This window comes from Saimiri boliviensis, chromosome 15, assembly GCF_048565385.1.
Source record: "Saimiri boliviensis isolate mSaiBol1 chromosome 15, mSaiBol1.pri, whole genome shotgun sequence".
Classification (NCBI taxonomy): Eukaryota; Metazoa; Chordata; class Mammalia; order Primates; family Cebidae; genus Saimiri; species Saimiri boliviensis.
In genome coordinates, this window is record NC_133463.1 from 3,270,384 (window position 1) to 3,342,472 (window position 72,089).

Here is a 72,089-nt window from a genome sequence, read left to right on the forward strand (position 1 = left end):
AAACAATACGTATTGACAGAACCACCGCCTAAGGCAGGGGGACTGGCTTCTTTGAGCTGGTCTTTACGCTTTCCCTGAGGGGTTTCTTCCTCCATGGCTGTGTGGCCCTGCGCTGTGAGGCCCAGAGACTGAGTAAGAGGCCAGAGAGGCTGTGGGGCAGCAGCTCTCCCCTCGGAAAAGGGCTCATGAGGAATGCACCTAAGCTGGGTTGTGGGGTGTACCTGGAGCCTAAGCCAGGTTGTAGGCTGTGCCTGGTGTCTAAGCTGGGTTGTGGGGTGTGCTTGGTGCCTAAGCCGGGTTGTGGGGTGTACCTGGAGCCTAAGCCGGGTTGTGGGCTGTGCCTGGTGTCTAAGCTGGGTTGTGGGGTGTGCCTGGTGCCTAAGCCGGGTTGTGGGGTGTACCTGGTGTCTAAGCTGGGTTGTGGGGTGTGCCTGGAGTCTAAGCTGGGTTGTGGGGTGTGCCTGGAGCCTAAGCTGGGTTGTGGGGTGTACCTGGTGTCTAAGCATGGCTGTGGGGTGTACCTAGAGCCTAAGCTGGGTTGTGGGGTGTACCTAGAGCCTAAGCTGGGTTGTGGGGTGTACCTGGCACCTAAGCTGGGTTGTGGGGTATCTGTGGTGCCTAATCTGGGTTGTGGGTGTGCCTGGTGTCTAAGCTGGGTTGTGGGGTGTACCTGGAGTCTAAGCTGGGTTGTGGGGTGTACCTGGAGTCTAAGCTGGGTTGTGGGGTATACCTGGAGCCTAAGCCGGGTTGTGGGGTATACCTGGTATCCAAGCTGGGTTGTGGGGTGTGCCTGGTGTCTAAGCTATGTTGTGGTATGTACCCGGTCCCTAGGGTGTGGGTGTGGGTATTCTTGGCTGGTTTTGAACAGCGATGTGACAATGCAGTACTTGTTTTTTAGAAAGCATGCCAGCTTGGCCAGGCGTGGTGGCTCATGCCTGTAATCCCAGCACTTTGGGAGGCTGAGGCGGGTGGATCACTTGAGGCTAGGAGTTTGATACCAGTCTGACCAGCATGGTGAAACCCTGTCTGTACTAACAAAAAATAAAAACGTTAGCTGGGTGTGGTGGTGCAGGCTACTGTAACAGTTAAATAGTTTTAGCTATTCCAGAGGCTGAGCAGGAGAATCTCTTGAATCCAGAAGGTGGAGGTTGCAGCAAAAAAATGGAACCCGGAACCAGAAAGGCAGAAGGCCTGGATGCAGAGAGAAGCCATACACAAACAAGGTGAGGCTGGGCATATTTGACTTGATTTGCAAATTGCCTTTTGCACACTGAAGAAGGTTATGCACGAACCTAAGATGGAAGAGACAGAAGGAGATAAAATGATACAGAGTTTTGCCCCTTGGCCCTTGCTGTCCTGTGTGCGTTCTGGGGTCAGGAACAAGTATCTTGCTCCTCCCTTCCTGACTTGAAAAGCAATTTGTGCTGAGCACCATTTTTAGCTGTCTGACTTTCTCCGGCTTCTGAAGCCAGTGGACGGGTTCTGTTCAATAAGTCTGGGAGGGTTCTGTTGGGCCAGGGTGAAAAAGGAAGGGGGTGCCCTTTGGCCACAGTGTGTGTCCTGGACCAGAGGGCTGGTGCCTTCTTGGAATCAAGTGAACATGCTGAGGTCAAGCTGGAGAAACGTGTGTGTGGTGCATGGTCAGAGCACGGGCCAGCAGTGGAGGTGCAGGGCCCAGGAGGACATGCCCAGGAGAAGCTGGCCAGGCATGGCGAGGGACTGGATCAGGCCCGGAAATGTCCCTGAGGCCTGGTTCTCTCTGTGTGGGGCTGGGCCCCTCCTGAGTGGACGCCTCTGCCCCTCCCCAGGTGGGCTCCCAGTGCCTCAGGCCTTGGTTCCACCATCCAGTTCTTGATTTATTTTCATTCTACCATTCTATTCTTCCTTTTAATTACACTGGTGAGATAAATAGATATATATATATCTCACTGGTGATGCATACATCTGTAGTCTAGATATACAAATAAAGCAAAAGATCCCTATCAACCCCTTTTATAATCCTGTCCTCATGCCAGAAATACACTGTTTTATCAGTTTGGTGTGACACGCACTATCTTTTTTTTTTTTTGTATTGTCTGCATACACTTATGTGTCCATATAAAATGTATAGATATAAAAACATGCATGGTATGGTATACTATACATGTGTTGCAAACTGGCTTTTATCCTTGCCATATTTTGTCTGAAAGACCTTTCTGTGTGTGTCTGTTTAGCAGCTGCATTGCACCACAGTGAATCTGGCCCTTTTCTCTAATGACAAATATTTGGGATTTTCTGATGGGTCACAACACAAATATTGCTGCTATGAACATCCTAACCTGTGTCCCTTTGTGCCCATATTGGAGTGCTTTTCTAGCAAAGATATCTAGAAGTGAAATTCTGGCCCTCACTGTTTCGTCTTTTCTTGTGAAGTAGATGCGTTCAGGGTGTTAGCTGTTGGGTTTGATTGGTGACCAGTTGCTTTGCATTAGATGACATGTCACTTGCTAGAGATGCTGACTCCTTGTGCACAGTGCAGTCCTTGGCTTAAACAGCCGGTGACCTCTCTCAGGGCACAGCCATGACCTAGAGTTGGGGGATGCCACGGCCCCACAGCCTGAACTCATGTGGTCTGGAATCCTCCAGAGTGTGCCGTGTTCTCTTAGAACTCCAGCCTGGTGTTTTGGGTGGATAATCCAGACGGAGGATAATTGAAACCTTTCTGGGAGCATTTCTTCACGACGGGTCAACCATCATGTGGTGTAATAGATCTCGGTGCCCTATGGGAAGATGGGAGCTCTCCTCGGTGGTTAGGTGAGGCATTGCGCCTCGCGCTGCTTGTCACAGAACTCAGTCCCAGGGTGGCCTTTTCAGATTGGTGTCATCCTCACGGTCACTGGCCGGCCCCAATCTCCTGCATCCCTGGCATGGCCCTGGGACAGCTGGAACTTCTCCCAGAAGAAAATATAGATAGTTGTTAGAAATTTCCAAAGTTTTCATCTGCTGAGTCATTCATCGTCTGGAAACTGTGGCTAGTGTTGATTGAGAAGCCATCAAGTTTGATCTTCTTGATCGAGACCTGAGTTTCCAGCCTCTGGATGGGAGAAAGTCTTATGCAAAGCAGTGATGTTGGGCTTGTCTTCTGTGGTTCGATAGCACAAGGTGTTAAGTATCTATCATTTTAAAAAGCTGCTATTTCGGGGTCACGGAGAAGGAGGCATGGCGTGGAAGGGCCTGGGGGACTTATTCTGCCATTCAGTGACTGTGACGGGGTGTTGCGATGTTCCTCCTTTTGTAAATGAGAGGCCTGAAGCAGATCTTCCGAGTTCACCTCCAGCTCCAAGTCTCTGAGTTTGATTAAGTGCCCTCTCTTTTCTGGGAACTTTTTGCAAAGTCACAGTTTGCTTCTCTAATCTGCAGAAAAGGGGTACATGTTCTTTCGATGCTGCCATCAGGCCGGGGGATTTTTCTGTCATTAAGGGGATCTCATAAGCAGAGACTCGAGAGGTCGGAATCAGTGTCTCAGCATTGCCTGGACCGGGCTGAGGACTCTGGTCCTCATTACCAACCCGAGTGCCCATTTCCTCACCCCGAAAGCACAGAGGCGGCAGGCCGCTGCAGTCGACAGTGAGTCCCTCGTGGTTCCCAATCGTTCGCCTTTGTGAAAAGCAGTCTCGCTGATTCTCTTTCTCTGCCTGTTGTTATCTTGCCCCATTGCATCTTTTCTCAAAGATGGGGATTCATCCTGCAAATCCAGCCCCAGGAGTTTAAAGCTCGCTCCTCTGCTTGATGTCCCAATGGGTTAGAGTGGCCGCAGTGAGGGGGAGCTCAGAGCCTGGGTGCAGGTGGCCAGACAAAACCAGGCTAGGTCTGTAGTCTTGTTGACAGAGAAAATAACAGCGCGTTTGCTCGTGGTCAGGACTGGTCCCGTGCGAACCTCAAAAGTGTGACGGTATCTTTGGGCTTCTTTGTTCCTTTTTCTTTCCCTGCCCCTCTCTAGACATTCTCTTTTCTCTCCATCAATCAACATCTACCTGTTCACACACTTCCTATGCCAAGTATGCTTTTCTAGGAAGCGATCTGATAAATCCATTTACACTGTTGTAAGTGAATTTTATCCTTGTGACCCTAAGAAGGTAAGGGCACAAAAACCCTTGAACTCCGTTTCCAGGTTAATGACATCACCGTGTTTTGAGCACTGTCTCCCCTTCAGGGCTGGGCCGACAGGCGAGGAAGACTCCTGTTGTGTGTCATTTTGCTTTGGTCTATTGCTGTAACCCTGTAAGATGCTGTCACTGACATGTATTCATAGCGCCACCGTGACATATAAGGGGCATGCCCTCCGATTTTTAACACTAGAACATTCAGATGCGTCATATTTCCTGTGACAATATGCTCAATAGATTTGATTTTCAAAGACCTTATCAACTTGAGTGCTAAGCTGTGGCTCCTACCTTCTTTTGGAGTGGCTTAAAAATCAGGATGCATCAGTGAGGAAGGAGATGTATATCCTCCTAGCTTCACAAACACTCGAAGCTCTGAGAGACACTTGCTGACACGTCCACCCTTTCCTCTGGTTGGAGGAGCCAAGACTGAAGGTGAAATGGTGAAGTCAGCGTTCTTTTTAGCGAGGTGTCATTGAACATGGGAACTGTTAGCACGTCTTTTTTATTATACTAACACCAGCCTGCGTGTCCTTTAGCTACCACAGTTTAGAATTTGTTTGCCTAAGAAAGTAGGGAGCTTATTTTCTCTCTTTCCTGGCCAGCTTCAGGGTTCTAAGCTGTCACTGTTTTTCTCATTAACAGTCACCCCCTCCCTTACCTTTCTCTTTTCTTTTTAAATTACAGATATAAAGGCCCCATGTACCCATTCACTCACCCATCCATTTGCCTATCCATCTACCCACCCATTCCGCACAGAAAGTGCTGAATCTTCTGTAGGTACAAAAAGTCCTGATATAGATAAGATAGTCTAATAATACTCTTCTGTACTGCCTGGTCGTCAAGGTTCTAGATAAGGAGGGTTTTATGGTATAGTTTATTTTAAAAGACACGCCTGGCCGAGAAACATTGTGAGCATTAAAAACAGACTTGGTTGGTATTTTTAAGGAGGTTCGGTGATGATCTCTTTGTTGAGGTCTCATCGTGTTGACAATGATCAAGTGTCCATAATAACTTATTGTCAGTGACCAATGCTTAGCCCTACAGCTTGAATACTGGATTCTCCATAAATATTTGGTCAGTCGGTTGAGGGGTAAAGCTGATTGGTGGGGGAGTCTGCACAGGAGATGATCAATGTGAACAGAGTTTTGTGTTCAGGGGATACCACTGCACCATCGTAACATTATAACTTTAATAGCATGATACTATTTTGTTATTTTTTTAGGGCTTGGTACAGAAAAGGTCATGTCTTATAAATGCCAGAATACTGTTACCTCAAATGGGTTTTGGGAGCAGTGGGACCTGTTTATTCCCTTAGCACCCCCTTGGTCCCAATAGGCAGTGTTTTCTGGGAAGAAAGATGCTGTGTCCCAGAAATGTGATAACATCACAGTCTTTCTCCACAGTTTGCTGAGAACAATTCTACACTCTAGGAGGGTGTTATTTCTCTTACAAATCAGAGTTCGTTCTGCAGCTAATTATTTCCTCCTGTCAAACAGGGCAGTAGCAAATGGCCATCTCTGTCATCACGACACACTCTGAGGAGCTCGGCCACTTCCTTGCTCTAATTTCCTGCATTGCTGCACAGAAGGTCTCTGGAGTGCAGCACAGTATCCTTTGAGAATCACAGTAGAAAATTCTCTCTCTCCCCAGGAGGAAGAGAATGGAGCTGACATAATAGCTTTGTGTGTAAACAGGGATCTTGTTTATGAAAGTGGAACTACTTTTCTCTGCAGGATCTCTACAGGAACATCAAGGAGTGGATGCGACATGTTATTGACCTTGACAGATATTTTACAATCCGACATCATTTTCCCCTGTATCATTTTCCCCCTTGCCATCCCCAGCGGCACTCGAGTCCATAGGGCATGGTCCTTCCCCGCAAGGACTGGTCCTGGGCGGCCTTGCCTTCTAGCAAAGCACCCGCTCTGCACCGTTCTCACCTGCGAGCACCCTGAGGAAGGTCCCTGCTGCCTTCTCCTTCTCTCTTCTGCCGTCTGTGAGGAAAGGCCACCCTCTCTTGGTTTTGATCGCAGAACTCTGGGTCAAAGGCAGCGACTTCCTACATAAGTAGAGTAAGTGTGCAGCCTGGGAAGGCGGGTGAGGAGGGTGAGGGGTGTGCTCTCTCCTCACTCTAAATGCCGCGAGGGCTGTGTCTTTTGATGGCATGCAGAACATCCGGCCGGGAGCTGTGGTTGTGACTGTGACTCGCGCTCTGGGTCTCCTGCCTTTGTGCTTTGGGTGCCTCGACCTTAGTTGCCTCCCAGCCTGAGCAGCTGAGAACCAGCACGTGACTCGTGCCCACCTTTGCTTGGCTACCATGCCTGCTTCCCATTCTGGGACTTCTCTTCCACATCCACCCATCCCTCCAGTCCTCTGTGGACCAGATGCTCATGGGGTGTCTGCTCTGAGCCCCACCCTGCACTGGGCTCCCCAGGAGCAAAGGTGGAGGGACAGAGACAGTGAGGAGGGTAAACACTGGTTAAGGAGCGATGTGATGCAGCCCTGCAGGAATCTGTCAGGAGGTGTTGGTGCTCACAGCCTCCTGGACCACAGCACTGGAGCCGCGCTCGCTCATGACATTGAGTCAGGATTCCCAGAGGCAGGCTGTGGTTCCAGCTCGGTCTCGTAGCGGCTCTGGCTGATGCTTCAGTTCGGCTCACTGCCTACCTGGTGGGATTTCAGGTGTTTCAGAATGATCTTCTGCGTGTCCTCCTCCAGCCAGACAGTAGACACCTGAAAGTTTGCCATTAGACATTCATTTCTTAAACATCTTTCTTTTGGTTCACTCCTTGGTTAAAATAATTTTTTTTTTTTTTGGAGATGGAGTATCACTCTGTTGCCTAGGCTGGAGTGCAGTGGCCTGATCTTGGCCCACCACAACTTCTGCCTTCCAGGTTCAAGCAGTTTTCCTGCCTCAGCCTCCTGAGTATCTGGGATTACAGGCATGTGCCACCATGCCTAGCTAATTTTTGTATTTTTAGTAGAGAGGGGGGTTCCACCATGTTGGTCAGGCTGGTCTCAAACTCCTGACCTCGTGATCTGCTCACCTCGGCCTTATAGGGATTACAGGTGTGAGCCACCGTACCTGGCCTAAACTAAATTTTTCTTTAGTGTGGAGCTACCTTAATCTTACAGCTTGTTAATCCCGGGATATAGGTGTTACATTGCTGTTCAAGACAGAGGTCGGGAGGAGGGGTGGATGGAGAGAGTGGAGGGAGCAGGCCTGTGCTGACTAGAGTGGAGAGCAGGGCCGCTTCTAGCAGAGGCTGACCATCTAGCTGCCTTCACGGGCCTTTGGCAGTGTTGCCTGCTGTGGTGTGGGGATGGGCCTAGGCTCTTCACGCAGACTGTCTGCTCCTACATTGCCTGGAGCCTGTGGAGACGTTCACATGACAAGCTTGCAGGGTGAATCGTTGCCTCTCATTTATTTATTGGTGCAAAGCTAGAGAGGCCCAGTGACTGGGGTGGTATAGGGAAGGACAGCTTTGTCCTCTGTGCAAGGGACTTTGCAAGGAGATCGTCACTCAGGGGCTGCCGCGAGCCTCAGAAATCATAGACTCCATCTCATTTATTGTTTGGATAATACATTGGAGATGCCTTGGGGCGAAAGGGACATTTCCTAAATTCGGGGAGAGATGGTAATGCAAGGTTCCTGACTTCTGCACCAGGGGCCCTCAGTGAGCAGGCAGCACCCTGGATTCCCCGCGTTCCACTCCATGGTGAGCAGGCAGGGTCGCTGCGCTGGGGCTGAAAGCCGCTCTGCACGCCTCTGCGGCACCACAGCCTCTTACGTGCCCCACTTCAGGAAGCAGCAGGAGGGACTGGGTTTGCGGGAGAAGGATGAAATCCTATTGCGGAGGTGCAGAACTTTGCGGCAGTGTAAGTTTAGGTCAAAGACTTGGTTCCACATCGTAGGGTTGGCAGCGTCTGACTCGTGGTTGTGACTCACTTGAGAGGTAGGGGTGGGCCAGTTAGCAGGTGAACCTGCAGGTCATGGGATGAGTGGGCCACATGGACCCTCCTAGACATCCCAGTGCTAGCAGAGCGCGGGGTGTCAGGCCAGCGCCAAGTTCACGGAGTAAACGGTTAATGCAAAGGGCGGCATGTTCCGCTTGCTGTCCACTGTGCTATGGTAAGCTGAGCTGCACATAGCGGAGGATAATACGGTATGGCCGACTGCAGGACAGCACAGGCTAGTGTTGATTAGCACAGTGCTCCATGACACGGTGCTCTATGACACAGTGCTGTATGACACAGTGCTCCACGACACGGTGCTCTATGACACAGTGCTGTATGACACGGTGCTGTATGACATGGTGCAGCATGACATGGTGCTGTATGACAGGGTGCTCTATGAAACGGTGCAGCATGACACGGTGCAGCATGACAGGGTGCTGTATGACACGGTGCAGTATGACACAGTTCTCTATGACACGGTGCTGTATGACACAGTGCAGCATGACATGGTGCTGTGTGACACAGTGCAGTATGACACAGTGCTGTATCACACGGTGCTTTATGATATGGTGCTGTATGCACAGTGCAGCATGACACGGTGCAGTATGACAGGGTGCTGTATGACACGGTGCAGCATGACACGGTGCTGTATGACAGGGTGCTCTATGAAACAGTGCAGCATGACAGGGTGCTGTATGACACGGTGCAGTATGACACAGTGCTCTATGACACGGTGCTCTATGACACGGTGCAGCATGACACGGTGCAGTATGACACGGTGCAGTATGACAGGGTGCTGTATGACACAGTGCAGTATGACAGTGCAGTATGACACAGTGCAGTATGACACGGTGCAGTATGACACAGTGCTCTATGACATGGTGCAGTATGACAGGGTGCTGTATGACACGGTGCTCTATGAAACGGTGCAGCATGACACGGTGCTGTATGACACGGTGCAGTATGACAGTGCAGTATGACACACTGCAGTATGACACGGTGCAGTATGATACGGTGCTGTATGACATGGTGCAGTATGACACAGTGCAGTATGACACAGTGCTCTATGACATGGTGCAGTATGACACAGTGCTGTATGACACAGTGCTCAATGATACACTGCAGTATGACACAGTGCTGTATAACACAGTGTGTCACAGTGCTGTATGCCAGAGTGCTGTATGACACAGTACTGTATGGCACAGTACTGTATGACACAGTGCTGTATGCCAGAGTGCTGTGTGGCACAGTGCTGTATGACAGAGTGCTCTATGGCACAGTGCTGTATGACAGAGTACTGTGTGGCACAGTGCTGTATGCCAGAGTGCTGTATGCCAGAGGGCTGTATGGCACAGTGCTGTATGCCAGAGTGCTGTATGGCACAGTGGTGTATGATAGTGTGCTGTATGACACAGTGTTGTATGACACAGTGGTGTGGCACAGTGCAGGACAGCGCAGTATGCTACAGCATAGAACAGGAATGTATGGCAGCATTTAGCATGGTGCAGTGCAGGTCGGCACAGTACAGCACAGTCTCGCATGGCACAGTATGGTATAGTAAGTATAGTACAGTGTAGTCCAGCATAGTACAGTGTGGTACAGTATAGTATAGTGCAGTATAGTTAGGTACTGGGCGGTTGTGCCTTTGAGTAGAGAGGGAGGAAACACCTGTTTGATTTCTTTCTTTTTTTAAAAAATTTAAGATATTTTTAGCCTTATTTTGGAAGCATTCTCCTTGAAAACCAGCACAAGACAAGGATGCCCTCTCTCACCACTCCTATTCAACACAGCATTGGAAGTCCCGGCCAGAGCAATCAGGCAAGAGAAAGAAATGAATGGTATCCACAGAGGAAAAGAGGAAGTCAAACTATCCCTCCTTGCAGACAACATGATTCTATATCTCGAAAACCCCACAGTCTGCCCAAAAGCTCCTTGAGCTGATAACCAACTTAAGCAAAGTTTCAGAATACAATTAAAAATCACTAGCATTTCTATACACTAACATCAGCCAAGCTAGAGCCAAATCAGGAATGCGATCCCATTCACAATTGTCACAAAAAGAACAATACACAGGTAACCAGGGAGGGGAGAGATCTTTACAATGAGAATTATAAAATACTGCTCAAAGAAATCAGAGATGGCACAAACAAATGGAAAAATATTCCATGCTCATGGACAGGAAGAATCAATATTGTGAAAATGGCCATAATGGCTTTGGACAGCAAAGCAATTTATATTCAAATGGTATTCCTATCAAACTACCAATGACATTCTTCACAAAACAAGAAAAAAACATTTTAAAATTCGTATGGAACCAAAGAAAGAGTGCAAATAGCCAAGGCAATCTTAGGCAAAATGAACAAAGCTGGAGAAGTCATGTTGCCTGACTTCAAAATGTACTACAAGGCTACAGTAACCAAAACAGCATGGTACTCATGCAAAAATAGATGCATAGACCAATGGAACAGCATAGAGAGCCCAGAAATAAGGCTGCACACCTACAACCATCTGATCTTTGACAAAGCTGACAAAAACAAGCAGTGGGGAAAAAGACTCCCTATTCAATAATTGGTGCTGGGATAACTGGCTAGCTACATGCAGAAGGCTGAAATGAGACCCCTTCCTTACACTATATACAAAAATCAACTCAAGATGGATTAAAGACCTAAATACAAAACCTAACATTATAAAAATTCTGAATGATAATTTAGGGAATACCATTTGGACATAGGAACTGCCAAAGATTTCATGGCAGAAATGTTGAAAGTAATTGCAACAAAGGCAAAAATTGACAAATGGGATATAGTTAAACTAAAGAGCTTCTGCACAGCGAAAGAAACCGTCAACAGAGTAAATAGGCAACCTATATAATGGGAGAAAATTTTCATAAACTATCCATCTGATAAAGGTCTAATATCTGGAATCTATAAGGAACTTAAAGGTACAAGCAAAAAGCAATGAACCACATTAAAATGGGCAAAAACCATGAACAGACACTTTTCAAAAGAAGACATACATGAGGTCAACAAGCATATCAAAAAATGCTCAGAATCACTATTCATTAGAGAAATGCAAATCAAAACCACAACGGGGTACCATTGAGCATTAGTCAGAATGGCTGTTGTTAAAAAGCCAAAAAAAAAAAAAAAAAAAAAAAAAAAAAAAATAGCAGATGCTGATGAGGTTGTGGAGAAAAGAAAATGCTGTACATTGCTGGTGGGAATGTAAATTAGTTCAGCCACTGTGGAAAGCAGTGTGGTGATTCCCCAAAGACCTAAAAAGAGAACGACCACTTTACCTAGCAGTCCCATTGCTAGGTATATACCCAAGGGAATATAAATCATTCTACCATAAAGACATAGACATGTGTATGTTCGCTGCAGCAGTATTGACAATAGCAGACATGCAATCAACCTAAATGCCCATCAGTGATAGACTGGATAAAGAAAATGTGGTACCTATACCCCATGGAATACTATGCAGCCACAAAAAAGAATGAGATCATGTCTTTTGCAGGAACACAGATGGAGCTGGAGGCCACTAACCTTAGCAAACTAATGCAGGAACAAAAAACCAAATACCACATGTTCTCACTTACAGGTGGGAGCTAAATAATCAGAACACATGGGCACATGGAGGAGAACAACACACACTGGGGCCTACTTGAGGGATGAGGCTGAGAGGAGGAAACGGTTCAGAAAAAAATTAAAAACGGTCAGGCAGTATGGTTAGTACTCCAGTGACAAAATAACCTGTACAACAACCTTCCATGACACAAATTAACCCACATAACAAACCTGCACATGGACCTCTGAACCTAAAATAAAAGTTAAAATATTAGAAATAAATAGGTGAAAATTTCAAAACAAACAAAAAAACTAAAAACAGCTTTATTGTGATGGGATTAATATACCATGACAGTCACTTACTGAAAGTGTGCAGTTCGTTGGCTTTTGGTGTATTCATGTAACCGCATCACTGTAACCACAGGCAATTTTGGAGCATTTTCATCACCTGGAGGGAAACTCCGTAGCTATTAAGCAATCATTCCCCGTTCCATATTCCTCCCAGTCCCTTGCAAGTACTAATCGTTTCCTGTCTCCGTGGATTTACCTGTCTTGGACATTTCATATACATGGAATCCTGTAGCATGTGGCCTTTTGTGACTGTCACAATGACCTGGCATGATGTTTCCTAGGTTCATCCATGTGTTGAGGTCAGTACTTCCCTCTTTTTAATTAGTGAATATATTGCCTGAATATAACATGTGTTATTTATCCATTTATCAGTCGAGGGGCATTTAGGCTGTTTCAGCTTCTTGGCTGTCATAAGCAGTGCTGCTGTGAACATTCGCACATAAGCATCTCTGTGGACATGTGTTTTTATTTCTGGTGGGTATACACATAGGAGTGGAATTGCTGGGTCAGGTGGTAATTCTGTGTTGAGGCTTTTGAGGAACTGCCAGACTGTTTTCCAAAGCGGCTGCAGCAGCTTCTATTCCTACCAGCAACATATGTGGATTCCAATTTTTCTACAGCCATGGCTTTGTTATTACTCGTTTTTCTGATTATAGGCATTGCAGCAGGTCTTTCCTTTATTTTTATAAGGAATATTTAATGTAATGCATGCACATAATAAAAAGATTTAACAGTATAAAGCAGCAAAAAAAATAACAAGCAAGGCTTCGTTAGATGTTTTAAACTTGTGGTCGTCCAGTACCACTCCCTCCAGGTACCCACTAGTTGCCTGAGATCCTTCTGGAGAGAATATACTACACCTATACAGGCAAATACAAACCCCCTTTTAACAAATATAAATGGGAGCATGTTTTCTGCCATCTTGAATGTTGTTTGTGCATTCATCTATGGCAGCTGGAGACTCTCGGACGTAGCTCATGCCTCACACTCCTTCACAGCTGCGTGGCGTGCTGAGGTTTGGCTGCACCACCGTCTGCTTAGCCAATGCCCTCCTGGTGGATGTGAGGGCTGTTTCTGGCCTTCACACGTGGTTATTTCCCTATCACCTCTTCTTTGTGAATATGAATGAAGACGTAGGGTCTGAGGGGCCCTGTGGACGCCTTTCCCATTCCTAGTGCTGTGTGATGGTATACAGTTGGTGGTGGGGGACTCCCAAGTGTGGCTGCAGTGTGTACGCCAGTTATCTGTGGCATCACACGGCCAAATCCATCAGGCTACTCAAGCTTCAGCTGGAGAACCTCAACAGCTGCCTCGGCGGGTCAAGGGCGAGAACTGGGGCTCTATTCTGCCTCTCCAGGCTCTGGGGCAGGGAAGCCTTGCCTGACCTGCAAGCGGAAGCGTCCTGGTGCACAGCGCAGCACAGATCTGTGGTATCAGTACCTCTTCATCAATCTGGTGAGACCAAAGCCAAGTCTCAAAACAAACATTTCCTGCGAGAACAATGTGTTTGTTATATTTTCCTCATTTGTTGATGATGGCTGTGTCAGCCACACTGATTTACATAAACACTGCCAATCTTGGGATGTTACACTCTCAGCAAAAGTAGCTGAGTACAAACAGCATTCCTCAGTTTTAATTCATATTGTCTAAACATAGCAGATGTTGATAAAACGAGCCAACAAGAAAATACAACAAAGGAGACCATTTTGAAGGGGGCTTTTGATTCAAATGCATTCCAGATTGATACAATGATACAATATTAGTGGAATGGATCATTTAAATATCATATTTGGCTCCTATAGAACCATAAAACCAGCTTGCCTTAAGCTTTTGCAGCTCCCAGACTCTGAATGCACAGGATGGCTGTGTCTGCCTCTGCCGCGCCCGGCTCCTGCGGTCTTGCTCCTCCATCGCTGATTTGGTTGTTTATTTTTGCACGTGTTCTGCTGCTGGTGAGTTGCAGCCTCAGTCCTGGACACACGGAGAGCTGAAACTCTCCCAGAGGATGCCCCTGCTCTTCCACGGACCATGTCAACCCACGGGGTAGTATTTCCAGGGCCCAGCATGGGACATGGTCTTCTTTAATTTAGAACCTCTTCATCTCTCCTTAAATGTCATCCGGGCAATCGGGCGTTCCTAATCCAAGGAGGTGTGACTGCAAATAGGGAGACATCAGCAGATGAGGAGTTGGACGATTCGTCACGCTTTCTATTGGCTACCAGGGAATAACACCCAAAGGGCACTGGCAACCTCCTGGCACAGAGTCGCCGAGCATCACACTAGAGTGAGCAGTAGGGCCAGAATCGTCCACAGTAAGGGGTGACATGCTGACTTTGAATATGGACACTGAGCCTTTGCTTATTATGAGTCAGGGAAAGAGATAAAATGTAATATTGTATCTTAGCCTTTAAATGAGAGCTTGGATTCTAAGAGAGTCTTTGGAATCAGCTGCAGCTGTCGTGGGACCCAGAGTCGCTCTGGCTGGTGACCCTGGTGGTGGGAGAACTTCCGGTGCAGTCTGGATCCTTACTGGGCTGCCTCCTCATCCCTGGGATTCTCTGGCCCAAAGAGCTGACCTTTCTCAGGCTCCATTGGAGCGCAGTCCGCGGCAGGCAGCCTTCAGTGGGCTCGGCCAGGCCTGGAGAGCGCCCTGCTCCCTAATGCTGGGCACGGGCTGCCGCTTTGTATCATACACCTAGAGTAATGCTCCCTGCCTTCAGCTGCTTTACAAAATTAAACTCTGGGCTGGCGCGGGGGCTCACGCCTGTAATCCCAGCACTCTGGGAGGTTGAGGCGGGTGGATCACTTGAGGTCAGGAGTTCGAGACCCGCCTGGCCAACATGGTGACCATCTCTACTAAAAAAAAAACAAAAACAAAAACAATTAGTTGAGTGTGGTGGCTTGTGCTTATAATATCAGCTACTTGGGAGGCCAAGGCAGGAGAATCACTTGAACCCAGGAGATAGAGGCTCCAGTGAACTGGGATGGTGCCACTTTACTCTAGCCTGGGCAACAGAGCAAGACTCTGTCTCAAAACAATAAAATAGAAAATAAAAATAATTAAACCCTATAAAGTTCTTAAAATAGAACTTATGTAATAAATATCCTTCTTATTAAAATGATTGCCACTATTGGTTTTGTTCCCAGATCATGCACGTTCTTGCTCACCGAACTCCATTTACCCCGCCTGTGTCGCATGTGGAGCTGTGTGGAGGATGTGGGGGAGTCCTTCCAGTTGGCAAGGGAGTGGGGCTCAGTGGAGGGACAGAGGTGCTCACCTTCACATGGAGCCTTTGACACAAGGAGAAGGAAAAAAAGCCTAACCAATTGCTTCTTTGACTAAAGGCTCATTGAGGAGGAGACATGAAACAGGATGATATGTCTTCATCATGGCACACTGTTAATTCCATAGAATTTGGTTTATAATCCAATGGTAACATTCAGGTCTGTTTTGTGGGTGGAGAAATTAAGATCAAAGAGGCTGAGTTTTGCAACACAGATTCTGGAGGCATCTCTAAACGTAGGCTAGTGTTTGTTAGGCCCTTGTCTATACTGCCCTTTTTACTCCAACTTTCTATGATCTTTAAACCAAGGAACCCATTATGCTGCTGAGAGGAAAAACTATGGTATTTAATGCCCAGGTAAGTAGTCAGTTGTTCAGCGTCTTTGCAAAATGTTCATGAAAGACGAACACTTTCCAGCTGCAGGAGATTGTAGACAGGAAGCAGTAAAAATGCCATTAAAAAAAAATTCCTATTCGGCTTTGGACACCGAAGAGTTGTTAACTTTTTAAAAAATTGACTTTTAATTTTGAAGTAATGATAAGTTTGTATACAGTTATAAAAACAAATACAGAGTGAGCAATACTGATCAATACGGAGAGACTGCGTGTTCTTTTACGCAGTTCCCCCCCATGATAGCCTCTTGTAAATCTATAGAATGATACCATGCCTAGGGCGTGGAATCCACACAGTCAAGGCACATAACCTTCCCACCCCCTGAGGACACCTCCCCGTGTCCTTTCATAGCCACACCCCCCCTTCCCCTGTGCACCCACCCAAAATGTGGCAACTGTGAATCTGTTCTCCATTTCTATGACTTCGTATTTATTATACAAATTTTTGCTACTTGCCAACATTTCCATGATTTCATCATTTCACAAAAGTTATATAAAAATGAATCCTATGGCATATGACATTTTTTCACTGAGAATAATCTTCTGGTGATCCATATATGTTATGTACGTATATCAATAGTTCATTTCTTTCTATTGTTATGCATGTATCATGCTCATTTAAGCTTCCACTCAGTGAAGGACACCTGGGTTAGTCTCAGGGTTTGGTTATTACAAAATTGAACATTCATGTACAGATTTTTGTGTAAGCATAAATCTTCATTTCTCTAGCATACGTGCTTGAGAGAGCAACTGCTGAGTTATATTGTCATTGCATGTTTAGTTTTTCATTTTCAGACTGTCTTCCAGAGTTCCAGAGTGACTATATCATTTTACATTCTCACCAGAAATGTACGAGCGATTCAATTTCTCAGCATCCTTGTTAGCATTTGGTGTTATCACTATTTTTAAAGTTTAGCTGTTGTGATAGGAATGCAGTGGTATCTCATGCTATGGTTCTTATTTAATTTGCATTTCTATGGCTAACGATGTTGAGTATCTTTTTATGTGCTCATTTACATTTATGTATCTTCTTCAATGAAATGTCTCTTCATCTCTTTTGCCTGTTTTCTAAAGGATTTTTTTTTCTTTTTTACTGTTGAGTTTTGAGAGGTTTTATGTTTGTTTGTTTTTTTTTTTTTTACATATTCTAGGTAGGTTCTTAGTCAGATATGTGTCTTACAAATATTTTCTCCTAATCTGTATCTTGTCTTAATATAGGATCTTTCGCAGAGAAAAAAATTTTGAATTTTGATGCAGTCCAGTGTATCGATTTTTTTGTTATTAATTGTGCTTTTGATATCTATTGAAACACTCCTTGCCAAAAGCGGAATCACATCTATTTTCTTCTACGCATTTCCTAAAAGTTTTATGGTTTTACTTTTCAAGTTTAAGTCCATGACACATTTTGAGTTAATTTTTGTATAACGTTTGAGACTTAGGTCGAGGCTTATTTTATTTTGCCTTTGGATGCCCAGTTGCTCCAGCACCGTTTGCTGATAAGCGATCTTTACACCATTAAATTGCTCTTACAACTTTGTTAAAAATCAGTGGGACATATTTGCATGAGCCGACTTCTGGGCTCGTTACTTGGCCCCATGACATACATGTTCATCCCTCTGCCAGTACTACACAGTCTTGATTAACGTAGTTATATAAGTCTTGAAATTGGGTACTGATTCATCCCACATTATTCTTCTTTCTCAAAATTATAGCTATTTTCATTCCTTTGCCTCTACACATACCTTTTGGAACAGGCTTGTTTATGTCTACAAAAACTCTTGCTGAAATTATGATAGAAATTGTTAAACCTGTTTTTATCAGTTTTGGGGAGAATTGGCATCCTTCCTATTTGAGTATTCCAATCCATCAACACCATATGTTTCTCTGTTTATTTAAATTATCTCTTTTTTCATCAACATTGTATAACTTCTGGCTTGCAAGTCTTGTGTATGCTTTGTTACATTTGCACTGTATCTCGCTCTCTCTTTTTTTTGTGATCAATTTTAATGATATTGCATTTTTACTTTCCATTGAACGGCCACGTGTCCATGTGTTTATTGCTGGTATGTAGAAATACAATCGGTTTCTTTATGTTTATTTTATATCCATGACCTTGCTGAGCTCACTTACTAGTTCTGTGAGTTTTTTCTCTTCAGATTCTTTGTGGTTTTATATGTATGTAGACCACGTGTCCTCTGCAAATGGAGACTGATTCATGAGTTTCTTTTCTGATCTGTGGCCCTTCGTTTCCTCTTCTTGCTTTTTTTGCACTGACTCAACAGAACTTCCAGTACTGTGTTGAACAAGAATGTTAGAGTAGACATCTTTACTTTGTTTTCAGCCTTACGGAGAAAACATTCAGTCATTCACTTATAATATTAAGTATAATGTTAGCCTCAGGATGTTTGTAGACATTCTTTATCAAGTAGAGGATGTTTCTCTCTATTCTTAGTTTTTTGAGAGTTTGTAAAAATCATGCATGAGTATTGAATTTTGTTAACTGCTTTTTCTGCATTGTTTGACACAACTGTGATTTTCTCAGGGGTATAGCTCAGGGGTAGAGCATTTGACTGTACAATCATGTGATTTTTCTTTTTTAGTCTGCATTATAGTGGATTGCAATGTTTCTTTTTCAAATACTGAGCCAGCCTTGCATCTTTTAAATAAAACCCAGTTGGTACTGAGTATCATTCTTTTTACATATTGTAGGATTCTATTTGCTAATATTTGCTAAAGATTTTTATACTATATTCGCGAGGGACACCAAGCTTTATTGCTTTGGTTGGGCTGTGTTTGTCTAGTTCTGAACTGGGACGTGTTCATTCCTCTTCTATTTTCTGAAATGATTCTACAGAGTTGGCCTCAATTCTTCTTTAAATGTTTGGTAGAACGAGTGATACCACCTGGACCTGGAGATTTCCTTTCTGGGTGTTTGTTAATTATGAATTCAATTGTCTTAATAGTTTTAGGGCTAATACAATGATCTTTGAAATAATTAGTATGGTAGTAGTTTGAGTTTTCTAAGGAATTACTTCATATCATCTAATTTGTCAGATTTATGTATGTAGAATTGTTCATTTTATTTCCTTGTTATCCTTTTTTTTTGAATAGGTTAAATTAATTTTTATTTGCTTTCTCTGATTTTACAGTAATCTCCCTCACAAATGTCTTTTACAAACAGAGCATATATCCTGGGTGTGTAATACAATGTTATAAGTTAATGATTTTTTCCACACAAGTTGCAAAGTTATCAATGTATCATATGAGAGTTCCCATTGGGGACCAAATTTAAAACAAAACAATTATTTTAAATTTACCAAGTGGAGATTTTTTTCAGTAATCACTCATCTCTGCATTCACATCTATGTATTTTCTTGTGATAAGCAAACTGACTCAAATGATTTAAGTTATCCCACCATTTAACAAAAAAAGCCTCAACAATAATTTGAAACCATGGTGTTCTCTTAATTTTATAAGTAGCTGCTGTTTTCAGAAGTTCTTCTAGTTCTTCCTTTGAGATATGACAATAGCTTTTAATCTCATTAGGATCTAGACTCAAAGTGACATTCTTCCTCACAAATAAATTGTAATCAATTTCACGTTCACCCCAGATACCATCAAACTGAGCCTCGTAGTGAATTTGTGTTAAATAATTTCTTCTGGAGGAACTGCTTCCATGGGGATTCCTAATCAGCTTTCAGATGCTTCTGTGCTGCTTGCCTTACTTCAAGGGCATCACTTTCCTCAAGCTTGCCTGAATTACCTAATGGATGACTACAACAAGTATTGGTGAAACAACCTGGAAAGGTAATCTTAGCGTCTGAGCTTCCCTCCAGCAGGAGCTTATTTTTGATGTTGAGTAAGAAGACACTAAAAGCCCAATGCAATGATACTTTTTCAGTGTTCTCATTCAGGTGACAGTTCTTCTTGGTCTCAGCACCAATTTTGTTGTAATTTTCATCAATAAGGTTATGCATGTCTGCCAAGAGCTGAACCTGTTGCTCATAGAGATGGCTTATCTTTATTTCAAGCATTGTTACAAAAATGTCAGGTGTGTCCTAGAACACTGAGCATCCTCCAGCTTGTACACCAGCCAGCCAGCCAGGTGTGTGCACTTTTGGGTTCTGTCCTCTGCCTGCACTGACCTCTTATCCTTTTGGTGTCTGCAGGGAAAATGATATCCCCAGTTTCCTTCCTGATATTGAGGTTTTGGGTTTTCTCACTTAATCCTTTGTCAGTTTTGCTAGAGGTCTGCAAAGTTTATTGATCTTTTCAAAGTGCTAACTTTTAAAAAACTGGCACTCTTTCTTAGTTTTCTCTTTTCAGCATCATTTATTTCTGTTCTTGTTATTTTCTTCTTTCTGCTTGCTTTCATTAATTTTGTTCTTCTTTTTCTAGGTTCTTGGGGTGGGAAATTAAATTATCAATTTGAAACTTTCATCTTGTAATGTATACACTTAGTGGTTTACATTTCCCTTCCAACACTACTTTAGCTGTTTCCCACAATTTTAATATGCTGTATTTTCATTTTCATTGACCTCAATGTATTTTTAAAATTTCTCTTGAGATTTCCTCTTTGAGTCACAGATTTTCAGAGGTGTTTCAGAGAGTTTTTAGTTTCCACATGTCTGGGTATTTTCTGATTTTTGATTTCTGGTTTGTTTCTATGTGGTCAGAGAATGACTTCAATTCATTTAAGGTTGTTGAGATTTTTAAAAATGGCACAGAATGTGGTTTATCTTGGTGTATTTTCCTGGACCTCTGAAAAAAAGTGCATTCTGCTTACTAGGGGAAGTATTCCATAAGTGTTGATTAGAACCTGTAGTATTGTTGATTTATTCTGTGTCCTTGCTGATCATCTGCCTACTTATTCTAACAATTGTTGAAGGACAGATGTTGAAGTCTTCAACTATAATTATGAATTAGTCCATTTCTTTTAGTTCTGTTGGTTTTTGCTTCGCATATTTTGTGGCTTTGTTGTTTGGTGCATATACATTTAGGATTACTATGTCGTCTGATGGATTGATTTTTTTATTATCATATAATGTCCCTCTCAGTCTCTGGTATTTTTTTTTAAACTCTTTAGTCTACTTTGTCAGTTATTAATGTAGTCAACTTCTCCATTATTTTGATTAATATTTACATAATATATTTTCTTCCATCCTTTTAACTTCCATCTAGCTATATCATTATGTTTGAAATAAGTTCCTTGTAAACAACATATAGTTATGTTATGTTTAGACTATTTGTGGTTAGTATATGTATTGATATATTAGGAGTTAAGTATGTTTTATTTTTTGGTTTCTGTTTGTTCTCTGTTTTTCCTTCTTAGAAGGAAATTAGAAAGAACATAGAAGACTTAAGAGGGGAAGGAAAGTCTATTGTGTTTAAATTGTGTTTACCCATATTCTCACTTACTGTGTTTTTTCTTCCTCCCTGATCTACCAAGATTTCTTCTTTTATTCTTTCTTTTCCATTTAGAGAACTTGCAGCCATTCTTTTAGGGTAGGTCTGTTGATGACAAATCCTCTTGGTTTTCCTTAATTTGAGGATCTTTTGAATTTTTTTTTTTTATTTCTCAAGAATGTTTTCACTGGATGTGGGTTTTTAGTCTAACAATCATCTTCTTTCAGCACTTGAATCATTGTGCCATTCCTCTGGCCTTCATGGCTACTGATGAGAGATCTGTCACTTGAATTGTTTTCTGCTTATAAATGAGGCATTGTTTTTCTTTGGATTTTTTCAGAAATTTATTTTGCTTTATCTTAGGTTTTGGAAGTTTAATGATGATGTGTTTAATTATGGTTTGATTCCTTTGGGTTTCTCCTATTTGGGGTTCATTTTGCTTCTTTAATCCGAAGGCTTGTCTTTTGTTAAATCTGCAAAGTTTTCAGCCATCATTCCTTGGGCACTTTTCAGGCACGTCCACTTTCTCCTCTCTTTCTGAAACTCTGTTGACACAAATGTTAGACATTTTGTTACAGTCCCACAGGTCTCTGAGAATCTGTTTTCTATTTTTTTTCAGTCTGTTTTCTACGTTATTCAGATTCGGCTGTTCAGATTGGGTACATTCTACTATTTTGACCTCCTCTTCACTGATTCTTTCCTCTGTCCCTTCCATTCTGCTGTTGAGACCATCCATTGAGTTTTTATTTTGGTTTTATTTTTTCAGTTCTAAAATTTTTATTTAGTTTTTTCTTCTATTTTTTATGGGAACTTTCTATTTCTTTGCTAAGACTATGCTGTTCATTGGTTTCAAGCATGTTTGTATCTGCTCATTGAAGTAATTTTATGTTGGCTGCTTTCAAATTTTTGTTAGATAATTCTAACATCTGTGTCATCTCAGTGTAGGCATGCAATGATTTTCTTTTATCATTCAATTTAAGATCTTCCTTTTCCTTGGCATAATGTGTGATTTTAGATAGAAACCCAAACACTTAATTATTAGGTCATGAGATTCAAGATCTTATTTAAACCTTTGATTTTAGTGAGCTTCCTCTGACATTGCTGGGGATGGGGCTGGGAGAGGCTGCTGCTTCATTACCTTGAGGTTGGCGAGAAGCCCAGATTTTCCACTCAGTCTCCATTGACAGTGGGGGTGTCTCCTCACTGCTCTGGGTGGGGGTGTTGGGAGTTCCATCAGTATGAGCTGGTTGTGAAGAAGAAGACCATTCCTCATGAGGCCTCCCCTGATACCATGGCAGGGATGATCTCATTATAGTGATCATTACTGTGACATTCTTGACTTTCCTCTAGGGCTCTCTGATGCCACCACAGCTGGCAGAGGGAGGGGCATTTTATTAGTGCTGAGTGGGAGTGCAAGTCCAGCCTCCCCATGTGGTGTCCACTGACACCACCCTGGTGGGGTAGGGGATGGAGTGTGTGGGTCACCTCCTTATGGTCCAGAGAGAGTGGGAATCTAGGCTCCCAACCTGGCCTTTGTTGACATGGTGTGAGGGTGGTATCGTCATTATTTCTGCAGCGTTTGCCTGGGGCAGGGAGGAGGTTATCTTGTGAAAGTTTTCCATCTTGATAGGCTGCCTCTTTCCTGGTCCCTTGCCTGGGGAGGATCAGCTTTTGTTAGGGCTTTTTATGTCTCTTCCTGTTGGCACTTCCCAGTTGCCAGCTTCTTCAGCTTCAAGTCTTGGATATACGAGACAGAAAGAAAACACCGGAAAACCATATCATGTAGCTCCTCAGGTCTCTAATCAGCCTGGCTTCTTCTCTACACCTTTCAGTATTTTCTGCATAATGTCCAGCATTCTTAGTTGCACTTGTGGGAGGAGACAGAAAGAGCACACCTACTTCATCTTCCCAGAAGTCCTGTCTTAGCTTTCAACTGTCTGCCAAGTAGCATAAACAGTAAGTGGAGATCAGAAATTCTGAGACTTTATATGCAAATTCATAATCACGATCCATTGATGTCCATTTGAAGAGAGGACTTTGAATGCCTTTCCTTACAGTGCTGTTGGTGTTAATGTTTTCTTGAAATAGGAATCATTTAATTTCCACTAGCTTATTTTATATTGGTTTATTCTAGGACCCTTGCATTGAATTACCTAAGAACAGCCAAAACAGACAACTGTAAATTTGCTTAGCAGCAACCACTTAAAAGTGAACCTAAATGCTGCTGCAAACAATGGCTAAGTTTCTGGGGGAGGGGAACTCCAATCATCCAGGCTCTTAGAGAGGGGTAGGGTATGAGTGTTGAACACGGAGACTTCATAGCTCACATCATTAAGCAGTGATGGATTTAAGTGACTGTTCCTGGACAAGACACATTGGTAGCTTTTCTGTGGCACTTCATAATGAGCAGTTAATTTTAGCCTGCTCAAAGGAGGAAGGCGTCCCTGCTGGCTTACGAGCTCAGTTTTCAGGGAATCACTATAGTGACAAATACTGTTATAAAACATACAAAACAGAGCAATTAATAAGTGCCCGCTGATGATGAAGTGTTGCCAGATTTCCTGTGAAATGGAGAAGTGGCGAAGACCAGGCCATCTATTGGCATCTTTTATAATGAGTGATTAATGTGCCTTTGAACCTAACTTTTCCATTTGGATGTTGTTTCTAACCAAGGATAGACATGGAAACTATTTATTTTTGGATCCAAACCCTAGACACATTTAGGAGTTCAGAATTCATAAAAGGGAAGACTAAGAATGGACTAAAGTGACTTTGGAAATGTGGATTATTTTAGAAGTTATTGATGCACCTGACATAGAACAAAATACTCTGCTTCAAATGACAGCTGCTCCAACACAACAGTCGACCACTGCACATCAGCAACCAAAATCTTATGCCTGGTGCATGAGTATCCCAAATGCCTCTTGGTTTTCTGAATGCAACTTACTTTGGTATTCCAGGGCTAGGCCCAGAGTAGGTGCTCAACAAATGTTTAATGAATGCATGGACTACAGAGGACATAGACTCTGTGGCCCCAAAGCAAAGGGAAGGTTGGAGTCAATTTCACTTTGGCCCATAAAATTGGGTGGCCCTTCAGATGAGCGAAGACATTTATTCAAGTTCAGGGTCCTGGGTCTACTTTTCTCATAAGACTTGAGCTTGAGAAACAACTATGGAATAGTATGGACACTATGTCTTGGTCTTCATGGAACATGATACTGTTAACAACAGGAGTCCCTGCCTCCCCAGCACACACACACGTTTCCCTCTCAACTTCTAGATGTGTGTCATTGTTTGTGGTGGCACATTACAGTGCTTTATCTAATACTTTAGCATTGCCTGTGTCATAGTGACTCACGGTTTAGGTTGAGTTGAGACAAATGGCCCGCTTGTCCGTGTCAGTTACAACTGGGTTCTGTTGGATTCAAGAGAGTCACTCAACCTCAGTGGTTTTACTAGACTTGTTGTGAACAGGGTCATAGAAGACACCTGGCTGCAAAAGAGCCTGGAAGAGTTTTCTTTTCTTTTCTTTTTTTTTTTTTTTTTGAGACGGCATTTCACTCTTGTTGCCCAGGCTGGAGTGCAGTGGTGCAATCTCAGCTCACTGCAACTGGATTCAAGTGATTCACCTGCCTCAGCCTCCCGAGTAGCTGGGATTACAGGCTTGCACCACCATGCTGAGCTAGTTTTGTATTTTTATTGGAGACGGGGTCTCTTCATGTTGGTCAGACTGGTCTCAAACTCCCAAGCTAAGGTGATCCACCCACCTCGGCCTCCCAAAGGTCTGGGATTACAGGAGTGAGCCACAACACCTGGCCAAGAGTTTTCTTTCTTTTTTTTTTTTTTTTTTTTAATAAGAATGTTGCTGCTCCAGACAAAATTGGGATTATGTTGATTAAAAAAAAAAAAGATAAAAAGAGAATGACTGTTTAGTTGATAATCTGTATTTTCTGACACACTACAGAAGTATGTATTTATATCTACTCATTTGCCCTGGGCTGGAAAGCCTCCAAGCATTAATTTTTTAATGCTTGTTAGCATGAAAACACAATGACAAACTTACGTTTTTTTTTCTTTGGAGGGATGGCATGGAACATCTGTGAACTTGTTTTCTGGCCAAATGAGTCAACTAAAGCTGAGAACATTAATTTGTTGGAACGGTTGTGTATCAACATCAAACAAAATAGAAATATAGTAATATATATTCTTAGAGACATAGGGAATGCTAACTTAAAGACAGCATTCCCACTCACAGAAGCTAACAATGAACCCACCTAGGAGGAGATGGCAGATGTCAGTGAACTGCTCTGCTTGGGCAGGGGCTGTGGAGTCTTTGCTGGCTACCGAATTCTGGGATTCTATGATCCCCGTACCGTGGAAACACATTTGAAAATAGGCCATCTCTAATCACTCACCTGGGGTGAGCTCAGGAGCAGGGGTTCCTACTTATAAAAATGATTTCTTCATCCCTTGATGTTTTCTTGATTTTGTGTATTCTCACCCCTCTCTCCTGTCTTGCATTTGGCTTCTTTTCCTATTTTCCATGGTTTCTGACCTCATAAAGACCATCCCATAGCATTCAAACCCACAGTAGAAAATATCAGGAAAGGGGTCCCATTTGCCATCTCAGAAAGCTCTGTGGAAGTTCCACTGCTACCATCGACCTTTAGCCCTGTGTTCTTCCATCGTGAAAAATAACAACCATGTGCTATTGTTCACTAATCCTCTCTCCTTGACCAGTCCATTTCCAGCCACTGTATCTTCCACATGAAAGGAGATGGCACAAAAACTTGCCACAGTTGAAGTGCTTTATAATTAATGAATTGAAAACATTTGTTGAAGCTGCTTATTTTTAAAAATAATGTGACCTCGTGGCTCACACCTATAACCCCAGCACTTTGGGAGGTCGAGGTGGGTGGATCACAAGGTCAAGAGATCGAGACCATCCTGGTCAACAAGGTGAAACCCTGTCTCTACTAAAAATACAAAAATTAGCTGGGCGTGGTGGCATGCACCTGCAGTCCCAGCTACCCGGGAGGCTGAGGCAGGAGAATTGCTTGAACCCAGGAGGCAGAGGTTGCAGTGAGCCGAGATTGCGCCATTGCACTCCAGCCTGGGTAACGAGAAAAACTCTGTGTCAAAAAAACAAAAAACAAAAAACAAAACAAAACAAAAAAATAGTGTGACCTCTTCTCCATAAGTATAAGTTGTGGGAAGACAAGGTCATTCTTGATTCTATAGATTTCAGGTTTGTACATTGGATGAGAATCTATCTTTTTAAGTTGCTATGATGGACAATAATAATGGCTTGTATTTTTTGAGTGCTTAATACATGCCCATTGAAGGTTTTACATGTGATATCAGTTAGGGTTTGTTTGTCGGTTAGCAAATGACTACAGAACTTAGTGCCTTTTATGAATGAAATGTTTGTGTATGCTGAAGCCCTCCTCCCCAAAGCAATGGTATTAGGAAGTGATGTGATTAGGTTTAAATGAGGTTACAAGGGTGGGGCCTTGACAATGGGATTAGTGCCCTTATAAGAAGAGGAATAAAGTGCAGCCTCTGTCCCTGCTGTGAGAGGACACAGTGAGAAGGCATCCACCTGCAACCAAGGACAGAGCCTGCTGGCACCAGGAACTTGGACTTACCAGCCTTCATAGCTGTGGAAAATAACTGTATGTTGATGAACCCACCCCGTCTATGGTATTTTGTAAAGTAGCCTGAGTTAAGACAATGGCTTAAAGCAAGAACCATTCCTCATGAATCTCTGGGTGGATGGGGCTCAGCTTGGCCAATCTTGTCTGGGCTTGCACTTTTATTTATTTTTATTATTTATGATACTTTAAGTTCTGGGCTGCATGTGCAGAACATGCAGGTTTGTTACATAGGTATGCACGTGCCATGGTGGTTTGCTGCATCCATTGCCCCAGTCATCTACATTAGGTATTTCTCCTATGTTACCCCTCCCCTATCCCCCTACCCCCTACTGTCCCTCCCCCTGCCTCCCACCTACCAGGCCCTGGTGTGTGATATTCCCCTCCCTGTGTTGATGTGTTCTGGGCTTGCACTTTTATCTGAGGTCAGCTGGAGGGTGTGGCTGCAGCTGGCTTGTCTTAGCGAGCTTCCCTCAGCTCTCTTGTGATTAACCATCAGATGGCAGGGGTCATAGGACAACTGGGCCACTTGTCTCTCATCACCTGGCAGCCTGGCTTTACTGTGTTCACAGGGTGGCCATGGAGTCCAAGAGGGGAGGGTAGAGAATGCATGGCCTCCTGGGCTGACTCAGAAATGGCAGGATGCTACTTCCACCTGCTGCACCAGCAGAACAGCACAGGCCCAGCTCAGAATAAAGGAAATGACTGTGCCTCTCAATGGGAGGAGCTGTAGAATCACATTGCGAAGGCATGGTTGACATAGGGAGGGATGGAGGTGTGGCCGTTTAAAATCTTCCTCACACGTGTTAATGCTGTCAATCCAGGTGCCCTGTGAGGCAGCATGATATACTCTTTTTTTTTGTTTTTGAGATGGAGTTTTGCTCTTGTTACCCAGGCTGGAGTGCAATGGCGTGATCTTGGCTCACCGCAACCTCCGCCTCCTGGGCTCAAGCAATTCTCCTGCCTCAGCCTCCTGAGTAGCTGGGATTACAGGCATGTGCCACCATGCCCAGCTAATTTTTTGTATTTTTAGTAGAGACGGGGTTTCACCATGTTGACCAGGATGGTCTCGATCTCTCGACCTCATGATCCACCCGCCTCGGCCTCCCAAAGTGCTGGGATTACAGGTGTGAGCCACCGTGCCCGGCCATGATACACTCTTATATCCATTTTATACGTGAGGAAACTGAGGTTTAGCAGGGCTAAGGAACATCATTCAGAACTAGGAATCAAACATTCTTTCTCTAGAATCTCTTCTCTTACCTATTCCCTCACTTTAGACTAGGTATCAAAACTAGACATCAGTGTCGACTCATGTTAATTTTACCATCACAGAGAGAAATTCCAGAAAGCAGTAGAGAAATCTAGCCATCTAAAAGGGCTTTCAGGAAGGTCATAAACTGTGCATGGTTCACTTAGAGAAATGCAGACAACATAGATTCGTGACTGCTCCTCTTGCCTCCATGCCTTCTTCAGAGACAGCACCAAACATTTCTGGACATTGCTGTGCTCTGTTTAAATAGTGGTGTCTAGACAACCACTATTTAAACTCTCAAGTGTCCTGGATCTCTCTCTGTGGCTGTCCCCAGCAAACATACTCCCAGATTGTCCCAGATGTTGGTGGTGTGATCATGGCAAAGGCCATGGACACAGATTCAAGCAGTTACTTCTCAACTGCAGCCAGGCTGAGACTCCCAGAGAGCAGAGCACGCACTTTGAGAATGAGGTCATGGATGAGGGTGGCTGTGTTGTGGGAAGTGAGTCGGTTACCATCAGATGTGTCCAGTCCTGGTTGCTGAGGCTCCTGGGCCCTTCCCTCGTTTTGCAAATATTGCCAACCCCGGGGTCTTGATAATTTGAGAAATGTGTGGACACCAAATTTGCTGATGTCTCCAGGGAAAACAAGCAAAAAGATGAATCCAGCTTTCAAATGCCCAGGATGCCCAACAGATCTCAGCCAGGGTTGTGCCGCAGAGTGGAAGGATACGTTTGTCCAGAATCCCAGCTCCACACTGGTCCTGGAGTGTTAAAGAAGAGGAATTGAGTTCTCCGTCCCTGCACTCTTTCTCCCCAACTAAAGGCCTGTATCTCAGGATGAGGATGGATTTATGATATCTGGAAATGCTGAGGTGAGAGTGACGAGGCCTTGGCAGCGTGGAGAGCATCATTTGTGCTCTGCTGGAGAAGAAGTTAGAAGAGCAGCACTCACCCACTGGTGTTCCCAGTTCTTGGCACCCTGTCTGGGTTGAGCCACGGCTTACATGTGTAAGCCATGTAAGCTGACACATCCTGAAAAGAATAGGATTTCCGTAGAATGTATAATCACTTTCCCAGGATGGTGACTAATGGAGAGCCCTAATTCTCCAGTACAATTTTCTTCATCGCTGTGAGATTGAGAACTTCCTGGTCAGTGACAAGTTGCTGATGGGCGATAATGCCAAGACTGACTTCCTGCATTCAGCTGATGACAAAACGCTGAGATTCCAAATGAATCTCCTGGAGAGCAGAGTTGAGATGCCAACAGGCAAATGTAGAGCCAGCAGGGAGCATGAACATCAAGACGGCTGTGAAGCTGAAGGCGGGCTCCCAGACTAGAGCTGCCGTGCACACGTACCTGCTCTTAGCCTGAAGTAGCTTTGCAGTGGGTGACTCTTTTTGACTCAAACAAAAACAATCTCCTCCCAGTTGTGTGCTTTGAAAAACAAGGGGCCCGAGGGAATTGTACCAGGGCAGCAAATGACAATGGACCGAGGGTTGACTTTGTGGACAAGAGACACATTACATAAACCTGAGGAAATGAAGACAGGTCTTCCCCAGGTCAGATGCTCAGACATCAAGTCAGGAGCCTGGAGGGAGAGGGCTTCGTGTGTGTCACATGGAGCCACAGAAGTGAAATAACTTTGCAACAGTGGGGAGTGCTCTGCACATGTTCCTATCCCAAGGGCCCGTGACAGAATTTGGATGTTGCTCTACTGAAATCTCACGTTGACTTGTAATCCCCAGTGTTGGAGGTGGGGCCTGGTGGGAGGCTATTGGCTCTTGGAGATGGATTTCTCATGAATGGTTCAGCACTGTCTATTCCCTTGATGCTGTCCCTGGGATAGTCAGTTAGTACTCATGAGATCTGGTCATCTAAAAGTGTGTGGCACTTCCTCCTCTCCCTCTTGCTCCTGCTCCTGCCATGCGAGACACCTGCTCTCATTTCCCCTTCTGCATGACTGGAAGCTTCCTGAGGCCTCCACGGAAGCCCAGCAGATGCCAGCTTTGTGCTTCCTGTACAGCCTACAGAACTGTGAGCCAACTCACCACCTTTTTGTTTTTGTTTCACCTAGTCTCAGGTATTTCTTTATAGTAATGTGAAAATGGACTAAAACAGCTCAGAACCACCTAATTATTAGTAGTGCCTCCTCCTCTCTCTTCCTGAGGAATGTCTGCAAGGACAAACTGTTCTCTGTTTACTAAAAGCTAAGTGAGTACTCGTGTATAATTCTTTAAAATGTTGGGATTAGAAATGTTAGTCCTGCTCTATTTTTGTGTTACCAATACACATTTTGTTCAGTGTCCAAACACTCACTTAGAAAAGTACGAAGTGAGTACTACCAGCCAAGGAGGCAGCCTCCCCTCCACGCAGAGCTCCCCACTGACCATCACTGCACTGTTAGTCAGGGCAGTGTAGCTGGGCAGAGACAGCAGCACCGCGGGACCCTGAGCCTCGGTTGAACTTGCCAACACAAAGCAAAATGAGGAAAACAAAGGCTCTCCAAGGAAAAGGAGCTGATTTGTCATGAATTTTTTTAATAATCATATGACAGAGCACCTCACCGAAGACAGTTAAATGGGTGGAAAGCTATTCCCTGGAGATGTTAGAGAAAGAAAATCTCTGTAGCAATGTGAGTTTGGGAAATGCTGAGTTAAACGTTAAATAAATCTCTTTGCTGCAGGATTTCTCAGAACATTCTTATCCTAACGTGCACTGTGAGTCTCCAAGAGAGGAATGTGTTGTGCAGGACTCCCCAAATTCCCGTAGCCACGGGACTCCTGGTTTTCCCTCTCCAGCAGGCAGTGGCTTGGTGCTGTGGGTAAGCACGTGGGCTCTGGGGTCAGCCTGTTGGCTTGAATCCGGGATCTCCCGCCTCTGAGCCGTGCGGCATTGGACAAGTCATTTAACGTCTCTCTTCCGTTTCACATCTCTAAAAGGAGTATAACAGCAGCACCTGCCTTATAAGGTTGTTGTAAGGGTGTGGAAAATAAATGAGGCAATTCATATGAAGCATTGCATTTATCCCATGACCTCAGAGACAGTTAACACTTAGCAAGTTATCTGTAGAAAGCACCTCGAAGACTGAGTGTCGCCTGGTGAGCACTTGTCAAAATCGTCAGTGGAGTGGATGTTAGAGTGGCCGCTTAGCATCTGTGACACCCCCGTGGCCAAAACGATTGGTTTAGGCCGGCCTACTCAGAAGGCTGCTCAAGCATGTTTTTTGATAGTGAGAGGACAACATCCTTTGCATGGTGGGTGACGGTGGGTGGGCGTTGGACGTGGAACCTCTGTGAGCGATTTAATGAGACGAGTCAGCCTGAGAGGGCGCAGACACCCTGAGGACAGCAGGCCATAGATGTGCCCACAGCAAACCTCCCTGGCCGTCTGCCCCTCCCTGGACTTGCTCAGTCAGGAGAGCCTGTAAATTCCTTGCAGCTGAAGTCAGTATGAGTAAGGTTTTCTGTGACCGGCTGTCTGCAGCCTCTCAGCTGGTAGAGTGGGGAGCTGGTGGTGAAGGAGGCAGTGTGGGGCATCGGGGAAGAGCTTCGGGGTGCAAATACAGCCCCGCTCTTTGGAACGGGCCGCGCCAGCTCCCAGCTCTCGTGTGACCCCTTTGCTTCTTCGTTTCCTCCATCAGGAGAGGGAGTTATCCAAATCTTCTGCCTAAACCTTATGGTAAAGGTGAGGCCCAAAGGAGAGAAGGTGTGTGCAAACGCTTTGCAGACAGTCAAGGGTTCTATAACGGCCAGGAGAAATGTTTACAGCAATGGTGGAAACCCGACCGCTTCCTGATGGAAAGCTGTTACACTGTGGTGGTACAAGGTTTTTGGCTAACGCTAAAATAAGAACATGAGAGCCAGCTGTCAAAATATTATAATTGGTTTCTGTCGAACCCGAAGGCTTTAAATTCTGTGATGCTATAAGTTTAAGGGCTTATCTATGGATTTCTGCCATTCTATAATACTCTATCCCATTTAAAAATTCTATCGCCGTGAGTACTTCAAAAGGGACTCTGGAAAGTATTCACATACAACCGACAAATCTCACACTATGATAACTGTATGAAAAAAATTTAAACTCTGTGGAATATTACTCCTCACTCTTCCTTATTTATAATTTAACTAAATGGACCAACTATTATTTGATAGAAGGTAGTGCGACTTTCACTTCTAGTTTTAGAAAGAATTTTAACCAACAGCATAGTGTGGTGGAAAGTTAGTAAAAGAAATCACCGACAAAAAATAAGAAGAAATAAATTCTGCAATGACTTTAATGAAGTTGAAACTTTAAATTATTAGCAATAATAACCATCTAGTATTTATTGAGAAGGACAGCTCGCCACGGGTTTCTTGCACGTCTGCAAGTCTTGCTGGGTATCTCCAGAATGCAAAGCCCTGGCTGCTCTTTAGCTTGGCCATTTCTCAGGTTGTGTTTGCTGTGAGTAACCTTGAGGAACCGGGTAAGGTCTCCCTCCAAGACAAAGAGTGGGCTTGCTCACTGTTCGCTGTGACAGTGGTGTGTTTCCCAAGCCCAGTGTCCGTCAGATGTGGCACAAACCCACTGCATGCAAAACATCCATCTAGGCCCTTCCTTGCCAGCCCAATGCACGTTTAGGAAAAGGAGAACTGTCATGTGCATGCCATGTCCTGAGTAACAAAGCCCCGTGTCTCGGATACAGTGGTCTTATGTCTTCTGCCAGAATCCATGAAACTGAAACAGGCTAACTTATAAGCTTACACGGAGAATAAAGGCAGATCCTAGACTTTCCCTAGGTATTGAGATTCTTGGTGATTCTGTGTTATACTTGATTTATTTTCATAAACATTGCCTTGTTAAGAATTCACACCTATGATATTCTTTGTGGGCGCCTGGCGTCTTCATTAACCAGCAGAGGGAGCCCGTGCTGATTAACAGGAGGCAGCAAGCGTTCCTCGTTTTACACGTCAGACACCTCACAGAAAAACCCACTCACGATGTCATCACGATGCTGTTAGCACACAGAAAAAATGTAGGGCATGATAGTAGCATCCTTCACTTGGGCTTCAGAGCATAGAGGGTAAAAATATTACATTTTTCAAGGGGACCTCCCAGGTAGGAGGAAGTTAGAGAATGTACATTACCACTCTAAAAGCAGATGAAAGGAGTATTTTCTAAATAAAGAATTATTCTGCAGATGCCAGCACTGGATCTTGTGAAAGAAGAGCTCCTGAATATAGTCACATATTTTGTCTTTGGAACTCGAGAACTTTCTTTTGCGTTTGTACCATGTATATGATTAAGGAATGAGGTGCTCAGCTGGGTGTGGTGGTGTGTGCCTGTAATCTCAGCTACCCAGAAGGCTGAAGTGGGAGGATCGCTGGAGCCCAGGAGTTCGCGTTCGTCCTTGGCAACATAGTGAGGCCCTGTCATTGCAAAATAAAAATAAAAGTGGAAAGGAAATCAACCCTGGAAACGCTCTGATGTTCCTTATGCTTAAACATGGTGTGTCAGTCAAGTGCCCGAAGAAGTGCGCCTGCAGGTCTCGTGCCCTTCACTTTAATATCCTTGGGTCTGTACTTTCACCCACCACAATTTCAGGTGCAGACAGACACGTCCAGAGCTGTCCATCTGCCTGCGGCCGGGCCAACTTCCCCGAACAAGTCTCAGCATCAGTACTTGACTGGCACCAAGCCTCCTGCTTGTTTACAAAATAAAATAAAGCTTCTCTCACTCATTTGCCTCTTGGTGGAAGCACAAATCAAGCACATTCATTAAAATAAAGGAAAGAAATTTAACAGTAATTCAATATTGCATTTTAAGGATTGTCACATGGTAGAAAACCAAATTGAATACTATTAGTGATAAGATGGCAATAATGAAAAATATTTAATAATGTCTGTTGTAATTTGAATGTTGTATTGTTATTATTTTAATACGGAGCCCTGCATGAATTTGTGTGTCATCCTTGCACAGAGGCCATGCATTCCAATTTTAGTACCTGTGCTACTGACGCATACATATAAATTGAAATTTATCTTCAAACTTGAGAGTTACATGTATTGATAGTCATGTTGTTCCACCTTCAAATGGCTTTTTACTCTTTTTTTTTTTTTTTTTTTTCTCTTGGAGACAGAGTCTTGCTCTGTCTCCCAGGCTGGAGTGCAGTGGTGTGATTTTGGTTCACTGCAACCTCTGCCTCCCAGGTTCAAGCAATTCTTGTGTCTCAGCCTCCCAAGTAGCTGGGATTACAGGTATGCATCACCATGCCTGGCTAATCTTTTGTATTTTTAGTAGAGACAGGGTTCCACCATGTTGGCCAGGATGATCTCAAACTCTCAAGTGATCTGTCTGCCTCAGCCTCCCAAAGTGCTGGGATTACAGGCGTGAGCCACTGCTCCCGGCCCTATCCACATGACTCGGTGGATTTGAGAATGTGATCTCTTTACTGGTGTGTTTTTCATTTCATCACTAGTTTTAATTTTTAAGAAAGCTTCTTGGAATAGGTATCTTGCTTAGAAATGCATCAGAAAACCTAAATGGTAGAAGAATAAGTGTGGTAAGGAAAAGAAAAAGGCTGTTTTTCAAATACAGTCAGGCTTTAAGGCAGTCTGTGCTCTTGGAAGAAGTTTTGTAAGAGGAAGTGATGTAAGTCAAATCTAATTTTCCCATACAAACATATATAACTATAGGGTTATTTTACTAAACAGGACTTGATGGCTACTTTTTAAAGGAATACTTTAAATACTCCATTTTTCACGGCAAGTGTATGCCGTGACGCTTCTGAGGCACATGCAATTTGGTGAAGGAGGGCAGCTAAGAAGCTGGTTGCCTATTGTTTATTACTTGATTTATGCAAGACACCCCCTGAAATTGGGACGGATAAGATAGGAGGATCTTTGAGAGGATCTGGTCTCAATCTAGGAACTTTAGACAACCTTGGGTGTGGTTGATGAACGGCCTAGCCAAGGAGTGGGCTGTGTGGCCCTCAGGAAGATCACTGGGGCTCGGTGACGCCTGAGCTGCTGGGGGACAGAACTGAGAATGAACCATTGGAGAGGAGTGATGTCAGCAGGATGGAGGATCGCCGCTCCCCATGTGTATCCCCCACAGCAGCCGCCCACTGTCAAAAGTGCCTCTGTGGGAACTTTGGGGTCTAGATGGGAGTCGCAAAACTCCAGTGGAGTCCAAGATTGAGCCAAGCCATTTTAGGAAGACAGAACCACACCCAGGCGGCAGAGTGTTGATGGTGGTCCCAGCTGCACACCTGTGAACTTGGCTATAGCTTGTCTGGCCTTGCTCCTGCCACGAGTGCTATCTGCCAAGCCAGGGATGTGGGAAGAGCCACGGCCATCTGTACTTCCAGTGGCAGGCCCACGCAGCTCAGTCCAGGCCACGGACGGTGAGGCAGCCAGTGACGCAGTTCTAGCTCTCCTCAGCTGGGGTCTGGGAGAAGCAGTGTCTACCGAGGGACCTGGCGGGAGACACATTCACCTGCACAATGGAAATATAACACACCCAAACTCGTGGGCTGCAGCAGAAGCTGTTCTAAGAGGGAAGTTTATAGCAATAAATGCCTGCATGAAGAAAAAAAAAGATCTCAATTAAACAACTCAACTTTACACCTCGAGAAATTAGAAAAAGAAGCACTAACTAAACCCAAACTTAGAAGGAGGGTAGTAATAAGGACTAAAGTGGAAGTAAATGACATAGAGATAAGAAAGACAACTGAAAACCTATGTAACAAACCTGCACATTCTCCACATGGACCCCTGAACTGAAAAGTTAAAGAAAAGATCAACAAACTAAGAGTTGGTATTTCTTGAAACGTTCAACAAAATTGACAGATGTTTAGCTAGATTAAGAGAAAAAAGAGCGATGACTCAAATAAAAAAAGAGAGAGGGCTCTTTTTAATTTTAATAAATTAAAAAGAAGACATTACAGTTGACACTACAGAAATACAAAGGATTATGGGAGACTATGATAAACAATTATACTCCAGCCAATGGGAAAGCCCAGAAGAAATGAATAAATTCCTAGAAACAGACAAGCTACTAACACTGAATCAGGAAGAAATGGAACATCTTCAGACTCATTTAATGGAGTCAGTACTACCCTGATACCAAAGTCAGATAAGGACACAGCAAGAAAAGAAAACTACAGGCCAATATTCCTGATGGACAGAGACACAAAGATTCTCAACAAAATACTACCTAACTGAATTCAGGCATATTACCAGAATCATACACCATGAAGAAGTGAGATTTATCTCTGGAATGCAGGAATGGTTCAACATATGCAAACCATTTCCTGAAGATTTTCCTGTAAGATCAGGAGCAAGGATACCCAACCTCACCACTTCTTTTTTTTTTTTTCTTTTTGAGACAGAGTCTTGCTCTGTTGCCAGGCTGGAGTGCAGTGGTGCCATTTTGCCTCACTGCAACCTCTGGCTCCCAGGTCCCAGCAATTCTCCTGCCTCAGCCCCCTGAGTAGCTAGGACTACATGCATGCACCACCATCCTGGCTAATGTTTGTACTTTTTTAGTAGAGATGAAGTTTTACCGTATTGGTCAGGCTGGTCTCAAACTCTTGACCTTATGATCCACCCACCTTGGCCTCCCAGAGTGCTAGGATTACAGGTGTGAGCCACCAAACCCGGCCCATTTCTTTTTAAGATAGTACCAGAAATCCTTCCTAGAGCAATTAGCTCAGAAAAATAAATAAAAGATATCTAAATTGAAAAGGAATAAGCTATACTGTATCTGTTTGCAGATGACATAATCTTCTTTATAGAAAAATCTCCAAGTGTCTACCAAAAAACTGTTAGAACTAATAAGCAGATTCAATCACACAATACGAAAGCAACATTCAAAAATCAGCTGCATTTCTATACACTGAAAGTGACTAATCAAAAAGAAATGTAGAAAACAATCCCATTTAAAATAACATCAAAAAGAATAAAGTACTTAAGAATAAATTTAACCAAGGAGATGAAAGATCCGTATAACAAAAAACTGTAAGATATTATTGAAAGAAACTGAAGGCACAAATAAATGGAAAGACATCACATATTCATGGAATGAAAGAATTAATGTTAAAATGTCCATACTACCCAAAATAGTCTATAGATTCAGAATGACACATTTCACAGAAATAGGAAAAAACAATTCTAAAATTTTTGTGAAACCTCAAAAGGCCATGAATAGCCAAAGCAATCTTGAGTAAGACGAACAAGGCTTGGAGCATCACATATCCTAATGTCAAACTATATTACAAAGCTATAGTAATCAAAATAGTATGGTAGTGGTATAAAAACAGACACATAGAACAATGGAACAGAATAGAGGCCAGAAATAAATCCACACCCATATGGTGAACTAATCTTTGACAAGGGCACCATGAAGACACAATGGGGAAAGGATAGTCTCTTCAATAAATGGTGTTGGGAAAACTGGATATTGATATGCAGAAGAATGAAATTAGATGCTTATCTTGTATCATACACAAAAATAACTCAAAATGGATTAAAAGACTTAAATGTAAGACCTGAAACATAAAACTCATAGAAGAAAATGTAGGGAAAAATCACCTTGACATTGGTCTTGGCAATGAGATTTTTGAATGTGACACAAAAAGCACAGACTACAAAGAACAAAAATAGAATTACATCAAAATAAATGCTTTTGCACTGCAAAGGAAACAACCAACAAAATGAAAAGGCAACTTACAGAATAGGAGAAAACGTTTGCAAACCATGTATGTAATAAACAGTTAATATCTAAAATATATAAGAAATTCATACCACTCAGCAGCCAAGAACCAGATAATTTGATTAAAATTGGGCAAAAGACCTGAATAAGCATTTCTCCAAAGAAACATATAAATGTCCAGCAGGTATATGAACAGGTTCTTGGCAACACTAATCAACAGAAAACACAAATCAAATCCACAGTGAGATAAAGACAAGAGATAATAAGTGCTGCTAAGAATTTGGAGAAAGGAGAACCTAAATGTAAATTGTTACAGCCATTATGGAAAATGATACGGCGTTTCCTCCAAAATTAAACATAGAACTACCAAATGACCTGGCAAACCCACTTTTGGATATATATCCAAAGGAAATGAAATCCATATGTGGAAGAGATAGCTTCACTCCCATGTTCAATACAGCACTGTTCACCATAGTGAAGCTATGGAAACAACCTGAATGTCCATTAGTGGATGAATGGATAAAAAAAAATGTGGTACATATACACAGTGGAATATTACTCAGCTGTAAAAAAGGAAAATTGTTATGGATGATCCTGGAGGACATTATGTAAGATATATTCCACATGGAAAAAATAATACTGAATGATCTCACTTATATGTAAATCTAAAAAAGTTGGTTTCATAGAAACAGAGAGTATAATAATGGTAGTTACCAGGGGTGGGGTGTGGGGGAAATGGGAAGAAGAGAACAAATGTCCTCTTACAAGATGAATAAACTCTGGGGATCTAATGGATATCAAGGGACTATAATTAACAAGACAGTATCGTATACTTGAAATTCGCTGAGAGAGTAGACTTTAATTCTTCTCACTGCACACACACAAGCTAACCATATGAGGTGATGGATGTGTTAATTAACTTGATTGTGGTAATCGTTTCACAAATATATCAAAGCATAGGGTTGTATACCTTAAATAGATACAATTGTTATTTGTCAATTATATCTCAATAAAGCTGGAAAGAAGGAACGCATCATCAGAGGGGTGGGGAGGCTGATACTGGTTTTATAAAGACCACCCAGGGTGCCTAGGCAGCTCAGGCTGGCAGAGGAGGGAGGGAGTCAGCTGTCCACTGGGATTTCCTCTTGAAGACTCTCAACCAAGCTGGTTAAGAATGGAGTGTTCCTCTTACACTGTTAGTGGGAGTGTAAATTAGTTCAGCCATTGTGGAAGACAGTGTGGCAATTCCTTAAGGACCTAGAAATAGAAATTCCATTTGACCCAGCAATCCCATTACTGGATATATATCCAAAGGATTATAAATCGTTCTATTATAAGGACACATGGACACGAATGTTCGTTGCAGCACTGTTTACAATAGCAAAGACCTGGAACCAACCCAAATGCCCATCGATGATAGACTGGACAGGGAAAATGTGGCACATATACGCCATGGAATATTATGCAGCCATCAAAAATGATGAGTTTGTGTCCTTTGTAGGGACATGGATGAACCTGAAGCCATCATTCTCAGCAAACTGACTCAAGAGCAGAAAATCAAACATCACATGTTCTCACTCATAGGCGGGTGTTGAACAATGAGAACACATGGACACAGGGAGGGGAGCACTACACACTGGGGTCTGTTGGGGGGAAATGGGGGAGGGATGGGGGTGGGGAGTTGGGAAGAGATAGCATGGGGAGAAATGACAGATACAGGTGATGGGGAGGAAGGCAGCAAACCACACTGCCACGTGTGTACCTATGCAACAATCTTGCATGTTCTTCACATGTACCCCAAAACCTAAAATGCAATGAAAAAAAAGGATGGAGTGTTCCGCAGTTGTGCATTGAGTGGCCACCGTGCTCCCTGCTCTGTAGTGGGCACTCCTCCTTAGGGATGGTGAAGAAAGGTGTGGCCGCAGCCCTGGCCCGCACCGTGGTGGACACGGCCGAGTCACGTTGAGCCGATTGTGTGCTTCTAATAAGCTGTTAGCAGTACGCGAAGGACACACACGTGGGTAGTGTTATTTGCGACTCGATGTTTCGTCTTCATCTCTCTCTCCAGCACTTTTCACTCTTCCTGTTTTTGTGACCCAAAAGATAGATTTCTTTGAAAGTGGAAAATGTGGCTTTTGTATTTTATCCTCAGCTGTTTTCCACGAAACACAGGCACGTAATGTTTTGACTTTCAGGAAAAGAGGGGTGAGAAGAAAATGAATGGAGTTTAAGGCATGCCATGCAGTCGGGGACAGAGGGACCTTTTCCTTCTAGACTGTGTCCAGGCAGGCTCTGGAGGCTGTTCTGCAGCTCGCTGAGGCAAGGCAGAGTTTCAGATCTGGCAGTTGCAGTCTGAGCCGGATTAGTTCAGGGGCAGCAGCGCCCACGAGCCATCGCGACCCATGCTGGGAGGGTCTCCTCAGCCTGTCCTGCAGCCCAGCCACCACGCCTGCGCTGACCCATGAACGACACGTCAGGCACCACAGAGTCCTATTCATAAGCTTGTGTTTTTGGAAGAAAGGTCCAGAGTCTCTAAAAATGAGCAGTGAGACAGTGACATCATAATGGTATTTATTATTTCAGGTTAGACTGGCACCTACTAAATCATTATGGCCACAGGTAGGTTTTTCCACTGAGAGAAGCCTTTTTCCCTCTAAAGCTGGGTTACTGGGAGGCTGAGCACGCACACTCCCTTGGGGTGCCAGCCTGGGTGGAGTAAAGGCCCAAACGATTCCCGCTTCATGTTATTTCCACACACTCTCCACCCTAGAAGTTGAGTGGATTAATTTTTATGGGGCACAGACTGGGCAAGGCTCAGACACAAGACCTCCTCCTGCCGCCTCCACGGCGTGATCGGGACCTGAGGACCGTCTGAGGACACGCTGCTCCCAAATGCCTCCTTTTGGGCCTAAAATTCCCATTTTACTTAAGCCTTTAAGTTCAGGCTTTCAAGGAAACTATTAACACAGATTTTCAATTTATTTGGAATACAAAACAAATACGATTATTAGCATTTTATCATAAGCTAATTTATCCTATTACCCTAGCCTAGAAAGGCCGGAGAAAACGAGACTGATAAATTTAGGTGGGGAAGGATAGAGATGGGAACGAGCCCGTGAACAGACCCGTGCCTGGGAATGTTCAGTATGCTTGCTGGTAGAGATGTGTGTGCACGTGTGCATGAGCATATGTGTGTGCATCTGTGAGGGGTGTGGAAGCATATGCATGCTATGCACATGCACGCCAGCACATGTACACACATGTCCATGTATGTGCCGTAGACGTGTGCATGCATGCATGTGTGTGTATACGTGTATGTACAGACTAGATGAGGTGAGAGTGGATGGCAGATAGAAGTATGATCAGGCTGCAGAATGGTCTATATTGATGCTGGGCCTTGAGGAATTAAATACGTGTGTGTGTGTGTGTGTGTGTGTGTGTGTGTGTGTGGTGTCTGTGTGTATATATATATTCATCCCAACCTAAGTGGACTTTTACACAAAATCCAGAAAGTAAGATAGTGCTTAAGAGAGGAAACTTAGTGATCACCTAATTACCCAAGTTGCATTTTATTTTATTTTTGAGATGGAGTCTTGCTCTGCGGCTGAGGCTGGAGTGCAGTGGCTTGATCCCAGCTCATTGCAACCTCTGCCTGCCAGGTTCAAACCGTTCGCCTGCTGCAGCCTCCTGAGTAGCTGGGACTACAGGCATGTGCCACTACACGTGACTAATTCATTTTTTTTTTTTTTTAGAGACGGGGTTTCACGATGTCGGTCTCGAACTCCTGACTCAAATGATTCGCCCACCTCAGCCTCCCAAAGAGCTGGCATTACACATGTGAGCCACCGTGCCTCCACATTGCATTTTAGATATGAAAAAATTCCAAGAGGTCTGGGCACTTAAGAAGTCTCTATTTTTTCCTGTTAAGTGAAGGCTGATTTTGGCTTGGGGATGCCCCAGAAGCGCAACTCCCTGGGGCTCCGTGAACCAGCCTGGGGTCTGCCAGGAGAAATTCTCCTTTCTCTCCGGGGCTGTGGTTTTCCTTATATTCATGGTTTCTCTGCCTGTCTCGCAGCAGCTGCATCATTCAACTAACGTGGCGCCTGAAAAGCAGGATAACTCTCTGCTGAGATTAATGATAATGCACTTAAATTTACATAACACGTCAAGTCCAGAAGGATCCCAAAGCGCCGTGGAAACCTCCTGGAAGGGCTGAGAGGCAGCCGGATTCCTCTGCAGCCGTACAGAGCCGGGCAGGTGGAGCGGGAAGGCAGTTCAGCTTCTGTTTCCCAGCGATGGTAGCTGCAGCAGCAACTCTAGGCTGGATGGGCAGGAAGAAAGACAGGCTTGACAGACTCTTGTGTGGATGTGAAGCTTTTGCAACACTCCAGCTCAGCCACTTAGAAGAAATTGTTTTACATCAGTTTTGCAGATAAGGATTGGAGGCTCAAAGTGATGAGACCCCTGGCTTCCCAAAGCAGGAGATGTCCCCGACTCTGCTCAGTGAGAGGAAGGGTGTGGCTGGCTGAGCTGTGAAGACTTGGAGCAGGGAGGAGAGGCTGGCAGGGGACCCCACTGTGCACCCCCTCCCTGGCTCCTGTGCTTCAGCGACATGCCTTTTGGATGTGAACTCACAGAGTTCATTTGGCCCTGGGAGGTTGCATGGCTGTCCCCTGTGCTTGGAATTGCCCTTGCTGTGGGGCTCCCTCCTGCATGTCACTCAGGTGACTGGCCAGATGTCAGGACCATGCCCCTGACCCCTAGCTACCGCCTCTGCCTCCAGGCACAGCCTATGCCCTTCCCTGCACTCCTTCTCATCAGAATGTGTGCCTATCTGAAATGATAGTCTTTTTTTTGAGATGAAGCCTCTCTCGATCCCCCAGGCCAGAGTGCAGTGGCACAATTTCAGCTAACTGCAGCTGCATCTCCTGGGTCCAAATGCTTCTCTTCTCTCAGCCTCCCAAGTAGCTGGGATTACAGGCATAAACCACCATGACTGGCTAAGTTTTTGTATTTTTAGTAGAGATGGGGTTTCACCATGCTGGCCAGGCTGGTCTCGAACTCCTGACTTCACGATCCGCCCACCTCAGCCTCCCAAAGTCTTAGGATTACAGGTGTGAGCCACCACGCCCGGCCTATAGTCTGCTTAATGCCCTGTCCCCCCAACTAGAATATAAGTGACATGAATTGGGCTGTTGTTCTGTGCTCTGCTGTATCCTTCACCGTCAGGGCGGAGCCTGAGACCAAGCAGGCGCACGATCACACCCCAGACTGCAGGAACGTGTGCGTCCCCACAACCTCACATCCCTCCCCCATGGCCAGGGGCTGAGCATGGTGTGCAAGGTCCCTGCCTGCTTTGGGGGGGCAACACCCAATGTATGTCCAGATCAAGACCACGTACCACTCCGTCCAGTGGCTTGTGCAGAGCAGACTGACATGACATTTGTCACTGAGAGAGGCCTCTGCTTAGGTGATCACATTTTTGATATGCTAGATGCTAGGAAGTTGGAAGTTTCTCTTTCCCTCTTCGTTTTCAAAAGGGGGTTTTGCGTGTGCTAGGGTGGATTGAAACAGCTCAGTCTCCCCGGCTTTTTCCATAAGAAGACAGTGGAGTTGATGGAATTGAGTAGCTCCTCGGGTCAACTCTAAATGGAGGCAGAACTCCACAGAACAGTGTCCATCCCTGCCTTCAAGAACCCTACAACCTTTGGACAACAGATCCCGCAGGCATAGGCCACAGGACAACCACAGGTGTGAGGTGTGAAATGGTGCAGTGCGTGGAAGGTCCCAGATTGGCTGGAGTTCTCCGGTGGAGGGAAAGGGAAGGGACGTTCCAGGCTGAGGAACAGCAGGAGCAGATGCTGGAGTCGAAGAAGATGTGGCCGGGGAGCAGGGAGGAGCTCCCAGAGTCTGGAGTTGCAGCCTGGTGGGGCGGACCCAGCCCTGCCCTGGGAGGTGATCTCATTAGCTAACCAGGACCAGGCCAGGGCCAGCATTTATAAGGAAGACCTCCCAGGAAAATCAGGGCACGGCAGGGATTGATGCTGGTGATTCATTGAGTGGTAAACCTTTCTTCCGAGTCATTTCTGAATTGATGTGCCAGGGCTGTGTGTGCAAATGTGTGCTTGTGTGTGTGCAGGGGAACAGCTCAGACTGTTTTTGCATCAAGGGGAATTGAACATGCAGATATGTTTCAGCCCTGGGAGATCTTTCAGAGGCCAGGGGCTGAGTGCAGTGGGATGCTCTGTATGAATAAAGCTCTTCTAAGCAACGTAAGGGTGCCCAGGTCTCAGGACAGTGTGGGTCTGGGCTGGCAGCTGTCCTCGGGCAGAGGGTGTGCTGAGCTGGGGCTCACTGAGAGGGCACAGACAGTGGGGAGTGCCCTGCTGAGGGTCACTGTGACCCCAGTGTGACTCCCCCACCAAAGCATCCCTCTGTGACCTGTACTATTCTTGTCTCTGCTAACCCCAGATATGAGCTGCACAGGGTCGAAGCATACTCCCTGTGCTAAATAAAGGTATTTCTTAATTACTTCAGTCTAGGTGGTAATGGCTCTATGAGGAAAGCTCTGAGGGCCTCTTCGTCTAGCTGCTCTGTCCTCTGGCATGGCTGCCATGCTTCTCATCCTGGATGTGTGGCTCCCGGAGCTGGCACAGCATGTGTGCGGCATAGCCCGCTGCTCACTGGGTGGCAGTGCACAGGCACCCACCCCGCCTGGGCCATGAGCCCGCCCACAATTTGTTCTCAGCACCAGCGGACTGAGTGGGGGTGCGAAGAGGCAAGATCAGAGACACGTTGGTCACAAAGGCCACAGAGACTTTGTCCTCTTTAGGCAGCTGTGCCTACAGAGAGGGATCCAGATGGAAACTGGATAGTGGTCCCGTCTTTAGTCAGGCAGGCTTTTCTGAGTTATTTTTGTCTTTTTTCTCCCTTAGAGACAGATTCTTAGTGTTTTATCATGAAATAGTTTGATGTGCTCATTGCTGGTAGGCTTGTAACTAAGACTCATAGACTTACAGTAAGTTTTAGAATGATTTAAAAAATAATTCTCAGTTGCTGGTCGTAGGATGCTGTGGGTCTCTGGGGAGTGTGGGCATTTGCCAGGCATTCCACAGCAACTCTTTTCCTTCTTTAAGATCATCAGCTCTCAAAACAGAGATGGAAAAAACTGAGCAGCAGAAGGCATTCATAACCAATCGTAAATAGGTCAGTTCACCGAGGCACATGCCAGGCTTCCCTGGGACATTACTGTATTGGGAATATAGGTGCAGGAATTTTATAATTCACTGCATAATTTTCACTCTGATTTTAATATGCCAACTATGCATAAGTCACATAAGTGAGTTGGTAGTTAAAAAAAAAGTTTTCTACATTTCTTGACTTTCTATGTTTGGATTAAAAACGATGTGATGAATATTCTTATCCATATGGAGAAATATCAAGAATTCTCCATGTGTTAACTGAGCAAATGCATCTAAACTTTCTGGCACACTGAAGTCATAAATCTCTTTGGAAATGTACACTACATGAAGCCTTGTACTTAAGGATCCAGTTCTATTTCTGCATTTTTATTCAATATTGTGACTTTGTGGAGGCTGAAGGTACACCCTCCCTCATTATCTCTGCCAGACTGCTGGCAGCTGCACTTAGACAAGCTGGCCAGTACAGGGAGGAGTCCCCTGAATTACAAAACGCAGTGCTTGTCATCTGAGAAGAATTAAGCACCCCCGGCCTGCTGACTGATCCCTACCCATCCCCTGCACTCGCTTTATGAGCAGCAGATTCCTTCCTGTGTGGTTATCTGCAACTTGTCCATGCCTGCGCGCTGACTCTCACCTCTCCGACCTGCTCCAGCGGAAGGTTCTCTGCCCGGGGCAAAGGTATTTGAGCAGGCAAAAGTTGGAGAAAAATACCAGACCGAACCAGCTCCTCCAGCACGAAAGACAAAAGCAAGGCGCAGGTGGGGCCTATCCGAGCCTTTTTCTTAACACTCGTTGGAAACCTCTAGTTTGCCGAGGCTACCTGCAGCGGGCTCCAGATTTCTTACCCTGCCTCCCACACGTTAAAAACAGGTATTTATTAAGTTAAATGCCATCCAGGGCCACTAGATGTCACTGCCTCCAATCTGTTCCGCACACGGCCGCTCGCTGGGAGCCGAGGAGCCGGCCAGGCGTGGCAGTGCGACCCCCGCGAAGAGGACTTCCCGTGAGCGCCGGGGGCCAGAAGCGCTTCCAGCGACCCTTTGCCACGTTCGCAGTGAAGGCGAACACACCAGTCAAACGGGGAGTGCGGTGGGAACGGGACCCATGGCCTCGAGACCTCCCGACCCCCACCGCCCGCGCCTCGGGTGCCATCTACCCGCCTGTGCCCTGCGCTGAGTGCCCAGCCAGCCGCCCGCCCGCAGATGACCATGGTGTTCACCTGCCTGTTTCCACTTTGCAGGAAAGGAGACGGAGTGAGCAGGCCAGCAACAGGCGCAGAAGCTCCTTTTTGCCGTGGGATCGGGGAGGCGCCACGTGGGATCAGGGAGGTGCCACGTGGTGGCCGCCGAGGGGCTGTATTCATCCTGTTTCCTAGTTGGGGCACCACCGTGGCTCCAGATGGAGGAAACCAGGCAGGACTGGAGCTAAAGGGCAGGCAAGCCTTAGAATCCATAACGAAGGCACACAGCTTCCAGAGGCACGTGGCCCCCGCGAAAAGCCCCAGATGGAGTAACATCTAAAAGGACTGAGTATCTGGACACCTGGTCCTTTGGGGCAACAATAACACCTCCTAGGTCTTCGCGTGGTTGGCATCAACCGGGGCCTGAATTTATGTTTCTTAGAGTGGTTTCATAGTTCTTGATTATATTGTGCATTTTCTTTTTGCACTGTTCCACAGTTTTAATATTCGGCCTCATTGTATACAGACATACACATCCAGCTACAGTCAGAAGGGGTAGCGCACTCCAGCATGCCTAGAAGAAAGACGGTGACAGTAACGTAGCACGTTCTACTTTTTGTTTGTACCGGTGAATTCGAGAGCACTTGTGACTGAGGGAGACGCTCCCTGAGGTTGGGCGTGCAGGCCTGCCGATTCCGTTTCTGAACTCAGGCTTTCTTGATGGGGAAAAGCCTGTCAGCATCATCCAGAGAATAGGATGGCCCTTGTGAGTAAGCCTCTTTGCTGAGGGGAAGGTGGTCCTTTTCTTCTACTGGCCTAGCTAGAAATAGCAAGCCCCTGGGTGAATGAGAATTCTTTCCACTATGGGCACATTTGGACTGATTGCATCTCTTCTGTTTCTACGTGAAAGAATTCACTGGATGACAGGATTCAAAGGTTTTCTCTATAGCTAGTGTTTGGGCTTCAGATAACATGGTTCTAAGTGGGCCAGTGCAGAGAGGACCCCAGAGTGCAAAGGCACACGTGAGCCAGGGTCCCAGCCTGGGGCAAGGCTGCTGGAGTGCTGTGCACTGGTGAGGTCCAGAAAATTGGGGAGGTCTCAATATAGGAAAAGGCAGGCAAAAAGAGAAATATTGTTAGCCAGACCCTCAAAGCGAACCTGGAGTTTATTCCTTCCGTAAACATGGGGCACTGGCCACATGCCAGACACTGCTTTTAGGCTGAGGAGATAACAGTGAACAGAACAGACAAAAGTAGTTGGCTGGAGTATGCCTTCTAGTAGGAAGAGACACAAAATGAATGAAAGTAGTGACTCATGCAGCTGCAGATTAGATGAGATGGGCCAAGGGGAGAATAAAAGGGGAAGGGGGCCGGAAAGTGCCGGGTGTGACGTCAGGGAGTCCCGCTGAGAAGGTGACATGTGTGCTCACGCAGGGAGGTGACAGTGAGCAGGCGTGTGGCTGGAGAAGTGACCAGGGACAGAGCTGAGATGGGTCAGAGGGTCCAGCCCGGATCTTGGCGAACCTGGAGGGCATGCAGGCACTTCAGCTGCCACTGTGGGAGGCGGGTGTGTTTCCGCAAAGGACTGCTAGGCTCTGGCACCTGTTTTGAGAGGTTAAAGGGGCAAAGGCTGAACAGAGGCTGAGGAGGAGGCTGTTGTGATGATCCAGGTGAGAGATCATGGTGGTCAAACCTGAGAGGTAACAGGCAGTACTGAGAAGTGGTCAGTTTCTGGATCTATTTGGATTGAATGTGGCATGTGACATAGCCCTGTGCTGGACTGACCAGAAAGGGTCTAGAATGGCTCAAGGGGGAAGAGGGGGTCGGGGGCTTTTAAATATTCAGGAACTCTGCCACCTGGTGGTTAAACCGTTGTGGCTTGCAATCAGCTGTGGTGGGAGTATTTACACCATGGAAATGAGCAGATATTGCAGATTAGGGCTCTTTCTTTTGTGGAGCAGGTTTCTCAGCAAAGCACAGGATGCAAGAGAAGAGGAGGGGATGACTCTGGAGCAGGCTTTCTTACTGCTGAGATGAGGCTGTGCTAGCTCACTGGCTTGGGCTGCTGCAGAATCCCTGCTATTTGAACTACGTATTCTGCTATCTGTACTTGAAGGTAATTCTACACTGAGTAATCAACCTTTCTATTCAGGCTGATTATATGTATTTCACATCTTTCCAGAAGAAAATAGGTATGAAAAGTACCATATGATTAAAAATAATCATGTATTTCAGGTCCACATTTTTTCTTCTCAAAATGATAGGTGATGGCTGGACCATGTTCTTCACAGTAAGTCAGGTGGCACTGAACCCATTTTGTCCCACTTGGGGCTGTATCTGTGGGCTGTTTTGAATGAAAACATGGCCTGTAAACCAGCCTGCTCCTGCTGCCTCTCAAACTGCCTCTCCGTCTATCCTAACCTGTACCTTTTGAGGATGTTCATGAATTAATTGCAGTGCTCCCAGCATTCTGAAACATATCATGTGCTGCACTTCAAAGTTCAGTGGGATTGATTTGTGCCACTGTCTAGGATTTTGTCTTGGATATATTTGGTTATATCAAATTACTCTGTTATCATGAACATCTGGGTTTTTTTTTTTTTTTTTTGATTAGAGTCTTGCCTTGTTTCCCAGTTGCTCAGGGTGGAGGGCAGCAGTGTGATCATGGCTCACTGCAGTCTTGACCTCCCAGGCTCAAGTGATCCTCCCACCTCAGCCTTCCGAGTGGCTAGGGCTGCAGGCATGCACCACCACCATACCTGGCGAATTTTTTGCTTTTTTTTGTGGAGATGACATCTCACTATGTTGCCCAGGCTGGTCTTGAACTTCTGGCCTCAAGCAATTCTCCCACCTTAGCCTCCCAAAGTGCTGGGATTACAGGGATATGCCACCATGCCTGACCCTTGGGGTTAAATTTTAATAAGAAGTTAGCCGCGACTAAGGCTTTGTATGGTGGGCATTCTTTAGTGCCCAGGGAAAATCCTGCTGCCTTTTAGAACTGGCAGAGCAGAAGTGATTAGAATGCACAGATCTTCCTTTTGGGACTAACAAAAACACTGGAAATTTTTAAAGAACTGACTTTTCTGTGAAGTTTCCAGAACTTTCACTTACTACGTGGACTGACCGACAGTCTACATCTATCGACAGGGGCCATTCCAGCTGGGAGCTCAGAGGTGTGGCTCTGCCGTGAGGGCTGGCTGGGCCAGGCTTCGAGGCCCTGGAGCCAGGAAGTCCAGGCACCGTCCCCATCTGGCCCTGACTCACTCTTTCGGATGGAAAAAGCCAAGGTGGCCTTGCAGCCTCGCTGAGGACTTTGCAAGGACTGGCTGCTGGGGGTCCTGGGCTGCCTAGAGTTCAGCTGGGGCTGCTTGTCCTACCCCAGGAGAGGAAACCCCCTACAGCTTGTGCTCTGCTGTGAGGCCTGCTGGGCTTGCATGGGGCTGTGGTGGGGGTCCCAGCAGCAGGGCTTTGGGTGTGGACCAAACTGGGTTTGCATCCCCCACTCTGGGCGCCAACTCTGCGACCCTGGGCACGCGACCCATTCTGCCTGGTGTCTGTCCCCCTGTGGGCCAGCGCTGATCAGCATGGATTTCAGCAAGAACATTTAGACTCATGCCTGGCACGTGGTCACTCGCCAGATCTCAGTGAGGCGGCATGTTTGGGAGTGTGCAGGGAGCGTCCGTGATGTTCCCAAAGCCCGGGGTGTGCCTGTCATTAAGGGGTGAGGCAGCGGAAAACTTGCCACCGTGCCCTGTGGGGGAATGCAGGCAGCACTGGCTCTTGCTTCAATGGGAGTCAGGGCTGCAGCGGGAAGGCAGGAAGAAAATGAAGTCCCTAATTCGGAACGTAGTTGTCCCCGCACGCAATGGAAGGAAAGGCTGGGCAAGGTGAGAAGCCACACGCGATGTCAGCAGACGTGCTGCTGCGGACCTGACCAGGTCTCAGGAGCTCTCTGAGTGATCTTGGCCAAGGTGCTTCCGCTCCAGGCCTCCGTGATTTTTGTAAAACCAGAAGGTTCACAGCAATACTCTGGAGGCCTTAGCCATTTGGATTTGAGTGGAGACGGGGTGGAGGGCCCCTTTCAGGGGACAGGTGGTTGGCGCATTTCCTGAGGGACTGACTGAGTCCTGAGGGAGGGCAGGTTCCAGGTGGGGCTGGCTGCAGAGGACACAAAATACTGGGCTGCCTGAGCCCCGGCTGGTAGCGATGGCCTCAGGTGGTACTGACAGCACCGGCATTTGCACACTGTGATTCCCAGCTCATCCGGGTGGAGATCTGGGCTGTAATGAAACTTGCTGCTGGCTTCGCTGGCCGAGGCTCTGCCGTGGCTGATGGCTCCCCTGATTGTTGGTGGAAGGGCTGAGAAAACCGATTCCACCAAAGGTAAGAGGGATGGGTGCACGCCGTGCTGGGATTCTCTCAGAGCGGCCCTTCTGTTCTACATGCACCATATGTGCACTGCAGGGTGCGGGTTAATTTTAGGTGTCCACTTGACTGGGGTATGGGCTGCCCAGAGATTTACGAAACATTATTTTTGGTGTTTCTGTGAAGATGTTTCTGGGTGAGATTAACATCTAAGTCAGTAGCTGGAGTAAAGCTGTGTGCTCCTCCCGGTGTGCAGGGCCTCATACAACCAGTTGAAGGCCTGAATATAACAAAAGGCTGACCTCCCCAAAGCGAGAGAGAAGCCTCCTGCCTGGAAGCCCTCATACCGGGGTATCACCTCTTCCTGGTTCCACAGCAGCCTTCAGACTCAAACGGAATGTTGGCACTGCAGAGGGCCAGCCTCACATCACATGAGGCAATTCCTTATATGAAATCCTTCCCTATCTCCCATTCTGTGTGTGTGTGTGTGTGTGTGTGTGTGTGTGTGTGTGTGTATGTGTGTGCGTGTGTGTGTATCCTGTTGGTTCCTTTTCTCTGGAAAGCCTTGACTAACACAAAGTATTTGATGATCTTCCATGCCCGGGTTGTCATTGTTCTGAGGGGAGGCCAGTGGTTGTGTCTGTGAAGCAGTGTGTCTGGAAAGCTCCCTCCCTGAGCCTTCAGGCTTCCACCCAGAAAATGAACTCCCAGAAGTAAGTGCCTGAGTCACACCTAGGAGTCTGGATTGCACCACAGAGTTGCTGGGAGCATGGATCAAAAGCCCTCTCCTCCTCCACGGGGATTAGGAGAGAACGCACAGGCCAATCCCACAGCTTCTCTCGTCCCTATTACCCACAGTGACTGTTCAGAGCAAATAGGTCTGGGAATGTCATGGGGTAAGTAAGGTAATCCACGTTTACATTCTCAAAAGTTCTGAAAGAAAGATGCTGGAGAAATATTTAGTATTAATACCATTTTTATTTCTGGATTTAATTCTACCTATATTTAAAGAAAGTGAAGAATAAGGTTCTATGACCTATGTGTTTCTGGCAAAAATGTTTAAAATTTCCCCCTGGCATGAATTGAAAAAAATCTTTCATAATTCTCAGGTCAGACATATAAATATTCTAAACAAAAGCTCGTTAGTTCTGCCCACTCCACCATCTATTGAGTTAAGACTGGCTAATCCAGAGGTTGACACAGTTAAACGAAAGGGTTCATTTGGAACTGTTAACACCTTGCAATAACACCTTGCACTTATATAGAGCCTTTCATGCTGAAGGATTGCAAAGTGCTCTGCAGACAGTGTATGAATAGAAATGTCTCCTCCACCTCTAAAGGCAGCCTTCTTGCAGGCACAATGCACCCAGAACCTCACCCCACAGACTTTCTGTTGAACGAGAACATTGCAGACTTTTCTCCATTCCAAACCGAGGAAGTTCTTTGCTTGCATCATTTGATTCTCATCCTCTGATACCAACTGGGGGTCCAGTTGGTATTAGAGAATTCAATGCTTACACCAGTTTCCCCAGAGTAGCCCAGACCCCACAAATGAAGGGCTCTGTCCTGCAAGAAATACCCCTCATTTCAGATGTCAGCTATAAGCAGTGGGTGCCCAGGTTACCCACACTATTGTCCCGTTGGGCTACAAACTGGGGATGCCCATGAATCCCCTCTCAGGTTTGATAGTTTACTACAATGGTTTACAGAACTTGGGAACCATTTTACTTAGGACGACTAGTTTGTTGGGAAGGATACTATTTAGGAACAGCCAAATGGCAGCGATGCATAGGGCAAGGTGTGGGGAAGGCAACGCCTTCTTGGGGTGCACCACCCTCCCGACCCCTCAGTGTGTTCAACAGCTGGGAAGCACACCAAGCCTGTCATTTAGGGTTTTTAGTGGGGGTTCCATGATGTAGGCATGCTTGGTTAAATCACTTTTCACTGGTGATTGAACTCAATTTCCAGACCCTGCCCCAGGGTGTGGAGTTGAGTGAGAGTTCCAATTCTCTAATCACATGGTTGGTTCCTGTGGCAACCAGCCCCATTCTGAAACTGTCTAGGGTCCAGCAAGACTCGCCTCAAGGGCATAAACTCAGGTGTGGTGGAAGGGGGCTTGTTATGAATAACAAAAGACATTCTTCCCACCCCTGTCACTCAGGATTGTGGGTGATAGGAATGTTGTTCCCAGGAACTGGGGACAAAAACCAAATATGTACTTTCCATTATGGCATGCAAATCACAGGGTGTCTCATATGACCAGTATGGGTCACATTGGCAGGAAGCAGGCTACTGCTATGAGCTTGTCACCTCTCATGGAAGTGGCTTTCAGATAAACACTGTCCAGTAGAATTTCTGTGTTGATGAAAATGTTCTATAACGTGTACTATCCAATCTGGTAGCTCTAGTCACATACAGCTGTGAACACCTGACATGTAGCTGATTATGACTGCAGTGCTATTTTATTGTGATTACTTTAATTTCAATCAGCTTAAATTTACCTGGTCTCCTGTGTTTCATGGCTGTATCGTGTGAAACTCTACAACACACACCCTCTGAAAATGACTGATGACCACATGTGTGGGGTGCTGGCGGCTCAGGAGCAATCCTAACAACCGCATGGCTTACTCCCCTTCCCTGGAGCTGTAACTCAAAGTGAAAGGGACGCTGGCCTCTGCAGAAAGTTTACTATGGGACTCATCGATCCATCGAACCATCCATCTATTCATCCATTTATCCTTTGAACAAATATTTCTTAGGTGCATTCAATACTTGGTTACATTCAGCACTTTTCCAGGAAAATGGAGATTTTACATTTAGAGTCACCCAGCAATTCTGTATATAGATGCAGAATCAACTTTTGAATGAAAGTGAAGTTAATGATTAAAATCATGTTTAAAAGTGCTCCTCCCAGAAGTGAGTGCTCATTGAGAGGGTGATTCTGAGAGGGAAGAGAGGTAGGAAGGACGTGATAGTGCCAGTTGTTAAGTGGACAAGACGTTGGTTTCCTGGGCATGGAAATGTGTTTCTATTTCATGCAAATGACTCCTGAAGAAAAGCAGTTGGTGATTCTGGCCACAAAGAAGCTATTGGTGATGGAGGAAAGCTGAGTGGTGTGGATGGCAATGTTTTACGGAGCTAAGTTTATTTTCACCCAAGTGAAATGATGGCTTATAAAGAGGAACGAGAAGGCAAGAGGACTTGAAGCAGAGTACAGGAAGTAGACTGAGAGCAACTCCAGAGAAATGGCAAGAGCAATGAACAGGGAAGATGGAGAGACACACTGGGCCCAGGGCCCATGGGAGGGCTCAGCACGAAGTGGGGTGGCTGGCCATGCAGCCCAGGCAACCTCTGTGTCCCCAAGGCACAGAAGCTCGTCACTTTCTCTACCAGTTCAGAAGAAGGAGTAGACTCAGAGGTCAGGGAGAAGGCTGCACCCAGGCCTGAGAGGCCTGTGAGGGCTGGGAGGGAAGACTTACATGAAGAGCTGGACCAGGGCGGGCCCTAGAAAGAGGGCAGCCTCTTCCTTTCACTATATACAAAAATCAACTCAAGATGGATTTCAGCCTTCAATGTAAGAGCTATAATGCTAGATACCATAGAAGAAAATGCAAGAAATACCATTCTGGACATAGGCATTGGCAGTGATTTCAATGATGGGTTTTTGGTAGCCATGCCGTGGGTAGCAGCTGTTGGAAGTGATTCTTCCCTTAGTTCAAGATCAATCTGAGTTTGGGAGTGGAAGGAAGTGAAGGTAGGAGTGACATTTTCGTCTTGGCTTTCACAAGTCGGTGAAGCGACAGGAAGTGACGCCCACGTTTGTGGATCTCTGTCTAGAGACCTCTGTGAAAGAACCGTGACTGCCCTAACACTTTGAAAAACTACTTTTTTTTTTTTTCCTTTTGGCTCTGCAATTTACATGGCTTTTTAAAAAGGCAATAGCTTTTTAAAAAAAGGCACTAACTTTTTTAAAAGGGCACATTATGTATTTTCAGGTTTTTACTGATTTATATAGCTATTTTTTCTTAAGGTTTCACAAAGGTTCTGTTTTAGGGTGACTGCAGTTGGCTTCACAGTCCTAAATGTGTCTGTGATAACTTATTCCCTGGTCCAAATGTAGTTGAGAAATGCAATGTAGTCCATAAAATCTTCCGATGGCCTTTCAATGATTCCGTCATCACACGGGGCACTGGCATGGGCTCCAGGGAAGCCAGCATGCCATCTCCTTTCTCTGTGCTGCCAGGTCCCTGTGCCTTCTGAAGACCAGAGCTTCCTTGCAGTGCCCTACCGCCCCTGTGGACTGTGCCTGTGGCCCTGGGGATCTGTGGAGTGGCCTTCCCCCCGGGCTCTGTACCTGTCTCCTGAGCCAGGGATGCCGAGGATAGAGTTAGTGCTGGCTTTCTTCTGCTTCCCAGTTCCTCTCCAGATCTACTTTCTGTGGGTTCATCTTTTGTGAATGTACACTGTAATCTAATTACTACACAGTGTTTACTTAGAAATAAAAATCTGAAGTTGCCTAGACTAAAGGTCACATGCAATAAGACCATTCAAAAAAAGATAAAGAATAAAAACCAGAGGGTGGAAGGGAAGATGTAAGCATAGTCTAGGGACACTTGCTTCTGTGAGTCCTAGTTCAGTTCTGAAATGGCTAGCAACCGAGGTAGACAGGTCAACAGAGATTGAAACTAAATAAAGCACCATGAGTTCCGTGCTTTCTCTTACATCCTGAATAGAAGTAGAGCAGTTTGAACCTTGACGTGGGTGTTCGGTCCTCGGTTCTCAGCGGAATCGCGTGTGTGTCTCTTTGGAGCAGGGCGTCACCATGCAGTGGCTGGACCTTCTATAGACATGTTGTAGGAGTTTCAGGGACGTTATTCTCTGCAGGTCTATTTCTCATATTTTATCTTGTCCATCACAATGAGAGGAGACAGGTGTAATTTCCGAGGCCACCTACTGTAAAAGGTAAGATGAGTCAAGAATAATGAGAGAGGCTCAAAAGGAAATTCTGCTGTGCAGAGAGCGCTGTGGTCCTGGGTAACCGTGGTGCTCCCACCTGCCTGCTTAAAGAATTCAGACAGATTTTTAAGTGTGACGGGAGGTGGGTGGGAGGGGAGTTGACGTTCTGCAGTATACTACTTCGAATAGTGTTTGAGTCACTACCGCGAAAGCGCACACGTACAGGGTGCGGGATTCTGACGAGCGCAGCCGTCGCAGTTACCTTGCAGGACAACTTTGACTCGGTGAAATGTGTAATTTTAAACAGAAGTGGACCCGCAGAGACGGTCATCGTGTGGGCAGGAGAATGGCACCTTACCGAGTGAGAATGAGGACTGCAAGAGCATGGGGCAGAAGCCCGAGAGGAAGAAGATGTGATGAGATGCCTTCAGTCTTCCAGCCAAGCAGGTGCAGTACGTGCTGCCCTCTCCCAGATCTTCACATCTCTGTTCCTTTGGGTGTAAAAATTGCCCCGGCCTGTGCCCTCCAAAGTGTCCAGGGCTGTCTGCGTCATCGCGTAGAGCTCATTTCCTGACCAGCTCATCCTCACAGCCCGGGTTCTGTTTGTCTTTGAACATAACTGGGCCATCACAGAGACAGGTTGAGCTATTCCCCCTCTCCTTTTTCTCCAGATAATCCCAGAAGTGCAACTCATCAACCACACCTCTGCTGCTGGACCCAGCCAGGGCCCAGGCAGCCAACAGCCCTCAGTGCCAGCTCTGGAGCAAGTCCTGCATCTGCAAAGGGAACAGGAATCAGCCCCAGAAACGCAGGCGTGGGAAGAGTGGTGCCTGGGAAAGGCATAAAGTGTGAGGTGTCTGTTTGCCAAACAACCCACTTAGCCACGTTTTCCAGTGTTGGTGCCGCCTGGAGACAGAATGAGAAAACACTCAAAGCACTCCTCTGTCCAAGAACCATGAGGCTCACTTTCTCGAAAAACCTGTGATCTTTGAGAACTGGGCTTCGGTAGTTAACCGTGCCATTGTGGTTCTAAATGTAATTGATTTACTTTTTTCATACAGCAAAAAACCCTTTTCTATGTCCTAGGGATACAGCTGTCAGATTCAGGCAAACAGATAGCCTGCTTAAAGCACAAAAAAGATGCTTATGTTGTGGGCATGGGAATGGTCCTCCCATCCTCTGCTCTGAGTTACTCACCTCCAGCAGCCCTTCCCAGAGTGAGCACAAGCGAGTGTCCTGCAGGACCCTGGCACCCTGTGTGGACTCACTCGCTCCCCCAGGCGATCCCAGCTCCACACTTCTGACCGGCCACACAAAGTGGGTTCACAGTTGCCAAGCTCCGGACAGATGTGCTCTGTGGAAACACCTCCTCCCAAGGAGATAATGAGATGGCAGTGAAAGCGGGACCTGAGAACGAGCCCAGACAGGGGAGGAGTGGCAGAGAGGCAGGTCAGATGGGAGAGGAAGATTTTTTTTTTTTTTTTTTGTTTGTTTGTTTGTTTTTAACTTTAAAGTTCAGGGGAACAAGGGCAGGTTTGTTACATAGGCAAACTTGTGCCATGGGAGTTTGTAGTATCGATTATTTCATTCCCCAGGTATTAAGCCTAGTACTCATTAGTTATTTTTCCTGGTCCTCTCCCTCCTCCCACCCATCACCGTCTGAAAAGCTCCCCTCCATGTGTCCATGTGTTCTCCTCATTTAGCTCCCACTTATAAGTGCAAACATGTGGTATTTGGTTTTCTGTTCCTGTGCTAGTTTGCTAAGGATAATGGCCTCCAGCTCCATTTTACCCATACGGAAAGGGGTGGAGCCATGTGTATACGCATCTGATTTGGTTCTTGAAATCTGGACACTGTTGGTTTTTAGTCATCATCAGTGACGCTCCCATTATGATTGACCACAGTGCTGCACACTAAGCTTATTTGATTACCCTTCTTTGGTCTCTTGACTTTCTAGAAATGGGAATTTCTGTTTCTGTAGGGCATAGCCAGAAGTGCCTGGGGCTAGGATACTGCAGGGAAAAGCAGTAGCCATGAGGATGGCCAACTCTAATATCCAAAAGGACCCTATGTGATGGGCAGAGCATGGGTAGTGGCAGGAACTTGGGTAGTGACAATACTTGAGGCCAGAAGAGAGACGATGCCCTAGTTCAGAGTGTTCTCTGTGGAGGGGGACCATGGCTGGCAGTTGGGAGCATGTTCTTCGGTGCCTAAATGGGAGGGTTCTGGCAAGGACTATGCTTCTGCTCAGCAGTCTAGCTTTAGGGGGAAACTGGATAATTGCAGGATCTGATGGGACTGTCAAGTAGTTGATTAGACAACTTGAAAACTGACGAAGGTTTAGCTTGAGGCCTCAGCTCCTCAGCAGTTGGAACCTCAGCAGATTATACTGTGCTGTGCCTGGCTCTGAGGTCTGTACATTAGAATCACCAGAAGAACTTAGTAATGACGCCCAGCCTCACCAGCTGAGTGCCTGAGCAGAAACTCTGGGGTGGAGCTGATATTTTGGCATTTTTAGAAGCTATGATGATGACTGATGCTCAGCCAAGGGAAAGTTACATCAGTTACTAAATGGTCCTGTTTATCCATGCTCCTCTCACTGCTGCAGTGTGGTGGTGAGTGCACTGCCTCTCCTGGTCACAATTGGTTTAAGAATGGAGCAGGCATTACCATATCTCACTACCTTAAGTTAGTACACATCTGAAGTAGATTTTGATAAGTTACCAAATGTATGTAAGCCCTAGAGGACCACACACAAAAAAATTCCTGAAAAAAGCATTAAAGGAATAAAATGTTACACTACAAAATGTTCAGTTAAGCGGTAAAGGAGTAATAGACAAAGAGAAAACAAAATGTAAAATGACATACATAAATCTAACTGCATCAAAAATAACATTAACTGTGAATGAATCAAACAATATAATAAATTAATCTGAAAGGTACAGCTTATAATATTGGATAAAAAGATAAGATCTAAATATATGCTCTATACAGGGACACAATTTAGATGGAAATATATAAACAGATGGAAAGTAAAAAGATGGTAAAGATATATTATGCAAACAGCAACCATTAAGAAAGCTGGAGTTGCTATACTATCAGTACAAAATCGACTAAGATAAAAATGTTGCTAGAGATAAGGAGGGATATTTTATAATAATAAAAGGATCAATCCATGAAAAAGATATAACAATTATAAACATATGTACACCTGAACACTCTAGGAAACATCAACAAGATGGCCGGATAGGAGGGTCCATCCCTCAACTTTCTGGTACTCACAGAAACACTGATTTTTAACAACCACTCATAATGACAATACTGTTATGGAAACCCAGAAAACTAGCCTAGAGGTTCCAGCAACGTGGGGGAGCAGAAAAATTCAAGAACAGATGCACTGAAGAGGGTGAGAAGAACAGTTTCATTTTATGTGTGTTATCCCTCCCTGGAGGCAGCACAGATCGGTGTCAAGAGAAACCCCCAGTCTGCAGTTTCTTCCATGGGGGAAAGTAAGAGCAAAGTGAGTTCCTGGATTTTTTGGCAGCTATGATATGAATGAATATCCCACCCATAAATTCATATGTTGAAATCTAATCTCTAATGTGATGGTAGTAAGAGATGGTGCCTTTGGGAGATGATTAGGTCATGATGGGGGAGCTCTCATGAATGAGATTAGTGCCCTAATAAAAGAGGCCCCTGAGAGCTGCCTGGCCTCTTCTCCAAGTGAGGGCACCACTAGAAATCACTATCTGTGAGTAATGGGCCCTCAAAAGAAACTGAGTCTGTCTGATACTTGATCTTGGACTTCCCAGCCTCCATAACTATAAGAAATAAATGCTTGTTATTTATAAGCCACCCAGGCAATGTTATCTTGTTGTAGCAACCTAAACAAACTCAGAAACAAGCTTTGTGGGATACTGCCCGGGAAGCCCACCTTGTCTCACCCCACCCAGAACACTGAGGGTACTGGCACAGCTGAATTGCCTGGGAGCAGCAGGGGCAGGGTTTCACAGCAGCCTGTGCATGATACTCTCATACAGCTGCAGATCCTACTGGTCAGGTCAGATACTTCATCAGAAGCCCCACCAGGCTCACCCATGAGCCCTGTGGGGTGTCTGTCAAATAAGGGACCCCCACATAGCTTATGAGTGTCCCCCCCAACAATGGCCAGTACATATGATCCCTCTCAGATAGCTTCCCATGCTCCCCTGCAGATGGAATGTGCATTCCCACACAGAAAGCACGTGGTTATCAGCAGCTGTCTCAACTCTGCTGAATTAGCAGAAGATGCACCATATTCAACCCTTTGGAGCACTACTCTAGGGAAGAAAAGTGGGAGACTCTCAGTACTTGGTCTGGTTTTACAAGAGTAGGAGGATTTGAGAGAAAGCACACAATCCTAACACCCCCTGCACTGAGCCCGCATGGGGAAAATAGAGGAGTGGAGTGAATGCAGTCATAAAGAGATCTGGGAGACCCCCAGAATGTCTAGCCAGGCTGACTGGTGAAAATCTTTCTGTCCTGAAGGTAGTCAGTTGAGACAGGAGGAAGTGAATCCTTCTTCAAATGCAAAGATAGCAGTGGAAGGCTTCAAGGGACATGAAAAGTAAGAAAATATGATACTACTACAGAAACAAAATAAATCTTCAGTGGTTGACCCCAAAGCAATACAGATATATAAATTGCCTGACAAAGAATTCAAATTAATTTTCTTAAAGAAGCTCAGTGAGTAGCTGGGTGTGGTGGCTCATGCCTGTAATCCTAGCACTTTGGGAGGTTGAGGAGGGTAGATTATTAGGTCAGGAGATTGAGACAATCCTGGCCAATATGGTGAAATCCCATATCTACTAAAATACAAAAAATTAGCCAGGCATGGTGGCATGCACCTGTAGTCCCAGCTACTCGGGAGGCTGAGGCAGGGGAGTTGCTTGAAGCTGGGAAGCAGAGGTTGCAATGAGTCAAGATCATGCCACTGCACTCCAGCCTGGTGAAAGAGCAAGACTCCATCTAAAAAACAAACAAACAAACAAAGACTCTCAGTGAGCTACAAGAGAATATGGATAGATAACTAAACAAAATAAGAAAAACAGTGCATGAACAAAATGAGAAGTTTAATAAAGAGTTAGAAACTATAAAAAAGAACAAAGCAGAAATTTGGAAGCTGAAGAAGACAACGACTGAACTGAAGTTAGATATCAAATGAGCAACCTAACTTAAAAGCTCAAGAAACTTTAGAAAGAAGAACAAACTAACCCCAAAGTTCGTAGAGAATTGGTAAAGATTAATAATAAAGATTAGGGCAGAAATAATTGAATAGAGATTAGAAAGACAATAAAAAGGTCAAGGAAACTGAGCTGGTCTTTTGAAAAGATAAAATTTAAAAGATCCTGAGCTAGACTAATTAAGAAAAGACTTAAAATTATAAATGAAAGAGAAGACATTACAACTGATACTATGGTAATATGTCTGATTATAAAAGACTACTGTGAATAATTACATGTCAACAAACTGTATAGCCTAGAAAAAATGAATAAATTCTTGGAAACACACAACGTGCTGAAACTGACTTATTCAGAAATAAAAAATCTGAATATACTATTAACAAATAAGAGATTGAAGCAGTAATTGAAAACTTCCAAACCAAGAAAAGCCAAGGACCAAATAACTTCACTGGTAAATTTTACCAAAAAGATAAAGAATTAATGTTAATTATTCTCAAATTTTTCCAAAAAATTGAAGAGGAGGAAGCAATTCTAAGCTTATTTTACCAGGCCAGAATGACTCTGGTACCAAAGTCAGACAAGGACACCACAGTAAAGAAAATTATAGGCCAGTATTTCTGATGGACATTGTTGCAAAAATCTTTAACAAAATATTAGTAAACTAAACTGAACAGCATATTAACATTAAATGATCACACAATATGAAAAAAGAAATTTATTTCTCGGATGCAAGGATGGTTTAACATATGCAAATCAACATAATCTACCATATTAACAGAATGAAGGATAAAAGTCATATGATCATCTCAATAGAGGCAGAAAAAGCATTTGACAAAATTTAACATCGTTCCATCATAACAATTCTCAACAAATTGTGTTTAAAGGAATGCACCTTAACCTAATATGGGCCGTATATGACAAGCCCACAGCTAATATTATACTTAATGCTGAAAAGCTAAAAGCTTTTCCTCTAAGATCAAAAACAAGACAGGGATGCCTACTCTCACCACTTTCATTCAAAATAGTACTGGAAGTTCTACTCAGAGTAATTAGGCAAGAAAATAAACAAAAAATATTCAAATCAGAAAGGAGGACGAGACTGTCTTTGTTGCAGATAAGATGATTTTATGTACAGAAAACCTAAAAGACTCCACCAAAAGCTGTTAAACACATAAAAATCAGTTGCAGCTTTGGATACTAACAATGAACTATCTGAAAAAGAAATTGAGAAAACAATCTCATTTCCAATAGCATCAAAAAGAATAAAATGCTTAAGAATCAATTTCACTAAGGAGGGGAAAAATTTTTACCCTCAAAACTATAAAACATTGATGAAACAAACTGAAGAAGGCAGAAATAATTGCAAAGATATTCCATGTTTATGAATTGGAATAATTAATGTTGTTAAAATGTCCATACCAAAAATAGAAATCAAGATTTAAAAAATAACTGAACGCCATGCAATTACGTGGAAATTAAACAACCTGCTCCTGAATGACTTTTTGGCTGGTAATGAAAGTAAGGCAGAAGTCAAGAAGTTCTTTGAAACTAATGAGAACAAAGATAGGACACATCAGTATCTCTGGGACACAGCTAAGGCAGTGTTAAGAAGGAAAGTTATAGCATTAAATGCCCACATCAAAAGTAAGAAAGATCTCCAATTAACAACCTACTGTCACAAGTAATAGAACTAGAGAAGCAACAGCAAACCATCCTAAAAGCTATTAGAAGTCAAGAAATAACCAAAATCAGAGCTGAGCTTAAGACGAGTAAGATACACACACACACACACACACACACACACACACACACACACACACACACAAAACATTCAAGACTAACAAATCCAGCAGTTGGTTTTTTGAAAATATTAATAAGATAGGCTGATGGCTAGAATAACAAAATATAAAAGACAGAAGATGTAAATAGGCACATTCAGAAATGACAAAGGAAATGTTATCACTGACCCCACAGAAATACAAATAACCATCAGAGACTACTACAAACACTAATGAACACAAACTAGAAAACCTAGAAGAGATGGATAAATTATTGGACAAATCCAACCTCTCAAGACTGAAACATGAAAAAATCGGATCCCTGAACAGACCAACAATGAGCTCCAAAATTGAGTTAGTAATAAATAGGCTATCAATCAAAAACAAAACAAAACAAAACAAAACAAAACAAAACAAAACAAAACAAAAACAGCACTTGATATCTGAATTCTGCCAGATGTACAAAGAAGTTCTGGTACCATTTCTGATGAAGCTATTCCAAAAAATTGAGGAGGAGGAACTCTTCCCTAAAACATTTGATGAGGTCAGCATCACCACGATACCAAAACCTGGCAGAAATACAACAAAAAAACACTTCAGGCCAATATCTTTGATGAACATTGATGCAAAAATTGTCAACAAATACTAGCAAAGTGAGTCCAGTAGCAAATAAAAAAGTTAATCCACCATGATCAAATATGATTTATCCCTGCAATGCAGGGTTGCTTCAACATATGCAAATCAATACATGTGATTCATCACGTAAATGGAACTAAAGACAAAAATCACATGATTATCTCAGCAGACGCAGAAAGGGCTTCTGATTAAATTTACATCCCTTCATATTAAAAAATCTTAATAAACCAGGTATTGAAGGAATAAACTTCAAAGTAATAGGAGCCACCTATGACAAACTGACTGACAGCCAACATCATACTGAATGTGCAAAGGCTGGAAGCATTCCCCTTGGAAACTGGCACAAGACAAGGCTGCCCTCTAATATGGTTTGGCTGTGTCCCCACTCAAATCTCATCTTGGATTGTAGCTCCTGTAATTCCCACGTGTTGTGGGAGGGACTTGGTGAGAGGTAATTAAATCATGGGGCCAGGTCTTTCCCAAGCTGTTCTTGTGATAGTGAATAAGTCTCATGAGATCTGATGGTTTTATAAGTGGTTTTATTAGTCCATTAGCAGCACGAGAACAGACTAATACAGTAAATTGGTACTGGGCAGTGGGGTGCTGATGTAAAAATACCTGCAAATGTGGAAGTAACTCTGGAAATGAGTAACAGGCAGAGGTTGGAACAATTTGGAGGGCTTAGAAGAGGACAGGAAGAGGTGGGAAAATTGGGAACTTCCTAGAAACTTGTTGAATGGCTTTGACCAAAATGCTGATGTTCAATAAAGTCCAGTTTGAGGTGGTCTCTGATGGAGATGAGAAGCTTGTTGGGAACTGGAATAAAGATGACTCTTGCTATGTTTTAGCAAAGAGACTGGTGGCATTTTTTCCTTGTCCTAGATATCTGTGGAACTTTGAATTTGAGAGAGATGATTTAGGGTATCTGGTGGGAGAAATTTTTAAGAAACAAAGCATTCAACAGTGACTTGGGTGCTGTTAAAAGCATTCAGTTTTATGTATTAACAAAGATATGATTTGAAGTTGGAATATGTTTAAAAGGAAATCAGAGCATAAAAATTGAGAAAATTTGCAGCCTGACAATGCTGTAGAAAAGAAAAAACTCATTTTCTGGGGGAGAAAATTAAGCTGGCTTCAGAAAGTTTAATAAGTGATGAGGAACCAAATGTTAATCACCAAGATGATGGGGAAAATGTATTCAGGGAATGCCAGATAGCTTTGTGGCAGCCCCTTCCATCACAGGCCTTGGAGGCCTAGGAGGAGGAAATGGTTTTGTGGGCTGGGCCTACAGTCTGCCTGCTCTGTGCAGCCTAGGGATTTGGTTCTTGCATCCCAGCCTCTCCAGCCATGGTTAAAAGGGGCCAAGGTACAGCCTGGGTTGTGGCTTCAGAGGGTGCAAGCCCCAAACTCTGGTGGTTTACATGTGGTGTTTGGCCTGTGGGTGCACAGAAGTCAAGAATTGAGGTTGGGGATCCTCCACCTAGATTTTAGAGGATCTGTGGAAATGCCCGAATTCACCCAGGCAGAGGTGTGCTGCAGGGGTGGAGCCCTCATGGAGAACCTCTGCAGGGGCAGTGTGGAAGGGAAATGTGGGGTTGGAGCCCCCACACAGAGTCCCCACTGGGATGCTGCCTAGTGAAGCTGTGAGATGAGGGCCACCTTTCTTCAAACCCCTTAATGGTAAATCCACTGACAGCTTGCACTGTATGCCTGGAGAGGCCTCAGACAGTCAATGCCAACCCATGGAAGCAACCAGGAGGGGGATATACCTTGCAAAGCCACAGGGGTGGAGCTGCCCAAGGCTTGGGAAACTACCTCTTGCATCAACGTGACCTGGATGTGAGACATAGAGTCAAAAGAGATCATTTTGGAACTTTAAGGTTTAATGGTTGCCCTATTGGATTTTGGACTTGGATGGGGCCTCTAGTGCCTTTGTTTTGGCTAGTTTCTCCCATTTGGAATGGATGTATTTACCCAGGGCCTGTACCCTCATTGTATCTATGAAGTAACTAACTTGTTTTTGATTTTACAGGCTTATATGGGAAAGGGACATGCCTCATCTCAGGTGAGACTTTGAACTGTGGACTTTTGAATTAATGCTGAAATGAATTAAGACTTTGGGAGACTGTTGGGAAGGTATGATTGCTTTTGAAATGTGAGAACATGAGATTTTGGAGGGGCCAGATGTGGAATGATATAGTTTGGCTGTGTCCCCACCCAAATCTCATCTTGAATTGTAGCTCTCATAGTTTCCACATATTGTAGGAGGAACCCAGTGGGATGTAGTTGAATCATGGGGGTGGGTCTTTCCCATGCTGTTCCCATGACAGTGAATAAGTCTCAGGATCTGATGGTTTTACAAAGGGGAGTTCCCCTATACAAGCTCTTTTGCCTGGTGCCGTGTGAGTCATGTCTCTGCTCTTCCTTTGCCTTCCACCATGATTGTGAGGCCTCTCCTGCCATGTGGAGCTATGAGTCCATTGAATCTCTTTTTCTTTGTAAATTACCCACTATCAGGTATATCTTTATTAGTAACACAGTAATGGACTAATATAGTAATCAATAAACTAGGTATTGAAGGAACATACCTCAAAATAATGAGTCACCTATGACAAACTGACAGTCAACATCGTACTGAATGCACAAAAGCTGGAAGCATTGCCCTTGAAAACTGGCATAAGACAAGGATGCCCTCTCTCACCACTCCTATCCCATATAATATTGGAAGTCTTGGCCAGGCCAATCGTGTAAGAGAAAGACATAAAGGGCATCCACGAGGGGAACTGTCAGGTCTGAACCTTGCACGGCAATCTCACTCATCAGAGGGCACTTGTTTCATCTGAGAATCTCTTGGTCTGCTGGCCTCTCTTAGGGCTCCAGCCTAGCTATGTCTGCTTGCAGGGCAGTTTCAGGTGCCCTGGGGGCCAGCACCATGTGCTGGTGCAGTGTGCCTGACCAGTGGAAAGCTCTAATGGGGCATCCACTATGGCCACAGAGCAGCTTCGATGCTCCCTCCCCATATTGCATCTTCCCTCAAGCCCATGGCACTCCCAGTGTTGCTTTGGTGGTGCATATCTGCATGGGGTGAGTTTTGCTTTCCTTGCCCCGACAGTGCATGGGAGTGTAGTCTGGCCCTCCTCCCTCCACTGACTGCCATTGTGGAGACAGCCAGTCACACCCCCACCCCCACTAGCACCTTACCCTTGGACTAACACTGTGCAGAGAACAGTGGATTCTCCCCTGCCTTGATAAATCACTCCTGCTTGTAGGGCACAGAGAAGGCATCTAGATTTGTGTCCACCAGTACTTCATGCCTGAGCCAACACCAGCTTCAGCATGACTGTGCACATAGTCTCCAGCAAGAGTGTCCTGACACCACTGCACCAGCTGTGTTGCCTCTGCCACCATAGTGAATGCCTGCAGGAAGATAGATACACTGGCAAGCACTCTTCTATAGCTGCTGCACCTCAGGACCCCCCAGCACAGTGGATTCCTAACTTTGAGGAGCCAGAGAAGAAAGCTGGGGTCCAATACCAGTTCAGAGTGCACAGCCCCGGAGTTGGGAACTGAGCATTGTCCACCTAAAATCTAGAAACAGAGCCAGTCATCTGAATTCGCCTTTTACCACAATCAAACCCTCAATGTCATCAACAGGATAAAAGAAGAAGAAAAAACGTATCCAAAGGTCAGAAACCTCAAAGATTGAAGGTAGATAAGACCACAAAGGTGATAAAGAATCAGTGCAAGAACCCTGACAACTCAAAAAGCTGGAGTGTTCTCTTTCTTTCAAATCATATTGCCTCTGCAGCAAGTGTTCTGAACCAGGCTGAGATGGCTGAAATGACAGAAATAGAGTTCAGAACATGGATAGGAAGGAAGATCATTGAGCTAGAGGAGTGCATTGAAACCCAATTCAAAAAAGCTAAAAATTATGATAAAACAGACCAGGAGCTGATAGACAAAATAACCAGTATAGAAAACAATGTAAGCAATCCAACAGAGCTGAAAAACACCCTATAAGAATTTCATAATGCAATCACAAGTATAATAACAGAATAGACCAAGAAGAGGGAAGAATCTCAGAACTCGACGATTGGCTTTCTGAAATAAGACAGTCAGACAAGAATAGAGAAAAAAGAATGAAAAGGAATGAACAAAACCTCCAATAAATGTGAGATTATTTCAAGGGAGCTAATCTGTGACTCATTGGAGTCCCTGAAAGAGATGGGGAGAATGAAACCGACTTGGAAAACAGATTTCAGGATATAATTCATGAGAACTTCCCCAACCTAGCTAGAGAGGCCAGCATTCAAATTCAGGAAGTGCAGAGAACTCCAGTAAGATACCTCACAAGAAGATCATCCCCAAGACACATCATGAGATTCTCCAATGTCAGAATAAAAGAAAAAATGTTAAAGGCAGCTAGTGAGAAAGGTCAGGGAACCTACAAAGGGAATTCCATCAGACTAACAGCGGACCTCTCAGCAGAAACCCTGCATGCCAGAAGAGATTGGGGCCAATATTCAACCTTTTTAAAGAAAAGAAATTCCAGCCTGGAATTTCATATCCAGCCAAACTAAGTTTTATAAATGAAGGAGAAATAAGATTCTTTTCAGACAAGGAAATGCAGAGGGAACTTATCACCCAACCTGCATTACAAGAGCACCTGAAGGAAGCACTAAATATAAAAAGAAAAGACCGTTGTCACCCACTACTATTCCTAGAATAGCTAAAACAATTTTGAAAAAGAAGGATGTAGTAAGAGGTGCCAGTTTACCTGGCCTCACAATTTATTATAGCTTCAGAAATCAATACTGAATAGTGTGGGCCGAGGGCTAGACACATAGAAAAACTGAACAGAATGATGAACCCAGAAAAACACACACAGACAAGTATGGCCAACTGATTTTTAACCAAGGTGAAAAGCAAGGATAAATGGAAGAAGGGTAAAAGATACTGGAGTAATTGAATATTTGCCGGCCAAAAACATATAGTTTGATCTCAACCTCACGCTCTATACAAAAATTAACTCAAAATGGAACATGGATTTGAAACTGTAGTACTGGTTGGGTGCGGTGGCTCACACCCATAATCCCAGCACTATAGGAGGCTGAGATGGGTGGAGGTCAAAAGTTCAAGACCAGCCCGGGTGACATGGCAAAACCTGGTCTCCACTAAGAATACAAAAACAATTATCCAGTATGGTGGTATGCACCTGTAGTCCCAGGGTGAGGTGGGAGAATCACCTGAGACTGGGTATTTGAGGCTGCAGGGAGCTGTGATTGTGAAGTTGAGGCTGCAGTGGGCTGTGATTGTGCCACTGCCCTCCAGCCTGGGTGACAAAAGTGACACCCTGTCTCCAAAAATAGATAAATAAATAAATAAACCTGTAGAACTTTTAGCAGGTAATATAGCAGAAAACTTTTAGGCTGTGAGCTTGGTGAAGAAGTCTTCGACATGACATCAAAATTATAAATCATAAAAGAAAAAGGTTAGTATTGATAAACTGGGCTCTATCAAGATTAAAACATTCTGCTCTGCAAAAGAATTTGTTAAGAGTATGAGAAGATGAGCTGCAGATTGAGAGAAAATATTTGAAAACCACATATGTGACAAAGGTCTTACATCTAGAATATACAGGGTATTTTCAAGCCTCAACAGTAAAAAACCAAACAATCCAATTAGAAAATGGACAAAAGACATGAAGAGACATTTCACCAAAAAGGACATACAGGGGTCAGATAAACACACAAAAAGATATTCAACATTACTAGATATTAGGGATATCCAAACTAAGACCATGGTGAGATATCATGGCATACCTGTTAGAACAACTAAAATCAAAAACAAGTACTGACGATATTGAGTACTGTCATGGATGCAGGGAAACTGGATCCTGCATATGGTGCTGGTGGGAATGTAAAATAGCATAATCTGGGAAATTGGTGGTTTCTTAGAAAAACATAAACATACAATTACCATGTAACCCGTGAGTGGTACTCCTGGGTATTTATCTGAGACATGAAAACTTACGTCAACACAAAATCCTGTACACAACTCTACACAACATTTTTATCTGTAGTGGCCCAAAGCTGAAGACAACCAAAATGTTCCTAGCAGGTGATGGTTGAATAAATGGATACATCCATACCAGGGAATACTCAGCCATAAAAAAGGAACAAATGAATGACCCATGAAGCTTCCCAGATCCATCTCCAGAGGATTGAATGGAGTGAAAAAAAGCCAGTATCAAAAGTTTACATGCGGTGTAATTCCTTTTACATAACATTTTCAAATGACAAAATTATAGAGATAGAAAAGTGATGAGTGGTTGCCGAGGACTGGGGGTGGCAGAGGCGGAGGGGGGCATGATTATAAAGGGGGTAACACAAAGGAGGCCTTGTGGTGATGGATAGTTGTGGTTTTTGATTTCAGTGGTGGTTACACAGATCTACACATTTAATAAAATGGCTCAAAACGAGCACACATTGTACCAATGTCACTTTTCTGGTTTTAATTTTGTATTGTAACAACTGGGTGAAGGGAACAGGAGACCTCTCTGCTCCTCTGCTGTCTTGGCAACTTACTGTGAATGTATAAGCATAAAAGTTATTTTTAAAGTGTAGTCTGCAGTCTTCGAGGTAACCCTGATGATCTCCGTCTCCTGTTTTCAGGCCCTGTGATAATTCCTTCCCCTGGCGTGTCAGCTGGATTTAGTGACTCACTTCTAATGAACAGAAGACAGAAGATACAATGGGATGGTGCTTCTGACACCAGGTTCTAGAAAGACTGCAGCTTCTGTTCTGGGGGCACACTTTGATTTTGACTTTTTCTCTCTGGGGCCAGCAAGCTGCCTTGCTGTGAGCAGCCCTGTGGAGAGGCGCACCGGGCCAAGGAGTGAGGTCTCCAGACAATAGCCAGAAAGGACCCTGTTCTCCCAGGAGCCGGCGCATCAAGGCTAACCCACGAGATGGCCCTGCCTGGCTGCTCCTTGCAGGAGAGGCTGTGCCCTAGCCTGAGGCATTCAGTGGTGCCACCCGCAGAAACTGTCAGCTACATCTTGGTTATTTTTAGCTGCCAAAACAAACAAACAAATAAAAACAAAACAACAATAAAAAAGGTTGTGAGGTGGAAATACTTGGAAAAGTGGATAGGCCATCTGATTGCGTTGATTTTATTGGACACTACGAAACTGCTCTTTTCAGAAAATCCCGGCTTGAGTCTGTAATTCAGCACTTTGGGAGGCTGAGATGGGGGATCTCTTGAGGCCAGGAGTTTGAGACCAGCCTGGGTGACATGGTGGGACCCAGTGTCAACAACCACAACCACAACAACAACAAGAAGAAGCAATGTAGCTGGGTGTGGCTGCGTGTGTCGTCTCAGCCACTCAGAAGGCTGAGGTGGGAGGATCACCTGAGCCCAGGAGTTGGAGGCTGCAGTCAGTTCTGAGGGCTCCGCTGCACTCCAGCTTGGGCAACAGAGTGAGACTCTCCGGAAGGAAAAAAAAAAGAGCATCTTGACCTGAAGGAGGCTGTGATACAATGAAGGCAGAAGGCTTGGCTCGGGTATCTCAGAGACCAGGCTTTCTCAGCGGCCTGGGGTGAGGCTGCAGGGCCCTCACCTGGGTTGGTAGCTCTGAGGAAGGAAGGGTTGGGTGTGGAAAGATTGCAGAGGAGACTCCCCGGCTCCCGGTGCTGTGCTAGGTAAGGAGTCTGTGCGAGGAGGTCAAAAGCAGCTGAGCTTGTTACTTGGCCAATGTTATTATTCTTGAAGTTATGTGTAGAGCGAGGGGCACTTCTTGTCATTTTCAAACCAGCATGGCTGCTCACAAAAGAAGACTTTCTAATTTATTTTCCGCTTCTTTCTGAGGATACTCTTGTCGGCTGGTCTGACATCCTGTGCCAAGAGTCTCACCAGACGAGGCAGAGTGGGGCTCGGGAGACCCCACGATTGCTGCCCAAGCACTTCCCCTTGCTGCAAATGGGAGGCCCTGTTCCTCTGCACACCTGGCTGTGTTACTGACGGCGCAGAACCGTCGAGGGCATGCACTGTGAAGTCAGACAAACTCGCTTCTCATCCTGCCTGGACTCTGGGACTATAACCAAGTGACTCTTCAGGTTGGTGTTCTCAACCATCTGATCATGTAATAGCTGCCTCTCAAGGGCTCCTGTGAGGATTGAGGCACGTAACGGTATAGTGCACCAGGTGTGAGCACGGCCTCAACAAATGGGAGCTGTTCTCATGACTGACTCCAGGCAAAGGGAAGGTCGGGATGCTACATGTTATTTCCGAAGAAAACATTGCATGGATAGTAAGTGAGAACAGTGTCAGACCCAGGTAGATCTCAAGAAGAGTCTGGACAACAGGGCCACATTCTGTTTCTGATTAAACATAGGCCACAGCCTCAGGGGAAGAGATTTTCTCTGTCCCTTCCTAGAGAATAGTGTATGATAATTTGTCAGAATGTGGTAACAGGGACACTTTGGAAGTTCTAGGAGTGTTATGTTTAAGTGTATGGGGTTTCAGTATCACTCCTTAACCTATGTCAAGTTAAAGGATCAAAGTTTGTTTCTGTTCCAGAAAGGGGAAAAGGAGCAGTAAACCGCGGATTCATCAGTTATTGAATGATACGCCTCTGTGTGTTTATACTCTGACTCTTTAAGCAAAATGTTGGAGGAAATCTCATATCATTCATTATTTACAAACAGAAAAGGACTCTGGCCCTGAAGGAGCCCTCATTGCAGATTCCTCCTTCTCTCCAGAGACCACAGGGGAAGCAGAGTGAAACCCACCCTCACACGGGCTGGCCCGTGTACTCTGTACCTTGGCTCAATTTAGGGTCAGAATGAGGACTCAGGATTTTTGAGATTCCAACCATGGATCATTTGGGCATACTCAAATTGATCAGTTTGTTTCAGTCTACTTATCATGAATAAATAATGAGAACATATTTTAAACAACTAAATGACGTAAGATTCTTTTGCCGGATACTTACTGGGTGCTACTGAATGAAAATGGAAGGCACTAATTGGACATTGCACTTCAAG

At 44.8% G+C, this 72,089-nt stretch overlaps 1 pseudogene; it reads right to left on the reverse strand.

The window, feature by feature from the left end:
• Positions 1–19,165: 19,165 nt before the first annotated feature.
• Positions 19,166–19,729, reverse strand: LOC101029214 (isopentenyl-diphosphate Delta-isomerase 1-like; annotated as a pseudogene).
• Between the last annotated feature and the right edge of the window lie 52,360 nt (positions 19,730–72,089).